Source organism: Pogona vitticeps, chromosome 3 (assembly GCF_051106095.1).
Source record: "Pogona vitticeps strain Pit_001003342236 chromosome 3, PviZW2.1, whole genome shotgun sequence".
Lineage (NCBI taxonomy): Eukaryota > Metazoa > Chordata > Lepidosauria > Squamata > Agamidae > Pogona > Pogona vitticeps.
Window position 1 is genome coordinate 125,514,784 of NC_135785.1, and position 72,089 is coordinate 125,586,872.

Below are 72,089 nucleotides of genomic sequence, written 5' to 3' on the forward strand. Positions count from 1 at the left end.
CCAATGGAAATGCAAAATAAGAAAAACAAAAGCAAACAAACCCTGCAAGACCCATTGGAAATGGTGGGGGGACCCAAAAAGCAAACAAACCCTGGAAGACGCATCAGAAATGCAAAAAAACAAAAAACAAAAAAACAAAAAAAAACCCAACCCCAAAAACAAAGACTGCAAGACCAATCACAGCACAGAAACATAACCCTCCTGGCCCAAAACCACACTGCAAAACCCACTCAGAAGAGGCAGTTTTTAAAAAGCAGAAAGCAGCACCTTACTAGGCAGTCCAAAGCCTCCTCTGAATGCACACACTCTAACTGCTGGGACAAAAGAGCTACAAAGAAGCAGCCTCTTCTCCACCAGTTTGAATTCCGTGCCTTTTTCCCTGCCTTTTTTTCCTATCGTGCCTCGAAGCTCTGGTTGCAAGTTGAAGCAAAATTTTGCAGCTAGAGCTGGTTGAAATTCGAATTTATCGTAAGTCGGGGTGTTTGTAAGTTGAGGCACCACTGTACAGTTATATCAATTTACACTAGAATCAGCTTTTTAAAATATTTAATTTATTTCCATGTACTAGCTCCTGTTTTGTGGTAGTATTAATTTTCTTCTTTCTCCTAATTATTTATTTAAGACTGCTTAATTTTCCCTATTGCACTTTAGAACTTACTGCACTTTACACTTAAGGAGACCTGAAAGTCTGTCACCCATTGAAGGGGATATGAACAATATTCAAGTGATTATGGGCAGAGGAAGGTACGGCATTGGCACAATAGCTTTCAAGTGTAGAAGAACAGGGGGCAGGTGCCTGAAGGCTATCCCCTCTTCTAGCTGTTGCCAGCTGTCAGGCCCAAGGTAATCTGCTCAGCCAACACTCCACTCTCTCCTTGATGTTGCTAAATGCCAGATCTGCTTTAAATAAAGTTCAGCTCATTCAGGACTTGAGCCTTGATGAAGGTGCAGAGCAGGCCTCCATTGCTGAGACCTGGGTGGGCACAGAGGGTGGTGTAGCCCTCTCCCCAATATGTCCATCCAGATACTCCATCCAATATCAAGGTAGACTGGAGGGATGTGTGTGTGTGTGTGTTGCCATTATCTATAAAAACACCTTGGGGAGAGGGGAAGACCCAGCGACAGTGAATGAGCTGTGGAAAGAGCTCCCGTTCCCTCTGCAGTTTCTGTGATCCTGAAATGGATTTATCACCCATCAGGAGAGACTGGTGGTCCTAAACAGAGGGAGATCCTGAGCAGATAAAGGCAGTGCCTTAGGCCAGTGGTTCTTAACCTGGGCGATATTGCCCCCCAGGGGGCAATTTCTTTTTTCAGGGGGCAATGGAATGAAAAGGAGCAATGCAGGGGTGAAGGAACAGAAGGGGGTGATATGGGGGTGATGGAGCAAGAAGTTTTGGGGACACTTTTGAGACATTTTTCATACAGTGAACCGTTGTATATCTGTCATACAAAAATATCAGATCACTCGCTCTTAGTGGATTGAACTGTGTTTTAAAATGTTCCTTCACCTAGCTTCAGTACAGAACACCATACATATGTGAATACACATCACTCATCTTCATGTGCATTGCACAGCAGCCTCTATCACTCTACTCATACAGTGGCATCCCTTTGGCCAGAATGGGCAGTGATAGCCTCTCAACATGGCTGAGAGACCTCTCAACGGAGAGACCTCTTTCATTTTGAAGACCTCTCAAAATGGCAGAGAAGAGGAAGTGCAGCCAATACTTGACGGAATACCTAAAACAGATTCATACCATCTCCTTCCAACGTACAGCTTCTGTTTTGTCTTCTTTGTGAGAAAACATTTTCAAATGAAGCAATGAAGCCTTCCTGAGTGAAAGACCATTTGGTAAAAATTCATTCAGATAAAGCCGACAAACCGGTATCGTTTTTCCAATCCTTAAAGGCCAAGTTTGAGGGTCGCAGCACTGTTGAGAAGTTATTTGGAAAATTGTCACTCAACGCCGACAAGGGGCTCATTTGTTCCTATGAAGTATCGTTGTTGATATCAAAATATGGCAAACCTCACACTATTCTTTTGAGCAATGACACCGTATCAAAAAGAATTGATGAAATGGCTGCTGATGTGGAAGATTTTTTTTAAAAAAAAAATATGTATTTTATTTTCCAACATATAAATATTACACCATATATCTATAAAGTGTGATCTTAAAGTATAAGCTTAACCTACAAGCAATCTTATTTATCGGTATAATTTTTCTGGTGAGATACTATCCCATACGTCCCCTTTTAAATTATTATTATTATTCATTTTTAGTTCTTTTATAGCAGGAGTTTTGCTTTCCACCAATTATAAAATAAATTTTATAAAATATTATAAAAGAAAGCCCTTATTGACACCTTGAAAAGTACAGAATTAGTGATGCAGATTGATGAATCAACAATTAATGAAAATGAAGCCTTGTTATTGGCATATGTCCGTTTCATCAATGGAAATGAAGAGATTGGGGAAGAACTTATTTACTTGAAATTTAGCCACTGACACAAAAGGTTCTTCGATATTTAAAAAGGTTGAAGAATTTTTTAATGAGGAAAAACATCCCTTTGACAAACGTTGTGGCATGGCATGTGCAACTGACTGAGTTGCATCTATGGTTCGGCAATATCGCGGATTTCAAGTTCATCTAAAATCAGCTGTACCTGGAGTTATGACTCTCCATTGCATCATTCATAGACAGCACCTTATCTCAAAAAAACTGAGTGGCCATTTGCACACGTCTATATGTTATGTCATTAATGCTGTGAATAAAATTAAGTCAAAACCCTTGAACAATTGACTTTTTAACAAGCTTTGTGAAGAAAATGATGAGGAGTTTGAACGTCTCTTTTTGCACACCGAAGTAAGGTGGCTTTCAAAAGGAAAGTGTCTGCAGCAATTCCACGAATTTTTTGACACAGTTGCCGAATTTCTTGAATCCATTGATCCAAGACTAAGCAGTTCTCTTAAACTTCAACGTCTGGATGTACCTTATCTCGCTGAAGTTTTTGAAAAGCTGAATGAAGTGAACGTAAAGCTGCAAGGAGATAAAATCAGTTTTCTTGAGGCCAAAGGAGTAATCTGCTCATTTATTTCCAAATTGGACCTCCTTGCAAGCAATATGAGTTGCTAGGAGCTGTATCAGTTCCCAAGCCTTGGTAATGAATGTCAACTCCAAGCAGAAGATTTGGACTTTTTTTGCTTTCACTTGAAGCAACTAAAAGAAGATATGGAAACCAGATTCTATGATCTGATAAATCTGAAAGTGCCCACATGGGTGCTAAATCCTTTCACAGCAGACTTTGTACAACTTCATCCCAAACTGCAAGAGCCACTGACAGATCTGAAATATGACTGTGAAGCCCAATCACATTTTCAGAGTTACGGCTACGAAGCTTTTTGGGTGAAAATCAGGAACACTTACCCAATATTGTAGGAGGAAGTTAAGTTGCTTATTTTAGCCGTTCCTTCCACTTGCTTAGTGGAGAGGGACTTCAGCTCTGTCCAACAGATCCTTTCTAAGTCAAGGAACATGTTGAAGATCACTGAGTGTGGTGATTTACTACCTTCATATATTTAATTTAAGAATGAGATTAACAAAAATGGTTCCAGACATCAAGAAATTGGCATCAGTTCACAAGGCAGCCATTGATTTTTTTTGTGTATGAGTGCATACATTTTCTTTGTTAATAATTGTCTCAGCTCTTATTGTTGTATTTAATGCTTTTTAACATCTACATGAAACCGCTGGGAGAGGTCATCAGGAGGTTTGGGCTGAGGAGTCAGCTATGCTGACAATACTCAGCTCTACCTCTCATTTTCCACCAATCAAGGTGAGGTGGTTTCTGTGCTGAACTCGTGTCTGGACCTGATAATGGAATGGATGAGGGTCAATAAATTGAAACTCAATCCAGACAAGACGGAAGTGTTGTTAGTGGGTGCTTTGCTGGACAGGCTGAAGGGCCATTTCCCTGCCCTGAATGGGGTTGCACTCCCACTAAGGCACAGGGTCCGCAGCCTACCGGTGCTCCTGGACCCCAGTCTAACTCTAGAAGCCCAGCTGGACTCAGTGGCCAGGGGCACCTTTCTTCAACTGCAGAAATTATACCAGCTGCAGCCCTACCTGGATGAGCGGAATCTCATGATAGTTACACACGCACTGGTAACATCTCACATAGATCACCTGCAATAAATTACATTGGCTACCAGTTGCTGCCCAGGCCCAATTCAAAGTACTTGTTTTGACATAAAAAGCCCTAAACGGCAGACCGCTTCCTTCCATATGAACCTACCCAGCAGTTAAGATCTAGCCAGGGGACCCTTTTGAAAGAGCTGTCCCTTAAGGAGGTAAGAGGGATGGTTTGTAGACAAAGGGCCTTTTCTGCAGCTGCCCCCAGACTATGGAATGCTCTCCCGACATTTCAGCGCCAGGTCAAAACCTTCCTGTTCCAGAAGGCTTTTAATTGAAATATCAATCGTGGGTCCTGATGACAATTTTTAGATTATATATTTGTAATTGTATTTTAATTGATTTATCTTTTTTATTGTATTTTAATTCTTGTAAGCTGCCCAGAGACCTTTGGGTAGTGTGGGAGCAGCATATAAGTTAAATAAATAAATAAAATATATATTTGCTGGTAACATATTTCATGTTCCAGTTTGAGTTTTAGGCTTTGTTTTTGAATTCTTGTTGTGCTCTGTAAAACATTTTGTGTGTCTCTTTGTATTGTACTTTTTTAGTGTGCACTCCAGTTCGATATTAGATTTTGGTTTCTTGGTTTTGTTGTTGTTGTTGTTGTTGTTGTTTAGTCGTGTCCGACTCTTCGTGACCCCATGGACCAGAGCACACCAGGCCCTCCTATCTTCCACTGCCTCCCGGAGTTGTGTCAAATTCATGTTGGTTGCTTCGCAGACACTGTCCAGCCATCTCATCCTCGGTCGTCCCCTTCTCCTCTTGCCATCACACTTTCCCAACATCAGGGTCTTTTCCAGGGAGTCTTCTCTTCTCATGAGATGGCCAAAGTACTGGAGCCTCAGCTTCAGGATCTCTCCTTCCAGTGAGCAATCAGGGTTGATTTCCTTTAGAATTGATAGGTTTGTTCTCCTTGCAGTCCAGGGGATTCTCAAGAGTCTCTGCCAGCACCACAATTCAAAGGCATCAATTCTTTGGCGGTCTGCTTTCTTTATGATCCAGCTCTCACTTCCATACATCACGACAGGAAAAATCATAGCTTTGACTATTCGGACTTTTGTTGGCAAGGTAATGTCTCTGCTTTTTAAGATGCTGTCAAGATTTGTCATCGCTTTCCTCCCAAGAAGCAGGGGTCTTTTAATTTCGTGGCTGCTGTCTCAATCTGCAGTGATCATGGAGCCCAGGAAAATAAAATCTGTCACTGCCTCCATATCTTCCCCTTCTATTTCCCAGGAGGTGATGGGACCAGTGGCCATGATCTTAGTTTTTTTGATGTTGAGTTTCAGACCGTTTTTTGCACTCTCCTCTTTCACCCTCATTACGAGGTTCTTTAATTCCTCCTCACTTTCTGCCATCAGAGTGGTGTCATCTGCATATCGGAGGTTGTTGATATTTCTTCCGTCAATCTTAATTCCGGCTTGGGATTCCTCCAGTCCAGCCTTCCGCATGATGTATTCTGCATATAAGTTGAATAAGCTGGGGGACAATATGCAGCCTTGTCGTACTCCTTTCCCAATTTTGAACCAAACAGTTGTTCCATATCCAGTTCTAACTGTTGCTTCCTGTCCCACATATAGGTTTCTCAGTAGATAGATAAGGTGGTCAGGCACTCCCATTTCTTTAAGAACTTGCCATAGTTTGGCGTGTCCTGTCCATCTTGGGTGTCCCTGCATGGCATAGCCCATAGCTTTTCTGAGTTACTCAAGCCCCTTCGCCACGACAAGGCAGCAATCCATGAAGGGGTTCTTGGTTTTAAGGTTTAAATTTTTGTTGTTGTGGTCTTTGTGTAAACTTTTTGTGTAGATATATATATTTTTCTTCAGTTTGAGGCATTAAATTTGTTGCTCTAATTTTTGTTGCTTTCCCTCTGTAACATTTTTCTTTGTGTCTTTTTAACTCTTTTTACAGTGTGCATGAATATATATTTTCCTCAAATCTTAATTTAGTTTCAGAGTTTCATCTTGAAATTCTTAGACCCTCCATTGCAGTTTGTTCTTTTGCCCTTTTTAGATTTCTTTTTGTGTCTTAAAATTCACTTGTAATTAAATCATTAAATGTTATTGGGTTTTTTTCAGGCATTTCATTTTCTTGCAATGGAATTTTGTTTTCAGTGGTCATTGGATTTAAGTGTCTTGAATAAATAAGATAATAATGAAATACATGTATCACAAAGTTTGGGAGTAAAGTGATAGGTGGCATCAGAATTGTTCACACATTTGAGATATGGGGAAAAGACTGGAAATAAATTGTTTGCATTAATATGTCCTGATGACAATTTTAAACAAAACAAAACAATGTGTTTGCATAAAGTGAAGAATTATTTCCCTGTGTTGTTATTGAGAGGTTATGTTGGAGGAGGGGGCAATGATAACTGCCTCAATGGCTCAAGGGGGCAATTATTTCAATAAGGTTTAGTACCACTGCCTTAGGTGACCTTCAAAGCTCGGAAGGAAAACTCCCTTTGTGGCAGAAATGCTAGAAGGGGCCAGAAAATGGTGCTGTTGTGATTGCTCCATGTAAACAACAGAACATGAACTTATTTGAAACAAGATATACCGGTGAATGATAGAGGTAACTGAACTTTATATATCAATATTAAGGGCTTTTAAAATATTTACTGGAACTATTTGATAAAAATCTACTCAGGAGAGGGGGTGAGGAGAAAGCTGAACACGAAGTGAGATACTGAAAACAACACACTGAGTTTATTTTGAAGGTGGCTGCTTTACGCCTGTTGCTAAACAAGAACTTTTCTCAAGAACCCCCCTGCAACTGCTGAAGCTTTGTCTAGTAAAGCATATGTGACTGTGGGTTGTTTTGAAAGAAGGTGATAAAGAAAATTTGAGTTATAGTCATTGTGGTTTTTTTAATACTTGTGAATTACAGAGGAATAGACTCTTTGTAACAGAGACTGAGTGGTGGATTTACTCAACTTCTCCTAGATACATTTTGCCTTGGAACTTTGGCTCCTTTTTTCTGCTATTTTCCTTTCTACTTTTAAAAGTCCTGAATAGCCTCTCCTCCTTATGACCTTGGAGGGGGAAGTATTGAGAGAAAACCCACACTGATTGTTTTTGTTTTGGCTACTCCTTTGAGAGTGAATGAATGACCTTGAAAGAACTCCTTGGTAATTTGATCTTTGAAAGTCCTGCTTCAAGCCACGAGCAGCAAGAGCAGGGGAATTCTAGGGCTCTAGATTCCCCTGGGTCTACTCCGAGTCAGACGACCCCCCCGGGGACAAGGAGGGGGCAAGTTCCACAGGAGAATGGACTTGTTAGCAAGTGGGAGCTTCGGAACCGCTGAATTTCAGATGGCAGTCTGGTTTTTGGGAGAGTTCCCTTCCTGCACGCAGTCTGTCTCATGAAGTCGCCATGATTGGTGAGTTAGCTGCTCTGCAAAGGGGAGGAAATTTATTATCTGACTACAGAACAGAAATTAATCTAATCTGCTGATAACCTACAGCAAGTAAAGATCAAATCTGCTATGTGAAAGCTGTTTATAAGGAGACCTCAAGCGGCATAACTTCGGATGCCTTAACATTGGAGTTTTTTACTACGCCATAGCACGAAAATGAAACCAACTTATTCTGTTTCCTTTCTAACCCTCCCTCCCAGAGAACTGGCCTCCCATAAATCTGTAAAGTCAGGACTTAAGAACTTTAAATAATTCTGCAATGACTCTGTATCTGGCTACAATGTCTATGAAGCACCCCCTCACAAGACTTTAAGAGCGGACTTGCCAATAAATCATATGGAGATTTTGAGTAATTAATCTGTCAACTGGTATGGCCATGGAAGGTGGGGGTGAGTTATCGTTGCAACTGGCAATGCATTATTTCAAGGAACTCCTTCAAGAATGTCAAAGGCACATAATCGGACATTTAGGAATGCAACTTGAGGAGTTCAGAATGGAGCTGATAGAAATCTTTTCTGCTATGCACGAAAAAATCGAAAGCAAGGGGGAATCCCAGATAATTAATTGACAGTCTTCAATCTTGGAGAAACAGCAATTGGCACGATGTGAAGATAACCCAGAGTCAGAGAGAAAGAAGAAAAAGACTCCTTTTCTTCAAAGGATGACTAAAAAAGACAAAAGGGGGGGCGGGAAAGGGAGAATGTATCTTAAGACTGTGTCGAAAAGAAAGAAGGTAAGGGAGAGATGGGCAAAGCTCAGGGCAAGAAGTTACGATCAGAGGTCACATGCTATCTTGCTCCAAAATCTAAACACTAACTATATTGAGATTAAATCAATTAACCGCATAGAAATTGCTTTAAAGAAATATTACAGATGGCATTTCAAAACTGAGAAATACTCTGTTGGTGAGGCATGTATATTGAGATATTAAATATATGTGATCATGAGGCCAATTCCGGTTGGATGACAGTGGAGCTGATAAATAGAAACCAGAAAGGGGGGTTACTTGCTGAATAAATAATAGAAGTCATTTGTTTTAAGATAGATATAATTAATATATAAAGCAATATGATCAATATACTATAAGCAAATTTGGCCAAACATGAAACCTAAGGTTAGATAGGTGTATGTGATTTATAGATTTTAGAAATGATGATGAATAATAATATTGGATGTTTTGTTTTAAGGTATGTATATGGATATATCAAACATGCAAGAACTATAAGAATGATTATGCTGAAAATATTAGATATATAGTTTACTGTATATAACAATGGAGATTATCAAGGAATGAATAGGTCTGTGTGGATTTTATGCTGGATAAGAAATTTTAAAGAAGAAATGAGGAATGTATATGATAAGAGACAGATGGATGGAAATGCAGATGAGAGAATTCAAACATTTATTATAAATTTAGGATGTTAGATAATTATATATATGTAATAACGATGTGGAATATAACATGTGCAGATGCACACGGATGTATTATTTCTGTAGTCAGAATTTACATTTATTATTGAATACATAAGCTGGTATCAGAAACACTTCCCCGCCTATATGTTTGTCTTCTCACTTGTGTATGTTTTGTTAGTTGCAAATGTTATTGCTTTGTAGGTATTCTTGTTGATTGTTGTAGGTATGTATGTTATAAAAATAATAAAATGTTATTATTAAAAAAAAGTCCTGCTTTGAAAGAAAAAGAAAACTAAAATTACGATGCCACCTTATGGCTGTTTGGTTTGAACTGTGAACCTTGATCAAATGAACTGGAAATTTTGATCAAGGGAACTGTGAACTTTGATTATGTGGAAAGCTGTTTTGAGGCTGTTGAGACTAGATTGACAGAGCTGTTTGGATTACAAATTATACAGGATGAGAGAAAGACTGGATTAAGTTGACAGAATAGTCTGGATTACAAATTATACTGGAAGAGAGAATAATTTAAACTGTTTGGATTACAAATTTTACTGGACTATAAATAACATTGAATGGACACTGAAGAAATTATAAACAAGTGGACCTTATATTAAAGGAGACCTTGCAAGACAGAACTTATTTTAATGAGGAACTATAACTAGAGTATTGCTTAGGCTTTATATGGTCTGGCTATATATGTATATATATCTTGGTTGTGTTTTCCATATATCTATTTGAGTCAAATTGTTTATGGGATATAAACAACAAAACCTCTGTCTTTGTCAGATTTGAAGAGAAGTTAGAGTGGAATATTATTTGTCTGTATATTAATATTATTAATTCCCTTAAGATGATCTCTAAGGGCAGAGGAGGAAGTGCATCCCCTGCCCCAGATTCTAATTTTGCAAAATTAACATCACAAGATTTCAAAGTTGGCGAATTACATTTCAAAATTCATTGCAGGAAATAATAGAAAAAATGAACCGACAGAATATTTTTTTTTCAGCAGCAGAACACTCAGACACAGGAAATGAAAACAAGCATAGAAGCATTGACACAACAAACAAAAGAGTTTTCTACACAATTAGCCCAGATGAAAAGAGAGGTGGACAATTTAAAAAAAGAGGTTCACAGGGCAATTAAAGGTTCCCCTTAACATTTTTTTTGTCCAGTCGTGTCTGACTCTAGGCGGTGGTACTCAAGCCATAGAGCCAGCGCATGTCCAAAGACAGTTTCCGTTGTCACGTGGCCAGTGTGACTAGGGAACGCCGTTTTACCTTCCCACTGAGGTGGTACCTATTTATCTACTCGCATTTGCATGCTTTCAAACTGTTAGGTTGGCGAGGAGCTGGGACAAAATGATGGGGGCTCACTCCGTCACGTGGATTCAATCTTACGACTGCTGGTCTTCTGACCCTGCAGCACAGGCTTCTGCAGTTTAGCCCACAGCACCACCATGTCCATGGGCAATTATAATTTCTCAAAAAGTTGAGCAAAAAACAGACAAGGTCAAGCAGACTTTAGAACAAAGTGAAAGATTTAGACAACAGGATGAAGCTGACTTGATACAGATACAGATGAATCAAGGTAACCATATTTTAAGACTTCAAAATGTCCCTGAGAAACAATCTGAGAACTTACTGGAGGTAACCTCTGATCTTTTATCAACATGGTCTGGAAATGAAAGAAAGCAGATATCACAGAATATAGACTCAGTGAAAAGGACATCTTCAGCATACATCAGAAAGAATTGTTTACCCACTCTCCTTTCTGGAGCTGGCGGACTTCATCTCAGCAGTGCTTTGAAGTCCCCCAGGCTGCTGGTGCTGAGGGACTTCAACAGTCACTGGACCAGCCCTTGAGTTCTTGGAAACCATGGCTTCCTTGGATATGTCCCAATACATCCATGGCCCCACCCACATGGCGGGCCATATGTTATACCTGGTCTTTTGAACAGGCAGGGAGAGAGTGACCCAAGGGTGACTGTCTTTGTGTGGGTTCCTCTGTCATGGTTGGATAAACCATTGATAAAATGAAGTCTCTCAGTGGTGCTCCCCTCCCCCACAGGGAGCTGGGACCCATTAAGATGGTCCACCCCCACAGGCTATTGGATCCAATTGGTTTCCAAAATGCAATACAGGAGATACCAGCTGATCTGGTGGACACTCCTCTTGAGGCTCTGGTTGAAGGATGATATGCTGCTGCCACCAGGGCTGCTGACGTGATCTCAGTCAATTGCCGAGCCCATCAGCCTCTTGGTACAACCAACAACTTTGGGTGATGAAGCAGAATAGGAGGAAGCTAGAGAGCATTCGGAGGTGGGCCCTGATGAAATCTAACTTAAAAGCCACAAAAATCACTTCTAGTATCTATTTAGCCAAGGTGAAGGCCACAGGGAGAACATACCTTACAATCCCAATAGGTGATTTGTGACTTCATATAATTGACCTCATTAGGACAGCAGTAAGTTGATTAAGTGATTAGTCCACCTGCAATGTTGTTTCATGTAATCACACTAAGTGTATATTGCCATATGCAATGTAGTTAGTATGCTGTTTGTATCCTGAAGATGACAGGACGTGTTTTGTGACAAAAGCTTGATCTTTTATTGTTTTATTAAAGTTTTTATTTGGAAGCTAAACCTGTTAAGTTGTTTGGGTCAACTCAGTCTGTTTGACTGTGACTGGTCAACTTTTAACACAGTGAGTGTTAGCAGGCAAGGTCTGTTTTCAATAGTCATTGCACCTACAGTGGTGCCTCGCTAGACGATGATAATCTGTTCCACTGAAATAGCTGTTTAGTGAAATCATTGTCTAGCGAAAAGCATTTCCCCATTGGAATGCATTGAAATCTGTTTAATGTGTTCCAATGGGGGCGAATCGTAGTTGTCTAGCAAAGATCGGCCATAGGAAAGCCGCTTTGCGAACTGCCGATCAGCTGTTTAAATCGCTGTCTTGCGGAGCTTAGGTCTCAAAAACACCTGTTTGCGAGCATGGAGGGAGCTGTCAAAATCATTGTCTAGTGAAAATCGGTTTGTGAAGCAGGGACCAAACATTGTCCAGTGAAATTCCCCCATAGGAATCACTGTTTTGCGAATCACTATAGCGATTGCAAAAAGCCAATGACTAGCGAAAAAACTGTCATGCGGGGTAACTGTCTAGTGAGGCACCACTGTATTTGGCAGAGTGAGAGTGAGAGAGAGAGACAGCAAGAATGCAACTGTCTCATTGCCCAGGCAGACACTTTAAAAGTCCAAATCCATGTGGATGTGCACTTTTGAAAGGAACTAATCCAGGTGTCAAGTAGTCATGCCTCCGCCATTTTGACACCCCCACAGGCATCCATGAATAGAGAGTAAATCCTTGCAGTCAGAAAGCTTTCACAGGTAATACTGTATTCATGAGCACTCCAACTAAACTTAGAACCCAATTGTGCACATAATGCAACATCAGGGGTGGGGCTGTTTGGTGTGGCCACATCCTTGGTCATGTAGTGAGTCTCACTAGATTGCAAACGGAACTATGGTGTGGGGGTTTGTGTGTATGTCTGAGTGAAAGACCGAATGTATGAAAGAGAGACAGAGAATAGTTTGTGGTGGTGATCTTTCTATCCTTAGGGGGAATTAAAAACCTTCCTCTTTCCAGATTTGGAGTTTTCAAACAATAGCAGACTCCACAACAAAAGACCCTTTTAGAAGCTTTGGCAGCACTTCCATATACATAAATGAGAGATTTGAATTAGTGTGTAGATTTCTGTTCAAAAGCACCACTTTCATTTCACAAAGGCTCCCTGCATTCATGGAATTTAAATGATATGCATCCCATTTTCACAATACGCTTCCATGGTTTTTAAGCAGTGTCAACCATAACTGTGACAGGTGGCAATGTATTTGCAGGAAATGTTATCTGTTTGGAGACAAGTTCATTTTCTGGGCCTTCCCTTGACACAGATGGTGTTTTATTTTGCCTCTCAAAGTGCTGTTGTTGTTTACTTCTAAAAGTGAATTTTTATTTATTTTTGACAAAGGCAAGAGTGGGAGGGATGTGAGGAGGGCAAATCTTTTTAATTTCCACTGTCAAAAATGATCTGTTATAAGGAACCCTTTCATTGACCACTCAACAGGTCTGTGCTTACAGAAGCCTAAATGGTTAATGCAGACCCAGGAAATACGATGGTATAAGTGGCAACACCTTTATCAGTGTTGGAGTTATTTCAACCATGTATACTGCCTTCAGTAGATTTAGCTGGGAGGGACCTTTCTGGGCTGTGGTGACTGTCAATCAATCCAGCAGTAATCAATTGTTCCTTTCTTGCCTCTGATTTCAAAGAGGGCCATGGTTCTCTGTGTAAGTGTCCTTTTTTAGTCTGCTGGCAATTAGCCTGCAGTTAGTGCTGTTAGAGTGCAGTCAGAGAATGTAATATTCAGGAGCCTGCTGGAAGCAGACTGTGAGTCTATTGAGGCTTACAACTATTAAGTTATTTTTTGTACAGTATTCTGTTTTTGATCCTTTCAGCTGTGAGTAGATGAAACACTTTTATTCTTTCTCTTCCTCAGAGTGAATTATTGAGGTCTTAAGACAACAAGAGATGATTTACTCTTGGGAAACTTGAAGCTAATTCTGCTCTGTGAGTCACTGCACTTCTGCTGTAGAGCTGGACAAGTCTGGGCAAAATTAAAACTCTGCAACAATAAGTAGGGTAGAAAAAAGTGGCCCCCAGGTAAGTACAGACTGTTCACTGCAATGGGATCAGAGATGCACTTCTCTATGCTACAGTAGCTGGCTCATATCATGTGCCATAACTTTAGAGAATACATGGTTCACCTTTGCAACAAGTAGTGGAGGTTCAGAGTTTCCCTCAAGCTCCTAAAACTAAACTTTAAAAAGTATTAATAAAGAAAGGGTTAAATACCATAAGGCGTTAGATGAAAAAGATTAAAGATAAAAATACCATAAAGGAAATTTTGGGGGAAGAAGAGGGAATATCCTGGTTAAATATACTCCAAATGGAAAGTCGAACAAGAGAGTGGACTAGAAAAGTAGGGGAGATTAGAAAATTGACACAATTCGAGGAGATTATCGAACAAAGATGAGATCAAGAAGAAGGAAACAAAAGAAAGGAAACAGTGTAATTTATAAGATTTTAGAACATTCTGGATTTGAACAAACAATGATGAACAAACTGTGCAAGGAGGACTTTGAGGAAGAGATTAAAGATATGGTTGCAAAGAACAAGATATGGTTGCAAAGAATAATGAAGAATATGTCTATAAGGGTAAAAGAAAATGTTATAAGGTAGATGGTATTTTACTCCAGTAAGACAGAACATAAGAAAGAAAGAAAGAAAGAAAGAAAGAAAGAAAGAAAGAAAGAAAGAAAGAAAGAAAGAAAGAAAGAAAGAAAGAAAGAAAGAAAGAAAGAAAGAAAGAAAGAAAGAAAGAAACCACCCACCCAACCAACCAACCAACCATCTCAATGCTGGAAATACAAAAAGGGGAAAGGGACCTATATACATATGTGGTGGACATGTTAAATAAGAAAGAAAGATAGGCACTTTTTAAAAGGAAAGTAGAGAAATTATTAGATATTATATTCAGATACCAGCAATTATTGTCCTCCTAAATATAATTTAAAATAACCGTCTTTAAAAAGACCAGAAAGAGTTGGTTGTTATAATGGCTATAGTAGCAAGACTAATATTTGCAAAGTGTAAGCTGCACATAACACTCCTATATATTCTGCATATCCTGTGAGCCAATTGGCAAAGGTTCTCTCAACTCCATCCCTCTCGGCTTTTTCTCTGTCCTTCTCCTTACCCTTTATCTGTCCCCCTTCCCTCTGTGGTCGAAGCAATGTGAACACATCCACATAATAACCATCCAGGATTTGCTCCTAGACCTATTTGGAAATATGGAGTCCTGAGAGCCCTCATCATCCATAAAGGATGGGCCAGCTCTATCCCTGTGTGCCTGCCCTGCATCCCATAATTCATCTATCCCCTCAGGTGTTGGTTCCCACCTATGGGCAGCCCAGTGATGGAGTCTTGGGATATGTGAACCTTCCTGCCAATAACCCCCAGATACCCCATATACATCCTTATCCAAGAACTCACCTGAGGTGGCCACTGAAGTTGAAGAATCTGGCTCCCTGAGAATGCTCTTCTTCCCTTTCCTGGATGTGCCAATGGCTCCACCTTGGGCTGGACCTCCTGCTGTGGCTTCTCTGGGTCCAGTGCTGTGTCCTTTGCTGCTTCCTCCTGAGTCATGTCACCCAGATGCTGTGCAGGGGCCTGTGTGATATTTTGTCACGCCCTCTGCTGCTGGCCTGTCTGGACAGCTGGATGCTGGCCTGCAGCAGTGGCAGCCCTGGCTTGAGTCACTGTTGCCCGGGAACACCATGGCCAGCTGGCCCTTGCCTGGGTGTTATAAAGGGCAGGGGCCACATTAGGTGCCAGCTGGCTGGCTACAGCCCTCTTTTTAGGGTCATTGTCAGCAGAAGTCTTCCTAGTATGCCCTTAGAGTAGCCGCAATAGCCCCTTGTTCCCATGTCCCTCAATGTATTTGTTCTTTCCTGGAAGCTCCTGCTCCAGCAAGCCAGAAGTATCTGCTGCCATGAGCCTTGAAGAGGCAGCAGTCTGTAGGGCTCCCTGTGCTATAGGTGCTGGGGGAGGCTTCTATCACCCACCCACCCTTAGGATGGCCAAGCTCCTGACAGTGATTTCAGCCCATTTCCCTAGTATATGGTCAGGCATTGGAGTGTATGCCCATATACTTTTGGTTCACTTCCTTTATTATTATTATTATTATTATTATTATTATTATTATTATTATTATTATTATTATTATTATTATTATTATTATTATTATTATTATTATTATTATTATTATTATTATTATTATTATTATTATTATTATTATTATTATTAAGGCAGTCTGCTACTAAGGAGGGGGACAGCCTGTGGTGTCATGAGGAGAAGGGTGGGGCAATGCCCAGTCCCTCTCTGGGTGCATGCTGTGGTGCCTCAGCCTCTTCTTCCTTCTTCCTCTCCTGTTCTTTGTCCCAGTGCTCATATTCTGGATGCACAGGGTACACTCCACCGCTGTTCTCCTTACTCTGCCGCCACTCTCCATGTTGCCATTGCCACCACTCTCCTTCCCATCACTGTTCCTCTTCCTGGCTCTTCTTTTTGCCATCACTCTCGCCTCGCTCCTCTTCCTGATGCCATCACCGCTGCTCTTTTCACCACCCCTATCTCTTCCCCTTTGCTACCAATGCCATCCCTGGTCATCGGAAGACTGCTGAGGCCCACTACAGTCCTGGCCTCGGAGCACCCTGCTTATATGCAAGGGGCCGGGACTGAGTGGAAACTCCACCCTTCAGCCCCATCGGTGGAGCAGGCCCCACCTACCAGTTGTGCCAGTTAATTACTGGCTGCCAGCACTATACTCAGACAAATGCCAGGCTCCCAGGCTCCTATGCAGCCTGTCATGTGGCTGCAGCCCTCATAGAGGTGCAGGGGAGGATGCACCACCATTCTGGCCACAATGCGGGGCCCCAGGTAAGTCTGGGTTGGTCTTTATTGATAATCATCCTATGTTACCATACAAAGGAAAATTTCCTTTCCAGGTTGGCTTGACTAAGATAGGATTTTTTCCCCTTATACTCCTGTTTTTTCCCCAGTGTTTCTGTTAGAATGATAGTAATCTTTCATGTACTGACACTGGATATCACTGAGAGTGGGGCTTTATAGCTCATGTGATTGTTGCTTGCCACTAACATGATTGGTAAAGTCCTTTTCCTGCCTCTGGCATTTGGGGCAAACCACCCCGCATTTGTTTTCTTTCCTTCCATTGTTTTGTTATTGCTAACATGCACTGGATTATGGAGAAAGCCAGAGAGTTCCAGAAAAATATCTACTTCTGCTTCATTGACTATGCAAAAGCCTTTGACTGTGTGGACCACAGCAAACTATGGCAAGTCCTTAAAGAAATGGGAGTGCCTGGCCACCTTATCTATCTCCTGAGAAATCTATATGTGGGACAGGAAGCAACAGTTAGAACTGGATATACATCACCTGATTGATTCAAAATTGGGAAAGGAGTACGACAAGGCTGTATATTGTCCCCTTGCTTATTTAACTTATATGCAGAATACATCATGCGGAAGGCTGGACTGGAGGAATCCCAAACCGGAATTAAGATTGCCAGAAGAAATATCAACAACCTCCGATATGCAGATGATACCACTCTGATGGCAGAAAATGAGGAGGAATTAAAGAACCTTGTAATGAGGGTGAAAGAGGAGAATGCAAAAAATGGCCTGAAACTCAACATCAAAAAAACTAAGATCATGGCCACTGGTCCCATCACCTCCTGGGAAATAGAAGGGGAAGATATGGAGGCAGTGACAGATTTTATTTTCTTGGGCTCCATGATCACTGCAGATGGAGACAGCAGCCACGAAATTAAAAGACGCCCGCTTCTTGGGAGGAAAGCGATGACAAACCTTGGCAGCATCTTAAAAAGCAGAGACATCAACTTGCCAACAAAAGTCCGAATAGTCAAAGCTATGGTTTTTCTTGTCGTGATGTATGGAAGTGAGAGCTGGATCATAAAGAAATCAGACTGTTGAAGAATTGTTGCCTTTGAATCGTGGTGCTGGAGGAGGCTCTTGAGAGTCCCCTGGACTGCAAGGAGAACAAACCTATCAATTCTAAGGGAAATCAACCCTGAGTGTTCACTGGAAGGACAGATCCTGAAGCTGAGGCTCCAGTACTTTGGCCCTCTCATGAGAAAAGACCTCGGAAAAGACCTAGATGTTAGGAAAATGTGATGGCAAGGGGAGAAGGTGATGACAGAGGATGAGATGGCTGGACAGTTTCTGTGAAGCAACCAACATGAATTTGACACAACTACGGGAGGCAGTGGAAGACAGGAGGGCCTGGTGTGCCCTGGTCCATGGGGTCACGAAGAGTCGGATACTACTAAACGACTAAATGACGACAACAATTGTTTTGTTGATAATGTTCCTCTCTCTCTGACCTTTCTCCAAGCAACAAGCAAGGAGGGTTTCCACCTGCAGAAGACACCATTTCCTCCTCCTGAATGTAACTACAGATGGTAACTTTAAGATGCCTCTTTTTTCTACTTTACATTTTTCTTGAATGATTTTATCATACAAAGTGCTAGTTTATGTACAAAATTAGGGAGAGTGTTGATGAGACTTGGTTGATTTCTCCATGTGTCTGTGTTGTTTAAAAACCAAAATAAAAATGTCTTAGTCTTTAAGGTATCACAAGACTCTTCACTGTTCTGTGGCTATAGACTGTCACAGCTGTCACCCTGGAAATCTCTGTCTATAGCAATTTGACAAGAACTCCCTCCCTATCTATTAAGGGGCAACCCACCGTTATACTAATATTTTTAGTAAATAAAAACAAAAAATAGGAATGAGAGATGGAAAAGTGAGAGACAAGATTTGTGGTCCCATCACAAAGGGGAAACTGAGTAATACTGGGTGTCAGTGTTGAGTTCCCATTGGAAGCCTGGAACAGGCCCATCAGATACCGCTTTTATAATTCAGTTCTTTATATTCTTCAGTTAAACAACCAAGTTAAGTTTGTATAAAGACCAGATGATTGGAGGATTGTTGAGAATGAGACCAGGTAGGTAAAGACACGCGAACAACTTCTAACCAGGCCCCAAATGCCTTTGAAATGAAGTGCCTTGTTCAGTTCTGCAGTTCTGAGATGATTCATATTCATGATCAGCCTAACATGCAGATCTTTTTGCTGGACCAATTGCTTAAAGGAAGATAATGAAGTCTCTTGAAGCTGTTTTGCCTTCAGGGAGTTGATCCAGCAAAATGCTAATCTGTTGAGAGAAATGTTTCACTAGGTGATTAAAGCCTCTTTATGTGGCCAAAGTTTAGAACAACAGTGTTCACTTTCCCTCCCTAGCCTATTATCCAGTGATATCATTAAATTTAATTTGGCAAAGTCTTGTCTGGATAGAAACAAGTGCCAGAGTACAAACATGAGGAATATTAAATGAAATAATTTCAAAACTGAATTATTACTTATCAAATTGTGTGCAATGAAGGTAGCATTTCAAAAGCCTCATGACATACAATAGCGCCAGCCTGATTAGTGTGCTTACTGGGGGAAAATAAAAAGGAAATATGTTTTCATAGACTGCATGCATGCTTAATGTACACATTAACATTAAATCTGAGCAGACTTATTTTAGATAGGTACAACCTAATTGTTTTTATTAAGGATATGTGAGTAGTAAATAATTGAAATATCTCTGAATAATTCAGATAATTGCTTTCAGTAGTCAGCAAGTTTAATAAATGTCTCATGGAGGTAACAGATGGAATACATCATCCTTTCTTTCACTGGAAGGTTCCTCCCTTTTAAATTCATGAAATGTTGCATCAATTTGCATAATAGTACAGCTGTCACAGCAGGTTACAGGTGATGACTTTGAACCTTATGCTACCTAACGCATATTGACCCCTTCCTTGCTCCACAGTGTGCCCTATTGCTAATGGAATCTGAATCCAAACGTTTTGCAATTAGAAAGATTTTTCTAAAAGGTTTTGGAAATACAAAGTGGTGCTACTTACTGCACTCATTCTTAAATGAAAAAGGAATAACTATGTGAGTTAGATTAGAATGCCAGCCTCACAAGGACCACATAAATAACAGATTTCATAAAATAACAACCTTTCCTTTTGCTGTTTTGCTTATGAATAGAAATTATTGATCAGTTCTTTTTTCTCTTGTTGCTTGAAAATAAATCCTATATATTGCAGAGCTGAAATATGCAACAGTTTTGTATAAAAGCAGCAGCACCTGCATCCATGATTTTGCAGGTGAGATATGTTGCTGAGAAAGATTTTGGCTCTCAGAGTCACTGCTGGATTACCACTGGGAATAGTACAGGAAGCACTCTGCCCTCCTGCAGCTCTAATGGGCCTAATTTGCCCTTAGTGTTGTCACCATCTTGACTGTTTGGGGTCACTTTAGAAGGCATAAAACAGGAAGGGAAATGCTCACTAAAAGGGCAGCTGGTGGAGGACTGTGACCGTGAACATGTGGGAAAAGCCTTAAAGTACATTACTAAGGTTTCTTTTCCTGGGTGTTCTTCTCTACCAGTTGTAATTTTTATATACAAGATTAGCCCCAATTCTTTTGAGGCAATAAAATCTCACTTCGAGAATACTCAGCTCATCAAATAACATCAATGTCTTATCTTCCCAATGAAATACAGCTGTGATCTTTATGACAGTGAAGAAAGCACTGCATTCTGTAACATTCTGCAGGAGTGTGCCAGGCATGCAGCAACAAAGCAGTGGTGCCATGGAATAGCAACATGGTTGACCTTTCTGTGACACTTCCTTGAGAAAGATGGGATGTTGATAATGTGATTGAGTTGGGGATGACCAAAACTTTACATACATCCTGTATTTTAAGTGGCATATTATGGTATTTTATATTAAATGTTCATAATCAGTAAGAAAGAAGGGAGTTTTTTAATGAATGTGGGGAAAAGCAAAACAGATTCACCTTCAAAACCAGAATACTTACGGTAACTCTTAAAATATGAGTGTGTCTTTGGTAAATACTGTATGTATATTCAATCTGGTTTTTTGATATTTTTTTCTCAACATTCACAACTCATAAATGAGGCAGAAAAAGCTCTTCTTGATTTTAAGCTGAAATTCAGAGAAATAGATTGACGGATTTATTTACCTGCAGCTTTGGGGAGCAAAATGCCAACATTCAGTGTGCACCAGATATTTGTAGTGGTGGCAGCCTCTCAGAGAAGGCCAGCAGTTACACCCTTGACCTTTCATAGTGGTGTGTTATCAGTGAACTACTTGGATTTTGTAACCACTTTGAGACTCCTGCAGCAATTGACATGATCATGGGGGAGTGCAACAAGAAAACAAATGTATTCCTTCTAATATGACTTGATGTGATAAATTTTTGATGTGATACTTGATGACATGTATCCCACAGATACATGGCATTTATCTGCAAAGCAAACAGAAAATTTAAGTATGATGTATTTAATATAGCAGCTGGAAGGTAAGAACTATCAGAAATTGTGGTAACAGTATTTTTTTCAAGTTAACTCATAAAATAATAATGATTTGAATAATTTGAAATAATAACCCACACATCGCTTTCTAGCAATAGCAATTTCAAAAAGGGAACAGTTAGACTGTGGCCCCTGGACTTAACTGTGGGGAATAGAAGGACTGGTAATAACTAAGCAACAGTTTTATTTAACAGTATTTTCTGAAATTACACACATTAAATAGTAATGAGTATAACCAACTCCAACTGTTGGCCTACAAGAAGGAACAGCTGAGCTGAAGAGTCTACTAAAGAAGGCAACAGGGACAGAGCCAACATGCTGGCTAAGGATAAAAGACTCTTTGTTTGGAAGAGCAACACTGAGATCAGCTCCCAGCAGAAACTGATCAAATACAATCAGGAAAGTAAAGCACATAATTTTTAGATTACGAATAGCAACACACTGCTAAAGAAGCTACTCCTCCCCTCCCTCAATTGAAGTAATGAGGGCTTAAGGGCAGCCAGGAAAGAGGAAAAGGTTGCCAGAACTCATAATGGTCAAAAGCAGAGTTCTGAACCAGTGAAATGGTGTCTTGTCTGTATCACTTCAGACCGGGCTGTAGGGGGGAAGGCTTGCATAGTGGAACACTTTGCCAACAAAATTAAATCAAATCTTATAACCTTTATGTATAAAAAAACCCCTGGATGCTGAGAGAACAGACCTAGCCTAGCCATCTCCCTGGCACGGTTGATTTTTCTGAGTAGTTTTTTTTTTTTTTTTTTTTGTTCTTTCATGTGAGATCCTCAATTGCAGTCTGAAATGGTATGCCCCAGACACTGGTTTTTCCAGACAGAAATATGTCAAAAGGATGTTTAGAGTTGTAGGTCTGAGGGTACTGATAGAAGACTTAGGGAATGCTGCTTAGGGTCTCCAGATAGGAAGACAACTATCAAGATGCTGGGTGATTTTTGTGTGTAAGGTTGCTTTCAAGCCTTAGCACCCATCACCATTCAGTTTCAGCTGGCATCACAAATTCAGCAGTTCAATATGAATATTTTATGTATGTTAGACTTGTGCATCTTTGGTGCACAAACGTCAAGAGCAAGGGAAGAATGACTAAGGCTACATGTATGTAGTCCCATCACACCATTTAGAACAAGACAGAGAATATCTGCATTACAAGATCAGTGTGCACCACTTATTGCATCAGTTTTCGGAACTGGAATGCAGGGCTTTAAGAAAAACTCCCTGTCATTGCAACTCTCCTCAAGTCCCAGCATCAGTGTAAGCCATGGGAAATCTCCCTGCATAGTAAGTGAAGAGGATGTACATCTGTGCAGTGTGTGAATCTGAGCAGGAGCTGAAGTAATTGCCAAAGTGGCTTGACACATTTTTCATCTGCCTATCCACTCACCTCCTTGGTTGTGTATTAATTTCAGGTTTGCTAAGGCTGAAGCTAAACACCCGGTAGGTCTTTTCACATGATGCAAGCCCTACTGCAGTTCCAAATAGCACCCAATGCACACCATCTTAAACTGCAGTAGGGCTTCCTCTGTAGTTGACCAGGGCAGGAGAACCCTTCCTCCTCTGCAGACTTGTTTGTCCAGCAACAGGAGCAGCATGGACATCTTTAACAGATAAGGAGACCTCGCCAGTACAACTGTTGTGGCCAACACACTCTCAAGTTGCTCTGCTGCTTTCTAGCCACCTGCTGGACAAGTAGGCCTTGTGGAAGAGGAAGGGTTATCTCCTGCTGACCAGTGAGGAAGCCCCACTGTTGCTTGCTACCTGAAGGTAAAAGGCTGAGGCATTCTCACTCTGGCCTTCTGCCATCAGATGACGGGGGGGGGGGGCGTGGTGGTACATCTTTTGCTAAATGTAAAGAATTGCATAAAAAGAGGATGTGTTCTAAGTGTGTTTGTGTTTAAGGCAGTGGTTCTGAGCCTTGGGTAATCCAGTTGTTATTGGACTGCCATTCTCAGAAGCCTTCATCACCAGCTATGCTGGCCAGGGTTTCTGGAAGTTGCAGTCCAAGAAGACTTTGATTACCTACAGTTGTGTTCAAAATTATTCAACCCCCAATGCTGTAAAGGGGTTTAGGGACTATAGTGTACATTTGGAATTGTATTCAGAATGAAATCCTACAAGGACGTTTTAAAGAACCAAATGCAACTAAAATAACATCAATTGTTTATGTAATACAGTAGTAAATGTTTCTTTTGTGGTTTCTTCATTGCCACAATTATTCAACCCCTTAAAGACTACCCCTCTGAAGAAGAGAGGTTCATTCAGGTGTTTTCGAACAGGTATTGAAAACACCTGTGGATGTCACCGAGCACCAATCAAGCATAATAAGCACCAATTAGGCAGCTTTAAAAGGACTGTGATACTCAGCTCCTTCTAGACATTTACTGGTGTGGTTACAAACATGGTGAAGTCAAGAGAATGGTCCAGGAAGACAAGAGAAGAGGTGATTTGTCTTCACAGGAAGGGCAATGGCTATAAGAAGATTGCAAAGAAGTTAAACATACCAAGAGACACCATAGGAAGCATCATTCGCAAATTCAAGGCAAAGGGCACTGTTGAAATGCTACCTGGAAGAAAGAAGATGCTGACTTCGACTGCTGTGCGCTACCTAAAGCGTAGAGTGGTGAAAAGTCCCCGTGTGACTGCTGAGGAACTGAAAAAAGATTTGTCAGATGTGGGTATAGAAGTTTCAGCTCAGACAATAAGGCGCACACTGCGTAATGAAGGTCTCCATGCCAGAACCCCCAGGCGCACCCCCTTGCTGTCTCCCAAGAATAAGAAGAGTCGACTGCAGTATGCCAAAAGTCATGTGGGCAAACCACAAAAGTTGTGGGATAGTGTTCTGTGGACTGATGAAACAAAATTAGAACTGTTTGGGCCCATGGATCAACGCTATGTTTGGAGGAGGAAGAACAAGGCATATGACGAAAAGAACACCTTGCCTACTGTGAAGCATGGCGGAGGGTCAATAATGCTTTGGGGCTGTTTTGCTTCTGCAGGTACAGGGAAGCTTCAGCGTGTACAAGGTACCATGAATTCTCTTCAGTACCAGGAGATATTGGATGAAAATGTGATGCAGTCCGTCACACACCTGAGGCTTGGGAGACGTTGGACCTTTCAACAGGACAATGATCCCAAGCATACCTCCAAGTCCACTAGAGCATGGTTGCAGAGGAAAGGCTGGAACATTTTGGAGTGGCCATCGCAATCACCAGACTTAATTCCGATTGAGAACCTCTGGTGGGACTTAAAGAAAGCAGCTGCAGTGCGCAAGCCTAAGAATTTGACTGAACTGGAGGCTTTTGCCCATGAAGAATGGGCGAAGATACCCGTAGATCACTGCAAGACACTTGTGTCAAGCTATGCTTCACGTTTAAGAGCTGTTATAACTGTAAAAGGATGTTGTACTAAGTACTAAGATTGAATGTCACTTGGGGGTTGAATAAAAACTAATAATGATGTGAGCACAGAAAAGACATTTGTGGTTATTTCATTATAAACTTAAGGTTATATTTCTCTGACCTACAAGTGCCTCTTTCATGTAAATGTAAGCAAGATGACTGAATGATCAAAATCAATGTCAAAATGGCCAAAACATTCGATTTCAGTGGGGGTTGAATAATTTTGAACACAACTGTAAGGCTGGGAACCACTAGTTTAAGGGAATGCTACGAACCTGGCAACTGAAGTCTCCATACCAAGTGTTTTGGGGAGCTTATTTTAAATGCTTATGCAATACAAAGAGTTCCTTGTTTAAACCTTACATAGTATCTCAGACATTTGCTATGGTCTGCAAGTAGTGCAACTGTTATCTCAATAATATGATCCTTTCTATGCCAAATATGGATGAATGTTTCCCATTTTTGTCCTTCCATTATACTGCAAATGAATTTGAGAGTTGAGTTTCAAATTAGTGTGAAGTATTTCTCATTTGCTGATCTGACCTTGTGCACTTTCAGATGTCCCTCTGTTATTACAGCTAAGTTCAAAGCAATCGTGGAAGCAACCCTGCAGTATGATGGCTATCTTAGTCTCAGCATTCTTGTATAATATACTGTATATGGAGCCCAGAATCTCCTGATGCATTCAATATGGTCATGATTAAGAGGAGTTTGAACTACTGTACTGAATCTGGCACCTCATTGAGCATTTGCTTTAAATTGTCCAAATGATATGCAACAGACAAACTTTTGACAGTCTCTGCTTTATTGATAAGCAACAGAGAAATAGGGTTGCAAAGTACAGTATCTTCTTTGTACTTGCATTATGGAATTATTTTCTAGGAGCTTTTGTCCAGATTTTGTGTCCAATATGTTTATACTGATTTGAGTATGATAGAAGTGTATTTGGTTATTGATTCTTTTTATCTTAGATATACGTAGAAGGCCCCCAATCTCTTCTATATCTTCATCCTAGGCATACAACATTGGGACTGATCCATTCCCTTTAAGATACAGTATGTTCTGATCTGTTCCATTTGGAGTGCAACACATCTCACTTAGCTTCCAAAATACAAGATTAGGTGTGCTCAGCATGGTATGGAAAAGAAGGGGGAGGGAAGGGGCAGGAAAAGAAATGTTATCAATCATTTTTATATTAATTTCAAATAGCTGCATAATCAGACATAAACCCTATTATGAAATATAAAGAAGGCAAAATGTTTCATGACTATTCTGCTACTATGTTGCATGCTCATCATCATCACCTGGAGCAATCTATAGTGAAGCAAACAAGATATTCAAAGAGAAAAAGAAGGAAATTATACAAGTGGTTCCACTAGGAAGATTATATCAGTGCTTATAGGATACCTCGAGTACACCTCCATTACCAAAACTATTTCAGTCATAGACTGTGACCAGTTTTTTCACTTGCAAAGTAAATGCAGATGTATCCGTCAATACAGGTGAGAAAAAGATGACTACATTATATGAAAACTTCACAGTTTTAATAAGCAGTATTACTACAGCCCTTAGAAATGCTTCACTCCAACATTTTAGGGGGGCAACCTCCTCTTGGGTCATGAACATCCTCTGCAATATGTACAAGGGCTGCAGACTACAGACATCAGATAGGTGGACCATTTGGATGTAATGATATATACCTACCCAATGTATTTCCATACTCTTAAGTATGTGCTCTTCAAATCCAAAAATCCTAAACCAAACAAATAGTGACTTCCCAAAACTACTGTACTGCTTCTAATAAAACCACAATTTAAAATAAACAAAATCCTGTGTTCTACTCCAGATTTGTGTTAATAACAAAATGAAGAAATGTTGGCAGTGTTGTACAGTAACTAACAGGAGAAACCAATAGGAATATTGAATGACTTGAAGTTGCATGGCTGATGGCCAAAAGTATGGGGGCTGACAGATACTATTGTGAGAACCATAGGCATGACACGATATAAGTCAGAGTGACAGAGGCTCAAGTGGGTTTGCACTCCAAATATTCATGCAACTGTTGTTTCATATGAACCACCACAAGCACTATAACTCTGTTCTTGACACAGTCAGGTTGCCTTTTGTACTTTGATTATACAGTGGAACCTCTACTTACGAATGTCCTTACCTACGAACAATCCAACTTACGAACAGCTCCGTTCGCAAAATTTTGCTTCTACCTGCAAACGGAGCTTCAAAATAACGAACAGAAAAAGGCAGGGGAAAAGTGGGCAATTCAAATTTCTAACTGTAGGTGGCACCGAGGCTGGTTCTTTGTGCTGTAGCTCTTTCAGTAGTTATAGGGTGTGTCACAGTTGGAAGCTTGGGAGCGCCTCCTGCTTCGGAGTGAGCCTGTGTGTGTGTGTCTGCAGGGAGGTAAGCTGCTGTTTTCTCCTTTTAAAAACCTGTTCTGGGTGGGTTTTGGCTGGGGCAGATATGTTTCTGTGCTGTGTTGTTGGTGGCTTTTTTTTTCTTAAAGCCTCAGCAATGGAGCTGGGTTTACTGTTTATTGTTGTAGTGTTTTCCCCTTCTTAAAGCCTAGTGCCTTTCGACCGTGATTGCTGTGTTCTTTTTAATTTTGGGGGTATTTTTTCCTTCGGCCGGAATAGATTAAATGGTTTTCAATGCATTCCTATGGGAAATGGAGCTTCTATTACGAATGTTTCAAGTAACGAACATCTTCTAGGACGGATTAAGTTCGGAAATAGAGGTTCCACTGTACAGTGGTGCTTCGACTTACAAACGTCCTGACATACGACCATTTCGAGTTATGACCAGCTCCAGCTGCAAAATTTTGCTTCTACTTGCAACCGAAGCTTCCACTTACAAACAGAAAAAGGCAGAGGAAAAAGGTGGGAAATTCAAATTGCTAACCATTGGTGGCAAAGAAGCTGCCTCTTTGTAGCTCTTTCACCCCAGTGGTTAGAAAGTGTGTGATCAGAGGAGGCTTCGGACTGCCTGGTAAGTTGCTGTTCTCTACTTTTTAAAAACTGTTCTGGGTGGGTTTTGCAGCATAGTTTTGGGCTGCGTGGTGGGATTATGTATCTATGCTGTGATGGGTCTTGCAGGATTTGTTTGTTTTTTGGTTCCCCCCATTTCCGATGGGTCTTATGGAGTTTGTTTGCTTTTTGGTCCCCCCCCCCAATTTCCGATGGGTCTTGAGAGGTTTCTTTGCTTTTCGGGTTTTTCCTCCCATTTCCAATGGGGCTTGCGGGGTTTGTTTGCTTTTTGTTTTGCTTTTTTGCATTTCCCAATGGTCTTGCAGGGTTTGTTTTTTTTTCTGCTTTGCTTTTTCTCCATTTCCAATGGGTGTGGCACAGTTTGTTTGCTTTCTGCTTTGCTTTTTCCCCATTTCTGATGGGTTTTGCTTTTTTTTTCTTTTTGCTTTCTGCTTTGCTTTCCCCCTATTTCCAATTAGTCTTGCATGGTTTGTTTGCTTTCTGCTTTGCTTTTTGTGCATTTCCGAAGGGTCTTACATGTTTGCTTTTTGCTTTGCTTTCCCCCCCATTTCTGATGGGTCTTGCATGGTTTGTTTGCTTTCTGCTTTGCCTTTTTTGCACTTCCGATGGGTCCTGCACAGTTTGTTTGATTTTCTTTTCCTTTTTCCTTTGGCTGGAATGGATTAATCATGTTTCCAATGGGTCTTGCACGGCTTGTTTGCTTTTTGCTTTCCTTTTCTTGCATTACTTGTTTCCCCCCCCCCCTTTGGCTGGAATGGTATAATTGTGTTTCCAATGGGTCTTGCAGTGTTTTTGTAGGTTTTCTGGTGATTTTTTTTCTTCCGCTGGAACGGATTAATTGCATTTCAATGCATTCCTATGGAAAATGCTGCTTCGACTTACAACCATTTTGAGCTATGACTGCAGTTCCGGAACCAATTAAGTTTGTAAGTTGAAGCACCGCTGTACTGTGCTCCTTTGCTGTACACATCATCATTCCATTGTCATTGCCTGTTGCTTGTCTGCTTTTTACAGTTTGGCCACAATATTTCACTATGGGAATTATCATTCCATCCTGAACATGTTTTCAGTCCAGTTGGCAAGCTGCCATTTTCTTCTTCAAATTGCCATTCCACTGCTTAGTTTTGGATTGTGTCATTTAATCTTACTGCTGCTTTAGAATCTATGCATCCAGTGTGAACATTTCATTCCCTAAGAACCTTCACAACATTCTATTTATTCTATTCTTAAAACAACAGCAGCAGCAACAACAAACACCTCCAGTTTATGGATGTGGGATATCGTGCTTCTGTACCCATGATTCAAAAAGCAGGAAATGACCCAACATTGTTGCACAATATCATGCCAACATTGCCATCAAGAAATAGGATGCCAAGCTGTCCAGAATTTTGTGGCCTGGTACCACCAGTGTGCTGATGACTCTTAACAGAGAACAACTGAGGAATAAAATTGAGTCTTACTCCAGGGAGCAAGTGAACAAGGAAAGCAAACAGGAGTTTAATTGGAGAGTTCAGTGGGGGAGGCCTAGTGGGAAGGTCCCTAATAAAAATATTTTTAATATTTTTTTTCTAATTTATCTTCTGTATATAGGTATAGGCAAAGGTTCCCTTTGACATTTAGTCCAGTTGTGTCCGACTCTAGGGCACGGTGCTCATTCCCGTTTCCAAGCCGTAGAGCTAGCGTTTTGTCCATAGACAGTTTCCGTGGTCACCTGGCCAGCGCGACTAGACACGGAATGTCGTTACCTTCCCACTGAGGTAATACCTATTTCTCTACTCGCATTTGCGTGCTTTCGAACTGCTAGATTGGCAGGAAGCTTCTGTATATAGTTATATATTAATGGACTTTCCCAGCAGCCTTTGAGACAGACAAGAGAAAGGAAAGGGCACTCCTAGACAAACAGAGGAAAGCCAACAAAATATTATGGAGAGAAGAGACAATTCGGTGGTAGTGACCTGTGTTTAAATATATACAGAAACATTAATTTTCATCAAAAAGGGTTTGGCCAGTTTAACAAGAAACAGCCATTTCAGCTCCATAGTCCATCAACATGCGAAATGTGTGATATTTGAAACTGTACACTCTTTCTCTGTGGCAGAGGTTTCATTCAATTACTGTTATCTCTACTTCTATAATGTATTGTAGAAGTAATGGATGTAAGAGGAGTATTTTTCAGATTCATAAAGCATATTTTAAAATCCCCAGAGATACTGCGGTAGTCAGTGTCATGGTGCCCCATGTGAATCCTATCTCCTAAAGGAAATTTAATATTTTTTGTTCAGTAACTTAAGATAAGGGTTCATTCAGAATGGTTTGAAAGAATTCAATTAGCTTGCAATTAATACTCCATCCATCTTTTGAAAGTGATATATTATTTCAAGGAAACACTGAAGTTAAGATGCTAAAAGAGGGATGATAAGAAACACTTCACATTCAGACAGTAAACTAGACTATAATCTTGGCTTTTTGCTATGTTGAATGAAATTATAAATTTGAAAAAAAAGTGCAGCACTATTGCTTCATCTTATATAGGGTAGAATATATTAAATATATTAGATACTATATTTGTGAAACTATATTACACTAATGACAAAAGAAGAAAAATGGTACCTGCAGGACATCTATTGCATTTCTATTGATTTCTATGAAGATGGAAACAGCCAATAAGTAGTAAAAAGTACTTACAATATCTTGTATCTTATTTATGTTTTTGAGTTCTCAGAAAGGTTGAAACAAGGAATGTGCCGATGAACTACAGCCATTTTACTTCTGGTTCAATTTTTTCTCATCCCACAACCTCTTTGTAATGCTCTATTTTCATCCAAGATCTTTGCTTACATCTCCATTACCTAACCCATTTGTAATCTTGCACAACATTCCAGCGGGTGTACTAGACCATGTGGCCCCCCCAGATAAAACCAATGACCATGGTTTTACCTCTGGACCCTGGAATTTACAGGATGCCACACTTTCGGTGGTGGCTCTGTCTCATTACTCTTGTAACTAGCTTCCTCATGTGACTTGTTCCTTTTTACCTTTCCTTCGCTTCTTTGCACTGATGTACTGACTTCTCCATTGGTATGGCATTAGTAGATCAGTATTTTATATATTAGACACAGTTAGTCTCCTATTTTCTATTAGCTAGCTTTGGTATTTATGTAAGTTGTATAACAAGGAAAGTGGTGCATGGAGCAACCTTTGCCCCCTTACCCCAAAATAATGTCGCAAGACAAGTATTATGGGATAAACATGGGCCACACTTTATTAAATATTCTTGCTCTCTGTAAAAGGGGGGTCCTGCCATAATGCAGAATCAGGTTTAAGCACAGAGGTCTCAACAGACGACAGGAGTAGCACTCTGTCTGAGAGCACAGAGTGCTACTCCTGTCCTCTGAAGATGCCAGCCACAGAGACTGGTAAAATGTTAGCAAGAACAACCTTCAGAACACAGCCAAAGAGCCCAAAAAACCCAGAACAACCATTAGATCCTGGCCATGAAAGCCTTTGTGAATACATTAAAAAAGAGAAAGTCACTAGCCCCAAATTCTCACAGTCATGAAGACAGCGAGAACCCAGCTGGCCCAAATTTGGCCACCCCTGGACCTCAAGCCACCTTCTGCTTGTTGATTGTTGGTCCAGGTGTGGGCCCAGCGCATCTCCCCCCCCCCAAGCACTGTAATCGCACGATCCACAGTGCTGGGAGGTCAGATGAGCTATACATTATCTGTGATTGTGATGGGACTCACTGAAACCTGTTCTATCCACACTACCCACTTGTGTGACTGAATATTGCCACCTCTCAAAATGCCATCTTTCTTTTTTCTATTCACCAACCCTTATCCCTTCCTTCCCTACAGCATTACTTCTCTCTTCGCAAAGCCTGTTCTACCTTATTCAATATAAAAAACCACCAATTTGCACAATGCAAATGGCACCTCTTACACCAGGCTTTCATCTCCCACAAATCATCTCCCACAACCAGAAGACTTTCTGGTCTATATTTTCTTGCTCCACTGCTCCGGCCCCTTCAAATTCATTTACCTCTATACCAGCTGGAACCTGGATTGATCATTTTACAGGGCTATTTACAAGCTCCCTCCCCCTTCCTTCTTTGCCACTGAATCCCCTTAATTTCCCTGATTGGCCTCCTGTCACCATTGATCAAGGTTTGGATCTCATCAATACTCTAAAATCTGATAAGGCCCTGAGCCCCGATAATTTTATTTCTGAGATCTTGACTTCCAACTCTCACTGCTGGGCTGAGCTCCTTGTTAAGCTTTTCACAATAGTAAACAGTTCCAACAAATTCCCTGAAACTTGGTTATCTTCTGTCATGGTTCCCATTTACAAAAAAAGTGATGCCTCCCAACCCAGTAATTATAGGCCGATAAGTCTTCTTGCCAATATTGGTAAATTGTATTCCAAATTTCTTCTCACCAAACTTCTATCTTGGGCACAATCTCAAAATCTCCCTGGAATGGAACAAATTGGCTTTCAGGCTGGTGCGTCCACTACTGACCATATTTTCCTATTATCCTTTCTCACTGAAAAATATTCCACATCATCAATCCAATCTCTATGTTTCTTTTGTTGATCTTAAGGGCTCCTTTGATTCCATCAACAGAAGTCTGATATGGGAAAAGCTCTCCAAGTGGGGAATCGATCCCTGTCTTTTGTTTTTGGTTCACCATTTTCACACTCTTAACTTCACCTAAGTTTGTCTCCCCAATTCACATGTCCTGACAGGATTCCTATTCTTAATGGTGTACGCCAAGGATGTATCCTTGCCCCCTTGCTTTTTAACCTTTTCCTAGGCGATTTCCCTTCTTTTCTTTTAAACTCTGATAACTCCCCTTAGCCCTTATTGAGTCTCCTCTTCCTGTCCTTTATGCTGACGATATGGCCCTAATTTCTCTCACTAAATCAGGTTTACGTTCCTCTCTTACCGATTTACAACAATATTCCTCGTTAAATAATCTTACCATCAATTCAGACAAGACAAAAATAATGGTTTTTTCTAAACGCTGGTTCTCTTCCCTCTGGTCAATTGGCCCCCACCCTTATAATCAAGTACAACCCTTTAAGTACTGAGGGATCCTTTTACACTACAAACTAAATTGGTTCCCTCATAAAAAAAGCTGTCATTTCATCTGCATCTCACAATCTAAAGGCAATTGCCAAGTTTCACTTCTCTGCTGGCAATCAATTTGTCCCAGCTGCCCTTCAAATATTCCAACCCAAAATTCTTTCACAATTATTATATGGAGTTCCTGTTTGGATTGCATCGGCCCACTCTGACCTTGACTGCTTAGCAACCTCTTTCTTTAGGAAGATTCTTGGCCTCCCAAATTCCATCTGACTTGCCTCTATCCTACTTGAGTTAGGGACCCATCTCCCTTCAACCCTGGCTTGGTCTCTCACATTCAAATATTGGCTTCGCTTGCTTTTAAATAGACCTCCAGATTCGTTACTTCATGCTATGTTAAGAGATTCTTACTCCCCTAAATTGATACAACTTATCCATTCTAAACTGTTATCCATTGATTCTCATTAGAATCACTTTTTGACTTGGAATGATCTCTCACTCACTCTCATATTAAAGCCAAGTTATATCAGTAGGAGCTTGAACATCTAAGAGACCTCCTTAATCCAACATGTTCTCCAAAATTTTTCAGTTTATCCCCTGCTTTAGAATATCCTTTAAGCTATTTCAATCTACTCACTAACCCTACATGGCAGAGAGCTTTCATGCTAGCCCATTTTAACATCTCCTCATCTTTCCAAACTCCCTAATTTTGGTCATCTTTCCAAAATCCCTAAAGACAAAACACTTCACCTTTTCCGTCATTTGCTGCCTGGCACTCTAGACCACATTCTATTTAGATGCCCAGCACACAACTCCCATCAGAAACTGTTTTTAGATCATTGGTTGATTCCTTTTTCGGATCACTTCCCTTGAATAGTGATTTTCTTGAATAGGGAGAAGTGCTCCCCTTACTGTGATGGTGGCAAACTACTTAACTGAAATTTTGAAACTTACTGTTGCCTTACAATGTTGTGCTTTAGCCCATTTTCTGGCTAATATGTATTATTTCCCATCATTTTGTACTTTTGCATCAATGTTGATTGTGTCTATTTGTCCTGAGATTTTTCCTGTTTATTTCCCTGTCCACACTGTTTAATGTCAATTAAGGTTTATTGAATCATAGCCATACATTACCTGTGATTTCTATGGGACTCACCAAAACCTGTTCTATCCACACTACCTGCTTGTGTGACCGAATATTTCCACCTCTCAAAATGCCATCATATTTGCTCCAGTGTGGGATAGGTGAAAAATCCCTGCATCCAAAAGCCAATCAGGATACAGGTCAAAAATTCATATCCGGCCCCCGAAGGCAACCAGGGAAACTCACACTAGAAAATAGGGTGGGCAGGTGGGTTGCCAGCAAGGAAGAGAACGGAGGGAGGGAGGAACACCAATTAAATATCCTGCTTGTTCCCCCCTCCCCTCCATGTTCTATATTCCAGTGCTTTTAGGTCTAATTTACACAACCATATCACACCAATGTGTATCTGAATGGATCTTCACAAATTATACAATACAGAGAGGAACTCAAATAGGTAATTTCTTTTGTCCATCTTTTCCTTAGGTCCTATATCCTTTTTCTCCATCCATTTGTTTTTTATGTGTTGCTTATGGAGGTCTAGATGTGAAATTTAAAATTACGAAGTTGATCTGAGAGGGTGTTTTGAGCTGTGCTAAACTTGTTAATTATGCCTCTGTCTCAAGATTCTGTTACTGCAATGTAATTCCCATGATATATGACTACTCCCAGTGCTGGCTAGAGCAGATGAATGTTCAACAACATGCACACGACCACAGATTGCCTAATCTTGCTATAGAAGGCAGTACTTTTTTGGAATACACTAAAAGGTCTCCCATTCCACACATATTTTCCCCAGGAAATTTCATATTGTCATCAGCAATGTTTCTAAGGGTGCAGTTATACATTGAAGTACTCCTGAGTTTGCATTGGCTTTAGCATGCTTGAAATCAATTTTAAAATACTTGATGTACAAACTAAGCATGCATTTTTTTTGGGGGGGGGAGTCAGGAAGTGTGTTTATTCTGTTAAGAAAGTGAAGTTTTTTTAAAAAAAAAAACCTGTTAGAAGCTTGTTTATTTGAACTTGATTAGGAATATATTCTGAATCGCTTTTGCATATGTGCTCACCTGTGTTGGAGTAAATTGTGTCTGTGGGGCTTCTCAAGTGCTGGATGCCATGATCATGGGTTTCAGGCTGCAGGGTAACCTTGCAGTTCTACCTGTTCTTAAAAAACATTCTAATTGTAATATTTATTTGGCACCATGCCAGTTTGAAAAAAAAATAAAACAAATAAAATAGTATGTGACTACCACGTGACTTCACACCAACTTCAAAAATCCCAAACAAACTCCCAATTCATTTCAATAGTGGCACCATGACCTAACTCCCTTTATGAGCCTGGTTGAGTGTTAAGACCATCAGGAGAGGCCTTCCGCTGGGTCCCACCATTTTCACAGGGGCATTTGGTGGGGAGAAGGGATCAGCCTCTGTTGCTGCTCCCAGGCTTTGGAACTCCCTCTCACAGGAAGCTAGGCTGGATCCATCTTTCTTGTCCTTCCACAAACAGGTGAAGACCTTTCTCTTGAGAAAAGCTTTCCTTCAGTGACTGGCTACCCGAGTGGATTTTTAAAATGGATGGTTGTGCCTTGCTGCTTTGTATGCAATTTGGCGTTGCTATTGTTTGTTGTCTAGTAATGTAGTATTTGTCAGGATATTATGACCCACAGTGTAGAATTTACTCTTTTGTACTTGAACCAAAGTTTGCTAACTGACATCCATCTTAAAACAGGTGTGCAACCAACCACAGAGTCGGCACATGAAGCTGATGCAATACATGAAATGTGCCTTGGACATGAGGTAATGTCTGGGAGAAGACATCAGGTGATGTACCCAGTGACTGGTTGTTCAAACTATGTGAGTGCTATACACTATGGTGATGTGTGGAGTGTTGTGTTGTAGAGTTGCTGCATGAAGTGCTGTCTGTTCATTTACTGTAAGTATATTATTGAGTCTGTTGACTGATGTTCATAGTTCTGATGCACATAGTCTGTAAATACATTGCTGGTGAAGGTACCTACTGTCTCTGTAAATGTTTTTGGTATCAACCTGGAAGACTGACTTGTCTCGGAGCCATCTCTCACATCCCAAATCTTGACAGCATTTGTTTGATCCTTTCAGTATTTGTATGCTCACAATTTTTAGCTTTAATATTATCTTTTAATGATGTAGAGGCCTTGGGTAAAAATATTTTAAATACATAAAATAAAATCAATAACCCCTAACTTGTACTAGAAGCTGCTAAGACTTTACGTTTTTTCCCTCACCCCTACAATTAGAGAAACTCAATCTGCAACTCCTTTACACATCCACTAGTTCATAGTTTAACATTCTTGATTATTTTTTAAAAAATATTACATGCTAGCAATCAACTGTCAACATCTAGCATATCGGAATTACCAACCCGAGCTCGACTTCTATTCAGGCCATTGACACCCTCAACATCGACACTACTATGAATTCAACTTCTCAGACTCTTCTCCCTCTCCTTAATATCGATCACGGTACCAGGGCTTCGACCGTTCTTCATAGGATGATGATTCAGTACCGCCCATCCTGGTACCGAAACACTATAGATCTCAGAATAGAGCAAACCTCAGGATCAGCCTACGATACTGAAATGATCTCGGACCTCCGTTCTGACAGCTGCACACGCCCAACAATCCATCCCTCAACCGTCGGTACAGGCGACCAGCATGTACGCTGGTCCCCAGCCTCAACCTCCTGGTACCAAACATTATCATAAGAAACACTCCAAACTTCAACCTGCCTCTGTAACATTTCAACAGGTTCCTCCAGGATCTCAAGAATCCCCTCCTAATCTGCCCACATCAGACTTGGATGTCACTCAAACCAATCCTCCATCACCATCTGATGACTTTTCCTCCTATTCTCAGCTAGTCCTTTGAATCACCAAAGCTGTGGAGCTCGATGTCCAACAATCTACTCAGCTCCAATCTGACGGTATTTGAGGACATCAATGAACAACAAACTCTGCCTCTAAGTGTGAGTTTTATTTCCTCTTTACTAGAACTCACTAAGCAAACTTGGTCCAAACCATCCTCTGTTCCACAGATGTCTCGCAAGGTTGAAAACCTACACAAAAAACATGGAGAAAATACTGTTTTCTTATCCAAGGACCTACCTCCTAATTCAGTCATCGTTGATGCCACTCAAAATAGGGCACACCACCATTCCAGCACTACACCAAACAACAAAGAAGGAAGAAAATTGGACATTGTTCGGCATAGAATCTATTCTCTCACCTCATTTACTCTCCATGCTGCTAATTATCTTGCAGCTATGGGATCTTATCACCATTATATTTGGAACAAATTGTCTTCAACAATTTGGATTGAAGAGATTGGAACTCTCCCATCTCTTCAATCCACTGCAGGAGAATACAAATCCCATGGCCTCGCTTTCCATCAGGAGGCCATGGCCCGCGCATACCAAGAGCGTATCACAGCTAGGTACATCATCCAGGCACATGGCTACTGCCATAGCTCTCCGTAGGCATGCTTGGTTCTGGACTTTTTGACCAAAAAACAGATGACATATTAGAAAATCTGCAAAAATTTAAAAAGACAGCACGTTCATACAATACTCAACCATACTACAAACCGCAATGTTTCCAATGGCGTCACCCTTACTCTTACCAGCAATCCAGACCATTCTTTGACAGAAATAAGTATCCCTCATGATTGGCTCCTTCCTTTCAACATAGACATGCAGTACAGCATCAACGCCCTATGCAGTCTTTCTATCGACCTGATAAAAAGCAAAAACATAGTCTAACCTCACCATCTGTGGTCATCGAACAAGAAGTTCAATCTCTTCTCCGAAAAGATGCCATATCACCTCTCATTCATCCAGAAGACCATCCAGGGTTCTTCTCCCATTATTTCACCATCCCAAAACAAGATGGCAGTTTGCAACCTATTCAAGTTCTCAACTACTCCACCATTCAAAGATGGTTTTGTATGGTCATATTAGAACAAACCCTACCCATTCTCCAACAAAATGACTGGTTCATAGTTATAGACTTAAGTAACGCGTACTTCCACATGACAATTCACCACAACCATCACAAATTTCTCATATTTGCCATAGGAGCTCATGCCTATGAATTCAAAGCCCTCCCCTTTGACCTCTCTACAGCACCAAGAGTATTCACAAAATGCATGGCACCTGTAGCAGCTCACCTACGTACACTAGGAATCTCTGTCTTCCTATACATAGATGACTGGCTGATAGTCTCCCCTTCATGCTCTCAAGCCTTAAAAAATATCCAGGTGACTCTTTCTCCTCTCACAGATCTGGGCCTACCAATCAACAAAGAAAAATCAGTTCTTACTCCCACTCAACACATCGTCTACATAGGTCCACTCCTTGACTTTACCAGGGCAAGAGTCTTTCTTCCTCTAGAAACAGCGATCAAACTTCACATTGCTCATTTCCTTCCCCACTCCCTCATCACAGTGCACCTGGTTCAGCATCTACTAGGCCTTATGGCCTCTACAACATCAACTCTTCAACATGCCAGGCTAAAGATGCACTCCCTCCAATCATGATCTCTCTCCCTCTTCAATCCTATGACAGACCCACTGTCCAAACTGCTCAAAGTCACCCCCGAGCTCACCTCTCAGCTCCTCTGGTGGGACACTCCAGCCAACCTATTCATGGGACGATCCTTTGCTCCCCTTCAACTATCAGTACAGATTACCATGGGCACAAGCCCTACCGGGTGGGGAGCACATTGCAACAATCTTCATATTCATGCTACTTGGTCCTGCACAGAATGAGCCATTCACATAAACAATCTAGACCTTTTAGCCATTTTCAAATCCTTCCAAACTTTCGAACCAATCATCCTTGGCAATGCCGTTCAGGTCACAACCTCCAAAACCACCGGGTTGTTTTAAATCAAGAAACAAGGAGGCACACACTCCCTTCCATTCCTTTATCTCACTGTGTGGTTCTGGGGATGTTGTTTTGAACATTACATTTTTCCCATAGCAGTGCATATTTCTACTCAAGACACACACAGCAAACTAAAAACCCGGATGCACAAATGGTCTCTAGACCAGTCCATATTTCTCCATCTCATTGAAATGTGGGGTTTGACCACAAATCAACATGTTTCCCACACCCCAAAATTCCAAATGCGACAACTTCTGCTCAAGACCAGGCATAGGACACGGATCCCTTGGAGATGCACTTATGGCAAATTGGACCACACACCTCATCTATCTCTTCCCTTTCATCCCTCTCCTTCTCATAATGATAGCCAAAATCCATCAGGATCACACCAGCACTATCCTCATTGCTCCTTGGTGGCCAAGACAACCATGGTTCACCATGCTCCACTCCATCACCATGGATTACTTCCACCTACCTCTCATCCCTCACCTCCTCTCACAACATCAAGGCAGGACTCACCACCCAGACCTCCACACCTTCCACCTCACAGCATGGATAATTCACCCTCAGTGAATGCCATTCTGGCTAACGCCCATAAACCTACCACGGTTAAACTCTATTCATACAAATGGACTATCTTCAACAAATATGCTCTCCAACATCACCTTCCTACCAGTTCAATGACCTTGCAAGCTGTCCTACAGTTTCCCTCCCATCTATTCAATAAATAACTCTCCCTTTTGTCAGAGTATAAAATTTACAGCAGAACAAATGTCCTAATGAACAGCCATGATGTTCAGGTGTGTCAAAATGCTGAGTCGCTGTGACTCGGGAGGGTTAGCTCAAAGATGATGCAACATCTGTGCTGATTGGACACAGCCAAAGGCATAAGTGTATATATGTGGACTGTGCAGAGAAGATGTATTCCTGCTCTTCTGATGAATTCATGGTGTCATGCTGTCGCTCTGTATACTTGTAAATATACTGTAAATATATGTCTGGTGGTGGAAGAAGCTGATCGTGTCTGTGTGAGTCATTTTGCCACAAGGACCTTGAAGTTACTCTGCTGAAACTTTTCCGCATGTTCACGCACTAACACCTTTCAACTCTCAAGGTTTACCTGTCTGCTATAATAGCTCATCAAGATTTCATAGTTGCCATTCTGTTTTGTCATTCCACATTGAAATGCTTCCTTCAGGGTGTCTCTAATATGCATCCTTTTGCTCCAGTACCTCCCCCACAATGGTCTCTACCTCTTCTTCTCCACTGGCTTTCCCATGCTCTTTTTGAACCACTTGCTAGCACCTCAGAGCACCTCCATTCCCTCAATATGCTCTTCCTCACTGCCATTACTTCTGCCCATAGAGCCTCTGAGCTCGCTGCCCTCAGGACTAATCCTCCATTTCTTCAATTCCACCCTGACAAGGGCACCCTCTTCCCTGATGTCTCCTTCCTGCCAAAGGTTGTGTCACACTTTCACTTCTCCCAACCTATTATCCTACCTATTTTTTTCCATCACCTACGACTGATCTAGAATGATCTCTACACATGTTGGACACCAGACGTGTACTTGCTTTCTATATATCATGGACTTCCTCCTTCTGCAAATCTAAACGACTGTTTATAAGGCCACACCTCCCTCATATCTCCACTCAAATGATTTCCCGTTGGAGCATTTCCACTATAAAACTGGTGTATTAACTTGCCAAACAGCCTCTACCTGTCAGTATTAAGGCCCATTCTACTAGGGCTACGGCTACTTCTGCAGCATTTCTTTGTGAAGTACACTCCTGGACATTTGTAAAGCTGCCAGATGGGCAACGCTATCTACGTTGCCACCCGCTATCGCCTTGATCTGAGAGCTAAGAAGGATGCATCATTTGGGAGAGCTGCACTTTCTTCTGTTGTTCCGTGACGTCCCGTGATGTGTTAATCACCCATTAGTGTGCATTAGTGTGCATTCACAGAGACCATGAAGAAGAAAGAGAGGTTACTTACCTGTAACTCAGGTTCTTCGAGTGGTCATCTGTGAATTCACACTTCCTGCCCATCCTCCCCTCTGTCCATCACTCCTGTACCTCTTGATGCAACGGCAGGCTATTCTTTGGAACTGAGGTAATTACCAGGAATTGCAGTCATGGCTGTCTTGGGGATTTTTTTTTTTTTTTTGCTTCTTCCTCAGCTTTTAAAATAATGTTCATACAACTGTAAGCACTTGAGGCATGAGAACACCAAGCAGAGTTGAAGGGGTACAAAGAGGAGTTATGGGGATTGCCAAGCTGACCTCAATGGCTGTTTTTTTAAAAAACAAAGCAAAACAAAACATAAATGTACAGTGGTGCCTCGACTTATGATTGTCCCTACTTACGACCATTTCAAGTTACAACCAGCTCCGGCTGCAAAATTTGGCTTCTACTTGCAAGCGGAGCTTCCACTTATGAACAGAAAAAGGCAGGAAATTCAAATTTCTAACTGTAGGTGGTGACGAGGCTGCTTCTTTGTAGCTCTTTCACCCCAGCAGTTAGAGAGTGTGCATGGGAGTTGGCTTGGGACTGTGGTAAAAGCATTCCTTAGAACTGCCTTTACATGAGACAGAGAGGGATTCAGAATGATTAGTCCCTAATGCTAGCAAAACCGGGTCCTGTAATTTTGCCCTAGGCGACTTCTCACTCCTTCACCCAAGTCTGTCTCGATTTTATATAAACAATCTGGAAGGTCTGCTCTTCCTCTTTTATTACTCTAGGACCCTCATTTGGTAGTGTAATGTGGCCAGATCAAAACAATCTTAGTTCAAAAATATCCAATTTACTACAGTAGCTTGGTCTAAACAAGGAGACAGCTTACAGACAATTTGTCTTTTTATATTTTATTTACAAAAGATATCATTTCAACAAGCTTAGTTTAACGCCATTTAGTATTTCCAAAATAACCCCCAGCCTTAGCCACCAGTCATTTCCTCTATAAAGTGAAAATAATAAAACAGTCTAGCTATATCTTAAATAAGCATTCTTACGCAGTCTTCTGATCAAAGTTCTGCCAGACGCATCTCTCTCCATGTGTCGTCTCTGGCTGTCGTGAAAGCAAACTCTTCCCCCATCTCTCTTCTCCGTCCTTCTCCTTCTTCCATCTTTCTTAAATTAAGCCATTGTGTCCTTGTCCGTTGGAGTTTTGATAAGATAAGAGTCAACTTGTTCTTCTTTACTTTTTTTTCCCTTCTGCTGGAATAAGAACTGACCTTGTACAATTTTTTCCTTCCTAATTAACACCTGGACATTAGTCAGCTTCTAGTTGTTTCGTTGCAGTTATGAAACAAAATCCATCTCTATTCTACTTTTACACTTTTCATAATCAAATTCATGACAGGGACTACCTCACTTCTGCTTCTGAGTATGTGCGTGTGTGTTTGTATGGAGGCTTCAGGCTGCCTGGTAAGGTAAGGTGCTGTTTTCTGCTTTTTAAAAACTGTTCTGGGTGTTTTTGCAGCGTGGTTTTGAGCTGGGGGGATTATGTTTCTGTGCTGTGATGGGTCCTGGGGGGGTTGTTGGTTGGTTGGTTTTCCCCCATTTCCGATGGGTCCTGGTTTTTTTTTGTTGCTTTTTGGAGTGTTTTCCCCATTTCCAATGGATCTTGGGGGGGTTGGTTGTGTTTTCCCCCATTTCCGATGGGTCTTAGGGGGTTTGGTTGCTTTTTGGTTTTTTTCCCCATTTCTGATGGGTCTTGAGGGGTTTGTTTTTTTGTTTTTTCCCCCATTTCTGATGGGTCTTGGGGGTTGGTTTGTTTTTTGACTTCCACCCATTTCTGATGAGTCTTAGGGGGTTTGGTTGCTTTTGGGGGGTGTTCCCCATTTCTGATATGTCCTGCATGCTTCCCTTGCTTTTTCCTTTGTTTTCTTTGCATTTCTGACCTGTCCCCTTTGTTCTCTGTGCCTTTCCGATCTGCTCCATTTGTTTTCTGTGCATTTCCAATGTTTTTTGCATGCTTGATTGCTTTACTTTCCCCCCTCCCTTTGGCCAGAAGGAATTAATTGTGTTTCCAATGCATCTTGCAGGAATTTTTTTTGGGGGGGGGGGGGAAGTGATATTTTTTTCCTTCATCCAGAACAGATTAATTTCATTTCTATGGGAAATGGTGTTTTGACATGACCATTTCGAGTTACGTCCATCTTCTGGAACAGATTATGGTCGTAAGTCGAGGAACCATTATATGCAGTAAACTACCAAAAGATAGAAAGTGCTACCCCACCAAAAGGAAAAGCAAAACCTATGATTCATCAAGCAGGCCTAGGATTGGCACAGACCAAGTAACCCTAGTTATAGAGTTTGTTGTAAGGAGAGAAGAAACAAGGAAGGTTTGAAGAAGGATTCTGTATAAAACAGATATCCTGGTTTTTTTTGTCACAGAAAGAACTCCAGGTGCTCTGGGGAGATAGTACAATGAGTATCTTTGCCCAGGGTGATATTTACTCTACAGCATGCCCTGCACATATGAAAGAGATTTGAAAAAAAGTGCTTTTAAGAAAAAACTACTGGAATGGGAAACTGTCTGCTCCACTGTTGTGGAAATCCTTCTTTTCTTGATTTTGTTTTGTTTTACACAGATGGGTTATCTAACCACTCTATTCAAGGTCAGATAACTCAGTGATAGTCTGCTCAGCAGATGGCTTATCCACAGCAATTTGCCTGTCATGACTTACACACAGATGTCCAGACGTGTGCTCCCAGCAGTTGTCAAGCTTTTAAGGGAGATCCCACCACGGCTTGCAGGGGGTGGCAAAAATAGAATTCTGCAATCCACATGACTACCATTGAATCTGAAGTACATTTACAACAGGATTGTAAAACAAACACAGGCCTAATTACTGTCATTCTTCACTGCCAGTATAGTGTCTGGATAGAGTCGCCTAGTGGAGCTCTTCTGAGTGGTCTAGGGCTTGTTACATTATGGCCCACAGAAAGATAATCTTGACCACTTGGTAGCTCACTGTGGAAAATTTGCTCAGCACTTTGCAGGCAAAATCACTCAGATCCACTCAGACTTGGATGTTGTAGTTAATACAGATCCTATATATGTAACTATGGATCCAGCTTGTCTGGTGTTGATGGAAAGTTTCAGTTTTTGCAGCCTGATGATCTGGATATGATCATTGTAAAGGTGAAGGCTACCACTTCTCTGCTAGACCCTTGACCTTCCTGGCTTATGACAGCTGACAGAGAAGGAATGGCCAAGTGTGTCCAAGGGATAGTGAATGTCTCCTTGCAGCAGGGTAGACTCAACATGCTTAAAGAAGGCAGTACTAAGACTACAATTCCCTGTTAAAGGTCTGTAAAGAGACCATTACCACCAAACTGTATGAAGTATTTCGTCTTTGCTGGAGGGAAAGTTGGAGTACCACAGGACATGAAGGATCATCACATTGTATAAGAACAAAGGAGGCAGGGGTGACTGCAATAACTATCGTGGCATCTCTCTTCTCAGCGTTGTAGGGAAGCTGCTTGCCTGTGTTGTGCTGAAGAGACTCCAGGTGTTTGCAGACAGAGTCTATCCAGAATCACAGTGTGGATTTCGAGCTAATAGATCCACCACTGAGATGGTATTCTCCCTCAGACAGTTGCAGGAGAAATGTAGGGAACAATAACAGCCACTCTTTGTGGCCTTCATAGATCTCACAAAGGCCTTTGACTTGTTTAGCAGGGATGGCCTTTTTAAAATACTTCCCAAGACTGGATGACCACCTCGACTCCTTAACAACATCAGGTCCTTTCATGAGGGAATGAAGGGTACTGTAGTTTTTGATGGCTCAACATCAGATCCCTTTGACATCCGAAGCAGAGTAAAACAAGGCTGTGTCCTTGCGCCAACCCTGTTTGGGATCTTTTTTGCTGTCATGCTGAAGAACGCCTTTGGAACTGCAACAGAAGATGTCTATCTCTGGACTAGATCAGATGGGAAAGCTCTTTAATCTCTCTAGATTGAGAGAGAAAAACCAAAGTCCAGTTGAAATGCATGCAGGACTTCCTCTTCGTCGATGATGCAGCCATTGTTGCCCACTCTGCTGAAGACCTCCAACAACTCATGAATCGTTTTAGCAAGGCCTGCCAAGACTGTGGACTGTCAGTCTGAAGAAAACTCAAGTCGTGGGCCAGGATGTGGACTCACCTCCCTCTATTACGATCTCACGCGAGAATTGGAGGTTGTCCATGACTTTGTGTACCTTGGCTCAACTATCTCTGACAATCTCTCTCTAGATGTCGAGCTGGATAAACGCATTGGGAAAGCAGCTACCATGTTCTCTAGACTCACAAAGAGAGTATGGCTCAATAAGAAGCTGACAGCATATACCAAGATCCAGGTCTATAGAGCCTGTGACCTGAGCACACTCCTGTATTGCAGTGAGTCCTGGACCCTTTGTGCATGGCAGGAGAGGAAGCCGAACACCTTCCATATGTGTTGCCTCCGAAACATTTTTGGTATCACCTGGCAGGACAAAGTTCCAAATAGAGCAGTCCTAGAATGAGCTGGATTTTTTTGCATGTATACATTACTGAAACAGCGACATCCACATTTGCTTGGGCATGTTGTGAGAATGGCTGATGGTTGGATTCCAAATATCTCCTGTATGGAGAATTAGTGCAAATCGCCCAGAGGGAGACCACAGCTGTGATTCAAGGATATCTGCAAGCGGGATCTGAAGGCCTTAGGAATGGACCTCAGCAGATGGGAAACCCTGACACCCGAGCATTCAGCCTGGAGGCAAGTGTTGCATCATGGTCTCTCCCAATTTGAAGAGACCCTTGTCCAGCAGGCTGAGGCAAAGAGGCAGTCACAAAAGCAGCAAAATCAGGGAGCTGGACAGAGGACAGATTGTATTTGTCTTCGGTGTGGAAGGGATTGTCACTCTCGAATTGGCCTTCTCAGCCACACTAGACGCTGTTACTATAGTCTCTCAAAGGACGCCTAATCATAATCAGCCAATAAGACCATTATTGAATAAGCCCTCCTTGGGCCCCACAGTACTGGATAATTACCGGCCAGTCTCTAATATCCCATTCTTGAGTAAGGTGCTAGATTGGATTGTGGCTTCTCCGTTCTGAGGTTTCCTGGATGAGATGGATTATCTAAATCCATTTCAATCTGGCTTCAGGTGTGGTTATGAGACAGAGATTGCTTTGGTCACCTTGTTGGATGACCTACACCTGGAACTGGACTGGGGGAGTGTGTCCCTATTGGTTCTGCTGGGACCTCTCAGTGGTTTTTGATACCATCAACCATGGTATCCTTCTGGATCATCTCTCTGGGGTGGGACTTGGAGGCATTATTTTACAGTGACTCCAGTCCTTCCTGGAGGAGATAACTCATAGGGTGATGCTGTGGAACTCCTGTTCGATACCCTGGCCTTTGGCCTATGGTATCTCTCAGTGATCTGTTCTGTCTTCAGTGCTATTTAACATCTACACAAAACCACTGTGAGAGTTTGTGTGGAGTTTCGGGGTTCAGTGTCACCAGTATGCTGATGACGCACAACTCTACCTCTCCTTCCCATATAAATCCAAGGAAGCTGTCTCAGTTCTAAATCAGTGTCTGGTGTCAGTAATGGACTGGATGAGGGTGAATAAACTGAAACTTCATCCAGACAAGACAGAGGCGCTGCTGCTCAATCAAAATGCAGATCAAGGAATAGGGTTGCAGCCTGTACTGGATGAGGTTACACTCCATCTGAAAACACAGACATGCAGCTTGGGGTTGTATCCTGGATTAATCTCTGACCCTGGATGTCCAGGTTTTAGTGGTGGCCAGGAGTGCCTTTACACAGTAAAAACTAGTGTGCTAGCTGCACCTGTTTCTTGAGAGGGCTGATTTGGCCACGGTTACATCTCAAATGGAATACTGTAACACGCTGTATGTAGGACTGCCTTTGGAAGGTATTGAGGAACTCCAGAGGATCCAAAATGCAACAACCAGAATTCTGAATAGGACTGGTTACAGAGATCATGTGATCCCTTGTTACAGCAGCTCCATCTGGCTGATGATCCATTTCCGGGAACAATTTAAAATGCTGGTCTTAACCTATAAAGCCCTAAATGGCAGGGGTCCAAGCTATCTAAAAGACTGCATCTCCCTTTATGATTCTGTCCAGGGTTTAGGATAATTAGGAAGGCCTTTCTCTCAGTCCCACCAGCCTCACAGGTACTCTTGGTGGGGACATGGGAGAGTGCTTTCTCTCTTTCTGCTCCCAGATTCTGGAACTTCCTCCCACAGAAAGCTAGCCTGGCCCCATCATTGTTCTTCTTCAAGCAGGCAAAGAACTTTCTGTTCAGGCAGGCTTTCCCCGGTGGTCTGAGAGGTTTTTTTATATGAATGGCTGTGCTCTATTGTTTTAAATGTGTTTTAAGGTAAAGGTAAAGGTTCCCCTTGACAATTTTTGTCCAGTCGTGTCCGACTCTAGGGTGCGGCGCTCATCCCGCTCTTCAAGCCATAGAGCCAGTGTTTGTCCGAAGACAATCTTTCCGTGGTCACATGGCCAGTGTGATTTAGACATGGAACGCTGTTTACCTTCCCACCGAAGTGGTCCCTATTTATCTACTCGCATTTGCATGCTTTCGAACCACTAGGTTGGCGGGAGCTGGGACAAGCGACGGGTGCTCATTCCATTGCGTGGATTCGATCTTATGACTGCCGGATCTTCTGACCCTGCAGCACAGGCTTCTGCGGTTTAGCCCACAGCGCCACCACGTGTAGTACAGATTTTATTACTGCTTTTAATATGTACTTGTTTACTTATTTTTAAATATTTGTATACCTACTGTATTTAGCTTCTACATATTGTCTTTTTAATGACTTAGGCTGCCTTGGGTTCTTTTTAAGGAGAAAGGCTGGATATATTTTAAACAAACAAATAAATAAATAAACAAGCACTGCATGTAACCAATGAACATTTAAAATGTGAAACTGACATTTCGTCTACATTTAATTCCATTTCATTCTGTCTCTTAATGTCTGATGAACCTCAAAAGCTTACATTAAAATATGAATGAAGGTCCTGCTGGAGAACCTTCGGGTGTTACGACTAGGTGTTGCACCCAAAAAGAACCAGGGAGAGTTTAGGCTCTCTTTTTGGAGGTCCGAAACAAACCTTAGGGCTGTATTCCAGGTTCATACTGATGCAGCTGGCTCCTTAGGTTTTGGGATCTGTTTTAGAGACATATGGTGTGCTGAGCAGTGGTCTGAGGAGTGGCACCAGTTAGGGATCACTAGAGATCTTACTTTCCTGGAATTTTTTCCGATAGTAGGCGCTCTGTGGTTGTGGGTGCACGAATGGGCCAATTCAGTAGTATGCTTCTGATGCAACAATCAGGCCGTTGTTAACATAATAAATAAGCTCACCTTGGCCTCTGAATGCATTATGGCACTGGTGTGTGAATTTACATTGAACGCTTTAAAATATAATATTTTGATCCAAGCAAAGCACATCCCTGGCCTTGATAACAGTGTAGCTGATGTATTATCACAACAACAGATCAATCCGTTCAGAGAATTAGCTCCAAGAGCCAACAAATTCCCAGAGACTCTTCCCCCAGAGGTTTGGCAAATTGGCGTGATGACACCGAATGAGCAATAGATTTGGCCCTGGCCCCGAGGATGTGAAAAGGGTACTCGGCAGTGAGTATAGAATTCCAGGAGTTCAGAAATCTAGTGGGTTTGGAACTGATATGGCCCACTGTGGTGGAACACTTCCAACAGTTCATAGTGTGTTTACATAGGAAAAGCCTGTTGCCAGGATCTATACAGGGTAGGATGTCAGCACTGGCTTTTCATGCCAGAGTCCAAGGGTATCAGGATTATACCTCCTACTTCTGTGTCAGGAAGATGATCGATGGTTGGAGTAGAGAAAGGGGAAAGGTTAAGGATACAAGGGTACCCATATCCCTAGCATTGTTGGGGAAAAAATCTGCCCACAATGGATTGTCATTTGTAGGGGTGACTATGAGGCAGTGTTATTTAGCATGGCAGTGTTGCTAACATTTTTTGGGGTGTTAAGGATTAGTGAAGTGGTAGCTATAGGCAAAAGTGATGTGACCAAAGTAGCATTGCAATGGGAGGATGTTAGGCTAGATGACAATACAGTGAGGATTCACATTTGTCAATCCAAGGCCAACCAGCACGGTAGAGGTGCCAATCTTACTTTAGCAACTTGTTCTATAGTAGAGCTATGTCCGGTGAGAACAGTTGGTGCATATTTGGAAATCAGGGGAAAGGGACAGGATTACTTCTTCATACACAAGGATGCTTCCCTATTAACAAAGTATCATTACTGGAAAATGACCAGCATGGCGCTACATAAGGTGGGAATTCAAGGTTTAAAGTTTGGTACACATTATTTTAGAATTGGTGCTGCCTCAACTGTAGCTGCCTTGGACTACCACCCTGATGATATTAAACGGCAGGGGCATTGGTCATCTACAGCCTACCGCAGATATATCAGAATACTCCCTCATGTCTAGGCAGGTACATGACTGTTGTCTGTCATTGCGGGTCCAGTGGTGATGGCAAAGTAGCTGCACATCATGATAATCGGCCACAGTTATGTTTTTTGGGCAGCATGTTATGTGGCCAAGTCGGCATGGGGGAGCAATTTGGGCCTTGGAGCTAGAGCCCAGATCAAATAGAAAGGCCTGCAAGGAATGCAATGGGGCCAATTTTACAGAGTGGCTACATTTGGCTTGCAACCCCCAGATGTGTTGTTAATACACTTGGGAGGTAATGATCTGGTCAGGTATGGTGGAAAGGCCTTGATTTTGGCTGTCATATGTGTCATCAGATGGCTGAGGATGGTGTACCCTTCTATGAACATTTTATGGTCCATGATCATCCCTTGACTCATGTGGAGAGCGGAATGCCATGCTCAGCATGTTAACACTGCACGGAGGAATGCTAACAGGAAAGTGTGCAGAGCAGTATGCAATGGCCTTGGATTGGTGGTTGCTCACCATGCTGATAGGCCCGAGCTTTTTTGGCATGATGGTGTGCACCCCTCGGACACAGGTTTGGACATCTTCCTTAAGGACACCCAGGACGGCCTGCTTCTGGAACTTGAGAAGCTGGTTGGCAGGAATTGCACTTAAGGGCGCTAGTCCCTATGCTGTGGTTTCAGTGAGTCCCATCACAATCACAGGCAATGTATAGCTCATTTGATCTCCCAGCACTGTGGATCATGCAATTACAGTGCTAGAGGGGGACAATGCACTGGGGCCACTCTAGGACCAACAGTCAACTAGGAGAAGGTGGCTTAAGGTCTGTGGGTGGCCAAATTTGGGCCAGCCGGATTCTCGCTGTCTTAACGACTGCGAGAACTTGAGGCTAGGGACTCGCCCATTTGTTTGATAACGGGTCTTTGAGACCTCTGTGCAAAACCTGATTCTGCGCTACGGTAGGTGGGCAATATTGATTATTCAATAAAGTATGGCCCATGTTTATGCCACAATACTTGTCTCACATTATTATTCCGGGGTTAGGGGGAAATGACCTAATGAAATGCTGTTGGTTTGCAAGATCTGAGCAGAGCTATTAATGATAAAACATTTGGGAGGTTATTTACTCATATAGTCACCATACATCAGAAGGAACATGTTGTCTCATAGTAGCTATGGTTTTTTTAAAAAAAAAATTATGAAAAAAATTGTAAAGTGGCAAGATGGGTGCAATGGAGAGTACAACAGGAAACTATGACAAAATACAGGCAATGAAGCTCTGCTAATATCAAGTAAGGCCTTCCCAGCTACAAAGTGCAAAACAGTAATTTCACAGCTTAAACAAGAGAGCTACTGAACATTTGTTTTGTATTCTTTCCATTCTTTTCTTTTTAGCTATCTGGATAGCTCAGTGACTTAGAAATATAGCTGTGGAATAAGAGGTCAGGAGTTCAATTCCCTGCTCTGCATTCCAGAAAAACCAGCCTGTGTGGTCTTGGGCCAGCTGCAAAGCCCCAGGATACCCCCAGAAGAAGGGAATAGTAAACCACTTCTGAGTACTCTCTACCTAGAAAACCCTAAAAAAGGTCTCCATAAGTCATAATTGGTTTGACAGCACAATATTATCCATTCTTGTTATTGTTTTTGTTCTGTTTTTTTTTAAAGTGTTCAATATATCTCCTTTTTTTAAAAAATCAAGATTCTTCCTGTGTCTCCATTTTAATAACTAGACACAGGATCTCCTTGAAAGCATGATTCTGATAAGCCCATTTGCCCAGGAAAGAGTTAAAAAGTTATCTAAGCGTTAATTGTATCCTGATTAACAAGGTCAAAAGTTCAGATTGCCACAGACATGGAGCTGCCCTCCCCCTTTAAAAACTGATGGAGAAGTCTCTTAGAAATCCTGAGAGAAGGCTTAATGGGGACACATGACAAAATATGTCCTTTTCAGGAGGACTGTCTTTCAGTTACTTTCTTGTAAGCAAATATGTTTTGTTACAAATATTTTTATGCCACCTTTATTGATTTTTCATCAGCCTTTGACCTGATAGAGATTGACTATGGTTTAAATTGGTTAAAACAAACATTGATAGGAGACTCCTGTGGCTTATGCAGCAATTACATAAAGAAAATATGATGCAGATGTGTATTGGTCTACAAGGAGCTCTATCACAACAGATCTGTATTAGCTGTGGGGTGAAACAAGGGTGCACTTCAACATCCTTTCTTTTCAATTTCTCTGTAAACAGTTTGATCCCGCAAATGGTTTTCTCCTCTTTTTTTTCTCCCCAACCACTGGCTGTAGAAATATCTCAATGCTGCTTTATGCTGATGATCTGGTTTTGCTATCCCTGAACAAAATTGGCCTTAAAAGAATGCTATGTAAATTTTTCCAATTCTGTAAAGAGGAACAGCTAAAAGGCAACTACACTAAGACAAAGATCATGGTCTATGGGAAAAGAGAGCCTCTAAACATAATTGGATGGGCATGAAATTTAACAAGTACAGTCCTTTAAATATTTGGGCATCCACTTTTGTGAGAAACTCTCTCAGAAACAACATCTAAATGCCACTATATTATTGAGCTCCAGATCGATAGGCCAACTAATTTTTTTTTTTAATAGTAAGAGGTGGCCAACTGATAAATCCAGCACTCAGGGTGCTCACTGTCAAAATCTTACCACAAATGCTTTATGGGGCAGAATTATGGGGAGAAGCAGCTAAGCCAAAATTGGAAATTTTGCAGAATAAATTCATGAGACTGATACTGGGGCTCTCCCTGGGAATTCCCTGGCTCATCTCAGAGCTCAGTTAGGCTTTCCATCAATTGCCGCTAAAGCTGACATGGCCTATTTTAGATACTGGCACAGACTGAACAACCTAGAACACCTCTCCTTGACAAAGTGCTGCTGGCTAGAACAACTACAGTTTGGTGGATGGGCACAACAGTGCTACCAGAAACCAAATGTCTATAACCTCCCACTGAAAAAATTCCTCAGTCTAGGTCCCCAGGACCTTAGAAAATGGATTCTCAATTTTTATGCCAGTCAGGACAGGGCTATTATTGTTGGGTCCCATTTTTCCACCTGGTACCCCCAACTTCAGTTAAATCATGCAAAACTAAGTTACTTTGAGTCACTGACTTTTCCTCAGGTATGACCACAGCATGTCCTGAAGGAAGGTATAAAGGAATCCCAGCAGAGGAGTGGAAATGTGACTATGGCTGCAATCAGATTGAGGACCTAACTCACTACTTACTAGTCTATCCTCTCTATAAAAACCCCAGAGAAAGATTTTTGTCTCCTATTATTTAGCTGTATCCCAACTATACTTCAATGGAAATAATAGTAAGACCACTCACTGATACACAGCTGTATATTACGTACTCTGTTGCACAATTTGCTCTGGCAGCTAAGAAGTCAAGGCTTCGATTTGTTAAGGTTCATAATATTACATAAATGTTGAATATAGTGACTTTGATATTATACACTATGCCAGCATTCCCCGAACAGGTTTATTGACCCCTGCAGCACCCTTTTGTTTTAACTGTTTTTGTGTAAGCCTGCCTTTGTAAAGGTGTATGGCCAGAAACAATAAAGGTACAATGTGCATGTTGTTTTTGGTTTTTTTTAACTCTTTAAAGAAAATGTGTCTTTTGAGTCTGTTTCTATGACCTTTCTCTCTAAATGTTTCCCTCCTATGAATGTATACAATGTTTCATTCCATGAAGTTCCTGCTGACTGGCATGTCGTACACGTGGAACCTCATGGCGCAGTGGTTAAACTGCTGTACTGTAGCCAAACCTGTGTTCACATCCCAGGGTTCAATCCCAGGTAGCCGGCTAAAGGTTGACACAGTCTTCTAGCCTTCTGAGGTTAAGGTGGGCAATGTGTAGCCTGCATAATTAACTTGTAAACCACCCAGAGAGTGCTTTTAGCTCAATGGGATGGTATATAAGCAACACACCTCGCTTCACTTAAATTTTTGCATGCTCGGTCTTATAGCATAGGCTGCTTTTCTATTTTGAAAAGCCTTTTTGGAGATCAATATTTCACCTATTACTTCCTGCATTTTTTTCCAAATAAAAAAGTGGGTGGAGCCAAACATTCAATTTCAAGATAAGCAAGATTAGTCTTTTTAAAATTATATGATCTATTTCACATCTGGAAATGTTTATTGATGTCTGTTTCTGAATGGGGGGTGTAAAATAGTTTTATTTTTAAAACTCATAACTTGAAAACTATTTGATTAAACATCTCCAAATTGTTAAATTTGTTCATCAAACGAAATGGAGACTGCAACCAAGAAGTCAGAAAGAAGACTGAGGTTTGGGAGAACTGCTGTGCAGGAACTGGAAGACACTGTCAAGTGGAAACACGTGTCACTGAACATCAACATGATTTTTTTTGCAATTACTATGTATGGATACGAAAGCTGGGCACTGAAGAAAGCCAACAGGTAAAATCAATTCATTCCAAATATGGTGCTGGAAGACAGTTTTGTGGATAATCTGGACTGCCAGAGTGACAGACAAGTGGGTCCTCAAGAAAATCAAGCCTGAACCATCTCTGGAGGCAAAAAAATTGAAACAGAGGTTGTTCTACTTTTGGGGCCTTATGAGAAGACAAGATTCTCTGGAAAAAGCAGTAATATCAGGAAAACATGAAGTCAGAAGGAAAAGAGATAAATTTAATATGAATTGGGTTGATTCCCTAACATTTGAGCTTGCAAGAGTTGAGTAGGACTGTTGGGGACAAGAAATTTTGAGGTCACTCATTCATAGGGTTGCCGTAAGTTGAAGGCAACTTTGCAGCATATAACAACAGTTTTACAAGAAATATTTCAAACTTATCATCCTATTTAATTATTAATATAAACTTCTATCTAATTAAAATTAAATTAAATATCCAATTTATATGTAGCAGCCTATTGCCATATTATATTTTCTGTCAGTGTACAAATCATTTTGGATCTGTTCAAATTGCCTCAGAATGGCTTAGTTTACCTTACGTCCTCCCCTGCATTAGTAGAATTCACACTTGGATAACCATTTTTCATCACCACATTTGTCTTTTGTTTTTCCATTGTTTCCCTCAATTACCTCAGCATCTCATGGTTTTTCTCTCTCCTAGCCCTGCTTCTACCTTCTCCATAGGCTACACTTGGTCCAGAGTTATTGTTTGCAAATGATCAACCAAACCACCAAACTCTAAATCTTTTTCCACTTTGTGTCTCACTCTCAAGCAATCAACAATTTTGCCCCAGACAGAAATGTGATCTCTTATTGTGTGAGACACAGCATCAGACTCAGATCTTAAGGGAAAGGATGTTAGCTGCTTGCCTGTCTTGGTATATATTGTTATTTCTATAAAACATTTCAAAGATTTATTTTTCAATGTAAATGTGTTTGCCAGCTGTCCTGTCAAGTCAGCGTGGTTTACAAATTATTAAACAAACAATAATCATCTGTGAGGATGTAGCTAAATTTAGTCTGTATATGCCACATCAGATATCAAATAGACATTCAGGTTAGAGACAAACAAAGATGTCTTTACTTTGCCCTCGGAATGGGAGTGGTCTTGATGTGCCTTTGGTGTTCCCACATCTGCTTGAATTGAGGGCACAATAATATGGACTGTCTCAATGGAGTGTAAATATTGTAACAAGACATAAGGAAGGGATATCCTGTAAAGGATGTAAGACACAAGATGTTCTATGCATGCTGACATAGTCTCTCTATATTAGAAATGGTGCCATTCAGAAATAGCGGCGGTATTTACATATATTCCTATCTTTATTTAAATAACACGTATGTGCCCTATCTTTTCTCTGCTCAGGATTGCATGTGCTTGAACTGTCCCACTTCTGCATATCTAGGTCACAATCCAAAATCCAAGATAGGCTGGTGTTGATGGGTTTGGATTGGGCATAAGTCCCTTCTGCTGGCCTAACTCACCATAGGCTGGCCTAACCCTCTGGGTTGGCATAGGATCAGCTAGCAGAAGGGCCAAGAAGCAGAGGAGGAACTTAATTACACCAAATACAAAAGCCTGCTCAGCTCAAACTCTGCAGCCTTTATGCTGGCACAAGTTAGGCCAGGAAAATTGTAGTCATAAGTAATTTCCTGTACATGGAACCCAGTGGAGCTTCAAAAATAATTAAGAGCCCAATCCTCCAACCTCTCAGGGAGATATGTTCAGCTGGTGTTAGGATGCAGCATGACTACCAAACAATCAGAGCATTGCACCACCAGCAAAGAAACCCAGTCCAGGGAATCCCTCACTCAGATGACAACATGCATGCCAGGGGACTCTTATCTCTCTGGCTCCACAGCATGCACCGTTTGCACTCACCACCACCAAAGAGACATTTGGGTGGTGGTTGCTCACTACAAGAAATGGCACTTTGCACCACAAAAGATTTCACATCAGGACTTAGCACAAAAAACAAACAAAAAAGAAAAACAAAAACACACCACAAAGCATACAAGACCTCTTTTCTAACAGCTCTCTGCCCTGTATCCCAAGAGGTGGAGCCTTCCAGAAATGTGGCTGCCAGCAACAAACAAACACTCAGAAACCTGGGGATTCCAGTTTGCAACAGAATACCTAGGTAAGTGAAGGGGAGAAAGTTATGAAATGGCAGTGTTGTTATTATCCGATGCATGTCTCTGGACTCCTCACTTAATGTCTGTGCAGAGGCTGTGGACTGTTCTTTAAAACTTCTCATTCCCAGCAGCTGGACACACACAAACTTGCAGGTAAGAGGGGCAAAAAATAGCAGCCCCTTTCCAGGTAAGTAGACTCCCACTGGGATGAGTAGCTGGAAGGGTGCATGACTTAAGCCACTTCTCCCTTTGCCTTATGGCGTTCTGGTTTATCACTAGCATCAAAAAATGCTTGTGTTTCCTTCTCAACACTGTTCTTTACTTCCAAGTAGAATGCAAACACCTGGGCTAGGTAACAAACACCTGTTCCCACCTGTGTCCTCTCCCTTCCATGCTCTGCTACTGCTTTGACTGTTGTCCCCCATACCTTTCTTCTTTCCACAGGCAGCTGTGCTACAGATGCAGCTCCCAATCCATGTGTGATGCAGCCACAGAACTGCTTGAGTCTTGCACTTGGTCTGGTCTAGGGAAGAATATTGCAGGAAAAAGAAAGGGGCATAAACCCTATTTTCATTCATAATGTCAGGGGAAGGATGGGAAGAAACTTTTGGTTTGCCTTCAACTAGGGATGGGAAGTGACAACAAATGCAGAAGGCTTTGCTACCTAATCATGGGCTAGGACTGACAGTGGCAGGAGATTGACAGTGGGATGAGGGAATGGTGACTGTCCAATCATGACTCATAACGATGAGCAGGCTGGGAGGACAGTGGTGAGGATATGATGTGCCCCTCCAATCATTACCCAGGAGGGGCTGGTGGAAAGGAATGAAGCTGTTAGGAGGCTGGGCATGGGCAGGTTGACCATAAGATGGATTCAATCAGGTTCCCCCATCTTGATTGAGGAGGCAGGGGGTGAGATGATAGTGGGATGGATACAAGTTGATCCCCCATCATGAGCCACAAAGTTGATGGGGTGAGACCCAATCTGGCTGCCCAATCATGAGCAGGAAGGGAAGGGAGAGCCCAAGTATAGACCTTGAATGTTACCCAACCAGGAAAGAGAGCAGGAAGATGGACAATGAAAGGGCCAGACCTTGGACTGTGTAGAGTTTTATCGGATGGACTACAGACCCTGTGATTCCTGGGAAGCATAGTCTAGGAACTATTGCCAAAGGTACAACTGCACCACTCTAGTCACAATCTTGCCACTAATCATGAGCTATGGGGGTGAGGTGGGAAGAGGGAATAGTGTGAGGCCATCCCACAGAAGGAGAATGGCATCACATGCAGGGAGGTGGCTAGGAATGGGTCATATTGAAATGTGTATCTCTGTGGATAACACATTTTCAGCTACAAGAAAGTAGCTGGCCATGGTCATGCACCAACCTGCTGTCTCTCATGGCCCAAAGTATGTATGGGCCATATCCTGCAATTGTATCCTTTGAGGATCCTGACCCTGATGCTTCCACCCTCACATTCAATTGCACATCAGGGGCTGTGGCTGATAACTCCACATCTAGGAGGAGCTTACACTCTAAGGCTAAATTATGTAGCATGGCACACATTACCACCACCTTTGACACCGTTTCTGGTTTGCAAAGCAGGTGAATCCCATTTGCTACAAACAATGGAAAAGCAGGATCCAAAAGGAACTGTCTGTCATAACCCTGTTTTTTTTTTTTTTTTGGTTTTTTTTTTTTGGTTGTTTATTGTGCTTCATTATAGTGGTGGATGCATCCATGAAGGTCCTCAAGATATGGTGTGAGCAGGAAGGGCCACAGAGGATACCCGTGATCAGCTGGGGGAAGCATGGCTATCAGCATTTGCATTGGTCCTTTCTATCACCTCCCATTTGCCACACACTAAACTTACCCAGCAACCAGCCTCAGCCAGCAAGGCAGCTCTGTAGAAAAGCAAGCAGACTGGATTTCTCCAACACCTACACATTGTGAACTGATCCTGGCATAGTGCCATTTGCCTAGGTGAAGATTTCCTGGGAAATCATGTTGATGGCATACTGCCAGTGTATATTGCAATACACACAGGCTAGGAGAAGCCAGTATGCTTACATAAGTTCCACTGATGAGACCAATGACCCAGGAAAATGTGCAATTGGGTAAAGGCCTTTCCGGGTCACTGCCAACTCTTTCATGGTGGATAAACCACCGGCAGTTGTGAACTATGGCATCCAGGAAATCACTGAAAGCAGTACTGCTGGAATACTGTGACACATGATGGGCTCTGCCCACATGCTACTGGAAGTCTCCAGTGGCCAAGTAATGCAGATAAGAAGATGATTCAGAAGCCGAAGAAAGAATTTGAGGAATGTATGGCGAGCAATATAAAGGGGAATAATAAAAGCTTCTTTAATTAGAAGCACTAAACCTGGCAGAGAAGTAGCTGGCTCACTGGATGGTAGGGGAGGAAAAGGGAGACTTGGAGATTGCAGAGAAATTAAATAAATTCTTCACATCTGTTTCCATGACAGAAACCTTGGGCAGGTTTCGTTGCTCAAACAGCCCCTCCTGACTAATGAATTAAATCAGATGCAGGTTAAAAGAGAGGGTGTTTTAGACCTAATTGATAAATTGAGTAAATAAATCAATAAGTCACTGGGCCCATATGGCATCCACCCAAGAGTTATTAAGGAACTGAGGAATGAAATTGCTGATCTCTTAACTAAAATATACAACTTGTCCCTTTAAACGGCCACAGTCCCACATGTCCTGCCAATCTTTAAAAATGGAAGGAGGGGGGACACAGGAAACTACAGGCTGGTTAGCCTAACCTCTGTTCCAGGGAAGATAGTGGAAAGCCTCATTGAAGATAAAATCTTAAAACACATAGAAGAACAAGCCTTGCTGAGGGAAAATCAGTATGGCTTCTCTAAGGGCAAGCCTTGTCTCACAAACCTTTTAGAATTCTTTGTAAAGGTCAACAAGCATGTCAGTGTGGGTGAACCAGTGGATACTGTCTATCTGGATCAGGAAAGAGATCAGGAAAGAGATCTTGGTGTGCTGGTGGGCAGCTCGATGAAAGTGTCAAACCAGTGTGCAGCGGCAGTAAAGAAGGCCAGTTCCATGTTATGTATCATTAAAAAGGGTACTGAAAATAAAACAGCCAACATTATAATGCCATTGTACAAAACAATGGTAAGGGTGCACCTGGAGTATTGCACACAGTTCTGGTCGCTGCACCTCAAAAAAGACATGAATAAAGGGTATGAATAAAATGGATAGAGGGAAGCTCTTTTCCCTCTCACCCAATACCAGAACCAGGAGACATCCACTCAAATTGAGTGTTGGGAGAGTGAGAACAGACCAAAGAAAATATTTCTTTATCCAACGTATTGTTAGTTTGTGGAACATCTTGCCACAGGAAGTGGTGGTGGCATCTGGCCTAGATGCCTTTAAAACTGAATTGGATAGATTTCTGGAGGAAAAGTCCATTGCAGGTTACAAGCCATGATGGGGATATATAACCTCCAGTCTTAAAATGAAGTTACCTTCAAATGCCAGATGCAGGGGAGGAGTATCAGGAGACAGATATCTGGTTGTCTCGTGAGCTCCCAGAGGCATCTGGCGGAGCCACTGTGAGATACAGGAAGCTGGACTAGATGGGCCCTTGGCCTGATCCAGCAGGGCACTTTTTATGTTCTTACAGAAAATTAGGATTATTTATATGATTTTTCTGTTGTCAGGGAAAAGTGGCTATGGGTAATTACAGTTGTTGTTATGGGCATTTTAGAACCTCGTAAAGGAATTAAGTTCCTTTGGTGGAAGAGAAGACAGAGGGTTCCACTTCTAAACTTGCAATTCTAGGTTTTGAGCTTGATTCCATCAACTAGTCATGCCAGGTGCTACAGTTTAAATTGGACAACCTCCAGAGGAGAGACCAGAAACTGTTGGGCAGCTGTAAGATTGCCTTAAGGACATTGCTAGAGATGATCGGCTATCTCAATTTGTCCAGCAGAGTGGTAGCTCCTGACAGGGCTTTCCTCAGATGGCTTGGCGATACCATGAAGGGGTTTGATAAGCCCACCTTAGGAACAGGGTAATGGCAGAAATGAAAGAGGACTTGTTGTATGGCAGCAATCCCTTGGTGTCTTAAACTGAGTTTCATTCTGGTGTACTGGGCATTTAGGTTCATATGGATTCTGTGGGTTCCCTGGGGTTCAGAATTTACTATAAAGGGCTCTGGGGATGTGACAATGGTCAGAAGAGTTGTGTCATCTGGTTGTTACTGGAGATCTGGCTTTCCTGGAATTCTTTCACATCATAGGGCCCTTATAGATGAGGGTGGAGTAGGGCCCAATTTAGTGGGGCATTTGGATGTGATAATTTATCAGTAGTGCAAATAATCAGTTCCTTGATGCTATAAATTTAGCTAGTGGAAGATGAGATAAATAGGGTAATCTTTTTTTGTCAGTACCCCTCAGCATGTACAATGGGTGTAGAATTCCTGGAATTCATGGAGTTTGCAACAGGTCTGGCCTGCACATGTGGACCACCTGTTGCAATTTTGCATGGCTCTGCAGGGCAGGGTCCTCCTACCCCATCCCAATCCATACAAGGCGGTATGTCAGCACTGACCTTTTTTGCAAAGACTTGTGTCTGGGTGGATACCACCTTTGATTTTCAGATTCACAAAGTGACCAAAGAATGGATAACGGAGGAAGTTATTGCCCCTGATCCCAGTGTTCCTCATTTCCACTTGCTAGTTCACGTTGCAGCATTAGTGGTGTTTTTTGGTCCATCGCAGGTGACCAAGTTGGTGATTGCATCTCAGTCAGATATCCTCGGGAAGGCCTTCATGTTCACTGATGTGGTGCTGTCTAACATTAATGTTATTCTGTCCCTAAGGTGATTTGAAACCACTCAGTTGGGTCAAGAAAAACATATTATATTGGGATAATGTCCAGTAGATGGTTTACGGCTGGTCAAGGCAGTGCAGAAATTCTGGTGGCCTCAGAGTTGTGGTACCCTAAAGTTTTTTTCCTGTACACATCCCTAATGGTGGTGATTGTTTTTATGATGAAAGCCATGAAATAGATACATTTCAATTGGTTCAGCCTGATGATGTGGACAGGATTGTTGGAGAAGTGAATGCCATCACATGTGTGCTTGACCCTTGCCCTTCCTGGCTTATAAAAGCAGCCACAGGAGGAATGACTAAGGGGATAAGAGGAGAATTGAATGCCTCTTTGCAGCAGGGTGGAATCCCAGCATGTTTAAAGGAGGCAGTTGTAAATCTATTATCAAAAAACCCCTCCCTGCATGCCACTTTACTGGACAACTATCGGCCAGTATCAAATATTCCATTTCTGGGCAAGGTTCTTGAGCATGTGGTTTCTCAGCTCCAAGAATTTCTGGGGGAAGTGGTTTATCTGGACCCATTTCAATCTGGTTTCAGGCCTGGCTGTGGGTTGGAGACAGCTTTGGTCACCTTAGTGGATGATGTATTCCAGGAACTGGACAAGGGAAGTGTTTCACTGTTGGTTCTGCTGAAGCTTTCAGTGGCTTTTGATAACACTGACTATGATACAATTATGGATCCTCTCTCTGGGATGGTACTAGGAGACACTGTTTTGCAGTGGCTCTGGTCATTCTTGGAAGGGAAACTCAGAAGGCGGTGCTGGGGGACTTACATTCAATGTCTCGGCCATTGGTCTGCGGCATCTCCCCAGTGTTCTGTTTCATGCCTCATGCTTTTTAACATCCACACAAAACCAATGGGAGAGGCTGTCTGGAGTTTTGAGGTTTAGTGTCATCAGGATGCTGGTGATACTTAACTCTCTCTTCCTATCCATTTCCAAGAAGTTATCTTGTTTCTAAACTAATGCCTGATATCTATAATGGGCTGGATGAGGTCAAACAAGCTGAAAATTAATCCAGACAAGACAGAGGTGCTCCTGGTCAATTCAAAGGGCAAATGAGGGAATAGGAATACAACCTGTACTGGATGGGGTTCCATGCCCCTTGAAAACTCAGGTTTGCAGCTTGGGTGTACTCCTGAATTCATCACTGATCCTGGATGCCCTGGTTTTGGCAGTGGGCAGGAGTGCATTTGCATAGTTAAAACTGGTATGCCATCTTGAGGCATAATGCGCTGTAATGGACTCTATGTGGAGCTGCCTTTGAAGACACTTTGAAAATTTCAGCAGCCAGACTACTGATTGGGGCCAGTTATAGGGTGCTTATAATGTCCCTTCTACAGCAACTGCACTGGCTACCAGTCTGTTTCCAGGCCCAATTCAAAGTGTTGTCTATTATCTGTAAAGTCCTGTATGGCTTACACCCAGGCTACCTGAAGGACCCTATCTCCCCCTTCTTGGTGCTTAAGCTCATTAGAGGAGGCCCTCCTCCCATTGCCAGTGCAGGGATGGCTGATGGGGACACAAGAAAGGGCCTTCTCTGAGGCAGTTCCCAGATTATCCCTCAGGAGGTCAGGTTGTCCACCCCCATTTTTTCCTTCTGCTGACGGCCAAAGACCCAACTTTTCAAGTAGGAGTTTAACAATTATGATTGAGTCCCTAAATGGCATTTCTTAGTTATGTTAGTTTTGTTCTTCAATATACAATGTATTTGAATCAGTTTTATAGTTTTAATTGTTTATAACATATTGCTTACTTTGTTTTTAATTCTATCTTTATATACTGTGAGTTGTCTTGTATACCATTATTGGGAGAAAATTGGCCTATAAACAAACAAACAAACAGGTCCAAATTTTCTTGCATGGCTGATGATGGCAATATCTTAAAAGGGATCTCATGGAGACAGATGAGGGCAAATCTAACTGAGGAAAGACATAATGGAAGCAGTTTTCTCCAATCAGCCAAGTCTATTCATTTTCAAATACTGTGTATTATCTACAAAACTGCTGGATAACTCAGTGGTTTAGCCATATGGCTATGGAGGCAGAGCCTGGAAGTTCGGTTCCCCGTTGTGTCTCCTTGCGGCTGGACTCGATGATCCATAGGGTCCTTTCCAGTTCTGCAGTTTTAAGATTAAGATTACAATTGTTGTCCATTGTGCATGCAATTCCAGCACAGCAAGTTCAAATTTTCTTTCTAAAATAGTTTGTATTTTTCTGCCTGTGGTTTCTGCAAATATCTACTCTGTGTAAAAATTAGAAGCTTTAACAAAATAAAGTGTAACTTTGGGATGAAGTTAACTCATTGGGAATGTCATCACTGAACTTGAACAGAGACAAAATACTAGGTTATCAGATTCTGGATGTCATCATGAAAGAATCAAATATTCTAACTACATTGCCATTGTATTTTCCTGTAATGAGATTTTTCTGGAAAAAGACAGACTTTTGAACATCAATCCTGTAAAACATCTGTAGGTATTTAATTAAAATTTCATGAAACTTTACAAAAATAATAAATGTATCAAATATTTTTTCTACAAAAATTGTGTACAAAAGATGTAAGAAGCTGTCTTCGTACATTTTTAAAAAATACCAAGAATATGTGGTAGGCTGATAGTAATAAATATATTCTGTTGCTAGCATAACTGCCATTGAACAGGTAACCAATTATATAAATTGATAACAAAAAAAAAAATCAAGTTGCAAGGGTGTTAAGACTTCAGGCTTGTGATGTCCACATTGTCATTTTTTCTTTACTTGAACCCCAAGATCCACCAACCAGAACCTGCTAAAAATTAGAATTATAGAATTCTATCCATGAATTTGTTTGAAATAATAATATTGAACAAAGCTCACAGTCCAATCCTGGTTACCCCACATAGTCTAAATCAGGGTGGATTTGAGTCAAATTGTATTTATACTTTTTCTATAATTTGAGATCGAAATCCTTTTGCTTGCCTGTATCTGAGCAGGCCCAGGCCATCCCTATTGGTTACCATAATCAAACATACAGACATTGTTCTGCTTTGAACCACTTTACATGGGTCCCGAGCATCTCTCGACACCTGCCTTTGAAGGAGATAGAACAAAATATTGCAACCATGGGGTGGATGAATTCTAAAACAGCCTTAATAGAGTATGTGAGGTCCAGTCCCCTCATGGTGGGCAGGTCATTCTCCCCCAAATATATCAGAATCCCACCAAGGAGCCCAGTAGACCAGATTTGTTGCTATATACAGGGTAGGAGTTGGTTCCAGAGCATCCCTTGATGCCCCTGTTACATACAGCACTGATGTTACCTGTCTGTCATGGGTTGGAGGGAAAGTTCCATCCTATGGGGAGTGGAAGGCGGGACATCAGGAGGAGGGGCTGTACTGTATATATATGTGAAGCCTGTGTGGAGAAGTTAGGAGAAGCTGGAAGAGAGAAGAAGCAGCTGGGAAGAAGAAGCTGGTGTGGGAGTCTGTGTGTCAGACAGGGTACTACTGTGTGTCAGTCAGTACCTACCTGATAGGTTCAGGTGTCTTTGTGGGTAGCCAGAACTGATAGGTTCAGGGTCTGTGCTTTATTTAAAGGTGTTCTGTGTGAACCAAACTGGTGTATGTATGATTGAGACTAAGCCACGTTACTGTATCTTATTCACTTGATCATTTTATTTTCCCTGTGTGTTATTTAAATAAACCTTATTCCTTTGTTTGTTAAAAATCCATTCCTGGTCTGTGTGACTCCTTACAGGGAATGGTTGGTGGCAGCTTAGTGAAAGGGTGACATACTCCAGTAGGTCTGGGGTTGTCACATTGATTGGTGTCCAGCGTGTGGGATACGACTGGTCCAGTTGTCCAGTGGCCCAGCAAAGCCTTGGCAAGTGTGCCCAGAGCAAGGGGGGTCTAGTCAGGGACAATCTGAGAGCACGTAGGTAATCTTCTAGGCTTACCTCACAGGGAGGTACGCTAGTGGAAGAACGTGTAACCTCAGATTGGTGGGACTAGATTAGGGAGCTCTGAGGCAACCTGTTTTGGCGGGAAAAGGCTGAGGCAAAGCTGAGTGAAGTAGCAGTTATCTAGCCTGTCTGCTGAGAGGCCTAGCAGAGGGGGGTGGACTCTGGCTGGCAACAGTTGCAAGTTAGTGCTGAAAGAACAGCAGCAATCTATAGAAGGCTGGTTCTGAGGGAAAAAAAGTGGTCGCTTTATTTTGAGGCTTGACTTTTGAAAGCAGCTTGTTCTGGGGGGGGGGATTATGCCCTTGACTCGAAGCCAAATGGCAGAAATGGGTGGAGTGAGGGAACCCCAGGTAGACCAAGGTTCTGAGGATGAATTTGGCTCAGTGCAGGATGAGAGCACGGGAGAACAGAACCCAGAACCCAGAAAAATGCTTCTAGCCCAACAGCATGAACTGAGGGTGAGGGAAATGGAGGAAAGATTCGAGAGAGAAAGAAGGCAATTTGAAATGGAGAGGGAGAGAGAGAAAATTGCTCTGGAAAAAGAAAGGATGGCGTTTGAGTTAAGAAAATTGGAACTGATGAATCAGAACAATAATAACAATAGGGATTTTGAGGGAGGCCAATTGTCTAAAGCTGACCTGAAGAAATTCCCTGTGTACCACAAGGGAGATTGCCCTGAGGTGTTCTTTTCCCTCGTGGAAAGAGCGTTTGTGGACTTCTCAGTAAGGGAAACTGAGAAGATGACCATCATGCGATCTTTAATCAGTGGTAGCCTGGCTGAGGTTTATTCAGAGATGCCACAGGAACTGATGAGAGATTTTGCAGAGTTTAAAAAACTGGTGTTTGCAAGACATGGGATAAATGCGGAACAGCTGAGGCAAAGATTCAGGTCCCTCACAAAGAAACCAGAGCAGACTTTTACCCAAGTGGTGGCCCAATTGGTGAGGCTGCTAGAGAAATGGCTATCTCAGGAGGGGACAGAGACCTTTCAGCAGCTCAAAGACTTGATAGCGCTGGAACAGTTCTATTCAGTCCTGCATGGGGAACTGAAATTCCAGGTGAGGGAAAGGAAACCAAAATCTGTGGCAGAAGCAGCCGAGATCGCAGATTTTATTTCCCAAATAAGAAAGCCCTTGGGTGAGGGGAAAGCGATGGGGAAACCTAAAGAAACCTACAGCAAGTACTCTCAGGGACCAGGGAAAAGCCAGCAAGGGGGAGGGGCCCATGGTGAAGGGAAGCCCTCAGACATGAAACCAAGACCTCAGATTTTGGAGGGAAAACCAAAACCAGATGAGAAAGACTCCAAGTACAGCAGAAAATGTTATTTCTGTCAAGGAAAGGGCCATCTAATCTCAGAGTGTGAGAAATTAAAGCAGCTAAAAGGAAATTGCCTCATGATTTGAGTGGAACCAAGCCAAAAGCTGTGTTCTGTGTCCAGAAAGAGCAAAGCTCCTTGTCACTGAGGGAGCCTGTTGCCATGGCTACTCAATCTGGAACAGTGACATCTGCTGATCAGGCTGAGGAAAATGGTCCTCTTGTGGAGGTCAAGCGCTGCTTACTAGTGAGAACAGATTCGCAGTTGTTTGAAACCGCAGGGGTGGACGTAGGAATACTTGACCATCAGTATAGGGGGCTAAGGGATACTTGTTCCCAGGTGACCCTGTGCCATCCAGATATTATTCCTAGGGAGTATATAATCCCAAATGAGAGCATAAAGGTGGCAGGGATTGAGGGACAGGTGATCTCGCTGCCAGTAGCTGAGGTACCTGTGAACTTTCAAGGCTGGAGGGGACTTTGGCGGCTAGCGATTTCATCGACTCTGCCAGCAGCCGTGCTCATGGGAAATGACCTGGCTGAACATGTGAAACGGGTGCTAGTGATTACACGCTCACAAGCCACCACGGGGACAGTTCAGGGGGGTACTGGAGAGCCCGAGATGGAAGCAGATGAGGGTAGTTCCGAAGCTGTGGTAGAAACCTTAACCACAGACAGCAAATTTGGCCAAGAGCAAAAGGCAGACGCCACTCTCCAAAAGTGTTTTGAGCAGGTGACAGACGCCCAGCTAACACCTGAAACCCCAGTGAGATTTCGAGAGAAAAAGGGAATTTTATATAGAGAGACCCTGAGGAATATCTCAAAAGGGGGAGATGGGATCAGAAGTCAGCTAGTGGTACCTGAAAAGTATCGCCCCATGATCTTACAAAGGGGGCACTCTGACATGTTTGCTGCACACTTAGGGATGAACAAAACCCAGCAGAGAATCACACAGAATTTTTACTGGCCTGAAATAGGGAAGCAGATCAAGGAGTTCTGTAAACAATGTGATGTGTGTCAGAGGCAGGGGAATAACCGTGACAGGACCAAAGCAAAGTTGTGCCCTTTGCCTGTGATTGACACTCCGTTCAAATGCATAGGGGTGGATATTGTGGGACCTTTGCCCAAGGCCACAAAGAGGGGGAACAGGTTCATTCTCACCATTGTGGACCATGCCATGAGGTACCCTGAAGCCATACCCTTGACCAACATTGAAACTAACACAGTGGCAGATGCCTTGGTGGGGTATATGTCCAGGATGGGATTTGCCTCAGAAATAATCACAGATTTGGGCACATCGTTTACATCAAAGCTCATGAAACGGTTATGGCAAATCTGTGGAATTAAACACAAGGAAACCACTGCCTATCACCCCAAAAGTAATGGGTTAACGGAGAAGTTCAATGGGACTCTGATGCGCATGATTAGGGCTTACTTGGCAGAGAATCCAAGCAATTGGGACCAGAAGCTGCAATCCCTTTTGTTTGCTTATCGATCAGTGCCACAAGCCAGTACCGGGTTCAGTCCATTTGAACTTTTGTTTGGGAGAAGGGTGAAAGGGCCTCTTGATTTGATCAAACAAAATTGGGAGCAGATCACCCAGGATGACCCACAAGACGTTGTGTCATATATAGACTCTTTAAGGAATGACCTAAAGAGAAACCTAGAGCTAGCAGCAGAGACCCTGCAAGCTCAAAAGGTCAGAAAGAAAGCTTGGGATGACCAGGAAGGGAGGGAGAGGCACTTTAACCCAGGGGAGGAAATGCTTTGGCCTAGGCCCTGCAAAGAGAGCAAGTGTCAGCTGGGTAGCCCAGAAATAAAATACTTGGGTCACATAGTAGGGGGAGGAGTGATAAAACCCCTAGAGGCCAAGATAGAAGCAGTTCGTGATTGGCCCAGACCCAACACCAAGAAAAAAGTCAAATCATTTCTTGGGTTGGTGGGCTACTACAGAAAGTTCATCCCGAGGTTTAGCGAGATTGCGGCTCCGCTGACCGATCTGACGCGGAAGAAGACTGATGACCGCATCCCGTGGACCAGCGACTGTGAGGAGGCGTTCCAGAGGTTGAAGGAGGCCCTCATCAACTATCCAGTGCTGTGTGCTCCAGGCTTCGACCGGGAGTTCATCATCTACACCGATGCGTCTAACAGCGGGGTAGGAGCAGTTCTTTGCCAGGAGGATGAAAATGGTGACCAGCATCCAGTGTCCTACCTGAGTAGGAAACTCCAGAAAGGTGAGAGACATTTGGCAACCGTGGAAAAGGAGTGCCTGGCCATAATCTACGCGATCCAGAAGGCCAAGCCTTACATCTGGGGAAGACATTTTATTCTGTGTACTGACCATTCACCACTGCAATGGTTAAAGACAATGAAAACCCACAATAGTAAACTTATGAGGTGGGCTTTAAACCTGCAAGACTATGACTTTGAAGTGAAGGTGGACAGAGGGTCAGTGAACTGTGTTGCTGACGCCTTGTCAAGAAGACCCAAAGAATGAAGACGGCGAAGAAACATGGACTATGTATATATTTTGGTGACCAAAGATTAAATGTGCTTGTTTATTAAACATGCTTGGTTTGTATGAATAAAGGTAACTTGATGTATTGTAAATGGTAAATGTTTAAATGCCTAATTGATATGTTTATCCTAGAGTAAGTATGGTATTGTATGTTGTTGTATAACTGTTTTTGTATGTTTTGGATCCAGGTTGTTCTTTGGAGAAAAGCACTTTAGCTTTCCCCCTACAAAACAACTTATAAAGAGGGGAGGTGTTACATACAGCACTGATGTTACCTGTCTGTCATGGGTTGGAGGGAAAGTTCCATCCTATGGGGAGTGGAAGGCGGGACATCAGGAAGAGGGGCTGTACTGTATATATATGTGAAGCCTGTGTGGAGAAGTTAGGAGAAGCTGGAAGAGAGAAGAAGCAGCTGGGAAGAAGAAGCTGGTGTGGGAGTCTGTGTGTCAGACAGGGTACTACTGTGTGTCAGTCAGTACCTACCTGATAGGTTCAGGTGTCTTTGTGGGTAGCCAGAACTGATAGATTCAGGGTCTGTGCTTTATTTAAAGGTGTTCTGTGTGAACCAAACTGGTGTATGTATGATTGAGACTAAGCCACGTTACTGTATCTTATTCACTTGATCATTTTATTTTCCCTGTGTGTTATTTAAATAAACCTTATTCCTTTGTTTGTTAAAAATCCATTCCTGGTCTGTGTGACTCCTTACAGGGAATGGTTGGTGGCAGCTTAGTGAAATTGTGGCATCCTCCAGTAGGTCTGGGGTTGTCACAGCCCCATCCATCTGAGGTTAACCCGTCTTTCCAGTCCCAGGTTACACCTCCAGCTGCTTGTCACAGAATATTTTGCAGCCTGGTTAATTATGCTGTATCCAATTATTCAAATCTCCCTCCAGCCAAATTATTGGTACCCGAATAGGCGAAAGTGAATAGCCATTGACTGTCTTCATGGATGGAGAAGCTTAAAGTGTAACAGATGTAACATCATATAAAATTTAATGGTTGATGGTATGGATGTCAGATTTGTGTGGGGGTTCAGCATCATAGGGTGTTGAGACACAACATAATTGTTAATACCTCTAAAGTCCTTGATGAAGCAATAAACAGGTCTCTCTTTAGGGCCAGGTTTGGGATTCTTTACTGAAAGGATCAGGTGTTGCACTGAGACTGTCAGGAAACCAAAATATTCTTCTGTTTAAGTTCCTCTATGATAGGCTTTCATCTCTCCTTGACCTCTCTCTTGCTTGGGTGTTGAGGAATAGAGGGTGGCTGCTTGCTTGATTTGACTTTAATCTGGACTGATTTTGCTGACTTTAGTAATCCTACATCAGTAGTGTTATAGCCCCAAACCCAGGAAAGCACTGCATTCATTAAAATCTCTAGATGAGGAGATTCTTCCTTTTTTGGGTGTTAACAGGCCAATGAAATGACCAATATTTGCTTCTGCAACGTGGATGACAATACAATCTGGACTACATTTATAGTGGCTGAAAGTTTACAAAGTAAATCTCAACCTAATAGATTTGCAGGTCCCTGTGGGTTTCAGATAATGGCTTGATTTAAATATGAACCATTTCTGATTTGGGACAACAGAAAGGTCTACCTTTGACCACCCAGGATTAATTCTGAACTGGGACCAGGTTTTAATGAGCTTTGAGGTAAGGCTGAAAGGGTTGCACAAGTGAGGCTGGGTATTTCTGATTCTTGATTTTTCATGTCACTAAGGGCTGGTCTGTATCTAATTGAAAAACACGAGCCTGGAACCCTGGACAGTCTCTGGCACACTGTCAGTCCCAACTACACTGAACATCATCCTAAGTGAAATCATTGCTTGACATGCCTTCAAAGGCTGGTGGGTTTGGTCTGGAATTCTCTTTCAGTGGTAGCCCAGAGTACAGGGCTATCTGTTGCATTCCATTCCTTGTGGTCACGGAGGGACAAACAGCTTTCCAATGGCCAGATTGTTTACAGTAATTGCAGGTACCATGTCCCTTTGTAAGGGTATAATTAAATATGGACCAGATCCTCTTCCAACTCCTTGCATCACACCCTAACCTCTCTGTCTCATCTCACTGCTTTCTAAGCTTTGGAAATCCCTGTTGGTGGTCTGTAGTCCTTTCCTGCCACTTGTTGTATGGCTGCAGTTATCTATGTTGCTCACCTCCTCAGAACCTTTGTATCTTTCTCATTCTTCTTCCTTTCCTTTAAAGATTCTTTACTGTTGAAGATGCATGTAGCAATGGCTACTATTTAACTGAAATACTTCCTTTCAAATTGATCATTTTCTAGCACTTTCTTTCTAATATCAAGGGTGCTTGGGTTTGAATAAAAAGACCTGACGGTAGTTTGATTCTCTGTGGCCTCAGAGTCTTTGTGAAAGGCATTCATGAGGCAATTGTAAAAGAGGGGTGATCATCAGGTCTCTGTTTTGTCCAGGTTACTTTGTTAACTGCATTGTGCACATTTCTTTAGACCATCTAAACTAGCTTGTCTATAAGATCCTAGCATTAGGTTGTGTGGAGCACTTTCCAATCTCCACCCAGGATTTTCCTCGGGTAGGTTGCCAACAAGTGGAATTGTGTTGTCATTGCCATGCTTTTCTCTAACTAACATTTCATTTGTTTGTCTTAGGACTTCCCTTTGCTCATCTAGGGTCAGGAGTCCCATTAGCAATTGTTGGATATCTACTCAAGTGTGTTTATGCACTATGAATATAGTTGGAGAAAGCTGGTAAATGTTGTCAGGATCTTCATAGAGATGGGGAGAAATCTTTTGCCATTGGGTCAAATCAGCTATCCAGAAACAGGTTGATGCTAGGGATGATATTCAATCCCTCCTCCCTGCACTAGTGCTGGGACTTGAACAACTGGAAACTCCTGGGCTGCAAAGGTAGGAGCCATCCTTCATTTCCCCATATATGTGGGCATGGATGGAATTAATTTCCATTCCTCAGAGGTTGGGGACCTAATTACCTTCTGAGGTATGAATAGTCTGGTCAAAAATTTAGGACATGCATCTGTGAGTGAATCTGATGGGGATGGACCCAGAGGTGGATTCTTTTGATTGAGAAGATTGGGTGGTGGTGGTAGATAGATATGCATACTTAGGTCAGAATACTTGTTGCCCTCATAGGGAGATGGTGCACTAGGTTTCATGGCAGAACTTACCGGGACTTATAATTTATTGTTCTTTTGAGCAAATAAGTAAGCATAATAATCTTAGCCAGGTTGAGGAATAATTGATCAATTAGTGTACCATTAAAACTCCAATACATAGGACAAGGAGTATTCCAAGTTTCAGTAAACTGTGGGCATTGAGAAGTAGATAGAGCTACCAAACTTTCTTTTTCTTTTTCTTTTGCTTTTTAAACTTAATCCTGCAGCACTTCCTAAATTACACCAGTCATGTTCCTTTGGGGATTTGAGTAGTGGCACCCTGACTCATTAGATTTTATATTCCTTTAACAACTTTTAATCTTTAAAAAGACCTCGTTATCTGACGGAATGCCTTCTCTCACCAAAATCTACCCGTATCACTCAATCTAGTTAGGAGGTACGACTGAGGAGCCTAACGCCGAGGGAGGCCCGGAAGAGAAAAAAAACAAGAAACCGGGCCTTCTCGGCAGTGGCCCCTCAGTTATGGAATAATCTACCTTCAGAGAGCTGTATGGCCTCTTTGCTGAGTATTTTTAAAAGCCAATTAAAAACCTAGCTATTCAGCCTTCCCTCCGGGCACTATT